Consider the following 70,674-nt stretch of genomic DNA (forward strand, 5'->3'; position numbering starts at 1 on the left):
GCAGAACAATTTAGATTAACTGTTTCTTTCTTGCCTGATGGCAGGAATTGAGATATATTGGCACATTCTGGTGAGTTTCACAACTGGACTGTGGTAGCAGTAATTACACTGGATATTTTTTTTTTCCTAGAAAACTCTCCGGAACAATTAATTAAATCTGCTTCTTTTACTGCCATGGGGACAAAATGCTACAGGATGATTAAAATCCCAGTGCATTATTCTTTGTTTGATAGCAAACATGGTACTTCTGCCTTTTCACTGTCCTTCTTGTACCAATAAACAACACTTCTCTATTTAATTGACCAGGCTGACTCACCTACAAATTGTTTGTGAGCAGAACACAGCCCTGTCCATGTTTGCCATTGTCTGTGTTAATTATTCAGTAGTCACCATGACAGACAGATGGGGTTTTATTACTAAAAACCAAAACACTGAATTATTTGTACAGCTGCACCAAAATGTGGAGTGTCTCTTGTGAAAGGATTTATCTCACTGTTATAAAAGTCTGTTCATGGTCACTGGAGAAACAGAGGAAACTAGGAGTTGGTTCAGCCCATCCTAAATGAGTTATTTCAAGCAGTTTGAGTGAATTATACTCCCCAGATACCACTTACACAACTTTGAGAGTAATGTTAGCACAAACTGGATCCCTGACTTTGCACAGACAGAAGTGGTTTAAATGAACCCCATCCTTAATATGCTGGGGCTTTAGCACTAATGAAGAGCATGGTGGCAATCACAGTGTTGGTTTTCTTCCAGTCCTCTGAAGTGTACAAAGACCTCCCCTCATGTTCTTTCTCCTTCAGGCTCTGCTAGTGCAGTAGAGGAATTTCCTCCCTCCTCTAATACTTTTTTACCCACAAATTATCTCCTCTCCAAGGCCAACTGTGCATCCATAAATCTTATTAATATTTTTAAACAAAGGTTTAGGACAGACAGGACAAGCCAATGTATATAGGCAGCTACTGTAGTTGTCAAGCTCTCCTTGTTCTCCATCTGCCTTTGGGCAAATGGGTGTGTTAAAGTTTTCCTCATTAGCTTTGACAGATGAAATCACAAGTACTGCTTTGAGTCCTGGTCTCCTTCTGCTCTGGTGGAAGTGATTATTTCAGTCTGGCACTTACAAGGTAGATTTTGTCAAAGATGGCTGCTTTAGTTTTATTTTAGTAAAAATGATGTTTCACACTCTTTGTGTATGTGAGTAACTATTCACCTGTGTGATGATTCTTTGGTAGTAAGATGTGATGTACCAGTAAAGGAATGTATCATACAATTCTGCAGAGACCGTCTCTGAGGGAGTCAGAGGTTCAAACTAAAAGTCCCAATGAAAACATATTTCACCTTCTCACAAAACAGAGACCCAGAGATAAGAAAAGTATTGTGGAAAGGCAAGAACTCCAAGAGATAATGAAAAATGAGAGAGGAAGGAAGAAGGTTTCTTGGTAGGAAAATAAAAGTTATGAGACTTAATGAGAGCAAGACCTACATTTCTTCATGTTCCACCTCCAAACTGTATCCTGCAGACTCTGATGGAAAGCAGTACAAAAACAGGGTACAAGCAATGTGCATCTTCAATGCCTGTCTCACCATCTGACATGTCTGACTAATAAGAACCATAGAATATTTTGGTTTGGAAGGGACTTTTAAAGGTCATCTAGTCCAATCTTTCTGCAATGAGCAAAGATGTCTTCAATTAGATCAGGTTGCTCAGAGCCCCATCAAAATCTGACCTTGAATGTTTGCAGTGTTTCATCACCCTCATGGTAAAAAAATATCTTCCTTGTATCTGGTCTGAATCCACTCTCTTTTAGTTTAAAACCATTACCCTTTTCCCTGTTGCTGCAGGCTGTATATTTTTCTATATTTTATAATTACCATTTCCTGGCAGTGGTATCTTCAAACACCACTGTGACTTATTTACAAAAGGCATCCACAGGTTCAATTATTTGGTTGTGGGGTTTACACTGTTAAATGATTTAAACCCAGATCTAACATTTCCAATACAGCAATTCAAATTGGAAATACAGGTGCTGTGATCTATGGTTTTCCCACAAATGGGATTCCATGGCAGATTGACCAGGTACTCACAGCTTGCTCCTCTGTCTGGTATCTTCCCAGGTGCTGTGGCTATGATTTGAGAAGCCCTTGGCTCAGAGAGAGCTAAGGGCCTCTCTCTTGTTGTGTCCAGTCCCAGTCTGGAGCTTGCCCTTGGCTCAGAGAGGGCTAGGAAGCCTCTCTCTTGTGTGCTCAGTTGCTGGGCTGTAGACTCTTCTGGGATTCAGTTCCCTTAGAGCTTTTCCCCTTTCTGCCATGGTCCAGGTGCAAGGCCTGGGTGATGTTGTTGATCTGCTAGAGCAGGTTTTTCAGCCGCTTACTTGGGCAGTATTTGGCTCTTGTTGCTGTTTGGGTGAGGACAAGGCAAGTTGCCTGACTTCTTGGGTGGTTTAAATACTGTCCCAAGACAATTAACGCCCTTTGGTAACACAGAACCCTGATAACTGGACCTATGGGATGGGGCATATCCAAACATGGCCAGGGGCACACACAGTTCACAGCTGTGTCACAAAGTTAATTACACGTGGTACATGTTTATCTGGACCCCAGGAACTGTCCAGGTTTGCACATTCACAGGTGCTTACAATGTTAATCACATGTGCTATACATTTGCCTTGGCCATCTGGACCCCAGGAACTGTCCAGGTTAGCACATTTGCAGGTGCTTAGCCCATTGTCTGGGCTAGGGCATGTTAGGGGGTTTGACCCTTCAGGACACAGGTCCTGCTAAAAATTTTGTCCCCATCTTTCTTTTAAGTCCCCTTTAAGTACTTAAGGCCTCTCTACAACATCCTTTGAGGTAGTTGTAGACAGCAATGAGGTCTTCCCTCAGCCTCCTCTTTTCCAAACTAAACACCCCCAGCTTCTTCAGTCATTCCTCATAAGATTTATTCTCCAGGCCCTTCACCAGCATCATTGCCCTCTGCACTTGCTCCAGCACCTCCACATCTCTCCTGTATTTTAGGTGCCCAAAACTGGACACAATACTTGAGGTGTGGCCTCACCAGAGCTGAGTACAAGGGGACAATCACCTCCCTACTGCTGCTGGACACAGCATTTCTAATACAAGCCAGGATGCCATTGGCTTTCTTGGCCACCTGGGCACACTGCTGGCTCATATTCAGTTGCATGTAGATTAGAACCCCCAGGTCCCTTTCTGCCAACCAGCTTTCCAGCTACACTTCCCCAAGCCTATTGCATTGCTTCGGGTTGCTGTGACCCAAGTGCAGGACCTGCCATTTGGCCTTGCTGAAGCTCATCCCATTGATCCATTGTTGGCCCATTGAGCCAATCTATCCAAGTCCCTCTGTAAAGCCCCCCTACCCTCATGAAGATCAACACTCCCATGTAACTTGGTGTCATCTGCAAACTTACTGATGACACAGTCTATGTCATCAGTAAAGATGTTAAAGAGAAGCAGTCCCAACACTGAGTCCTGAGGAACACCACTTGTGACCACCACTCTTTGGGCCTGTTTGCCCAGCCAGTGCTTTATCCAGCAGAGTGTGTGCTCATCCAAGCCATGAGCAGCCAGTTTGTCCACGAGAATTCTGTGAGAAACAGCATCAAAGGCTTTTTGAAAGTCTAGGTAGACAATATCCACAATATCCACAGCCTTTCCCTCTTCCAACAGTCAGGTCATCCTGTCACAGAAGATCAGATTGGTCAGGCAGGACCTGCCCTTCATAAACCCATGCTGACTGGATCTGATGCTCTGGTTGTTCTCTGTATGGAGCGTAGTAAGCATACATTCCTGGCTCGTGTCTGTCTTTTCATCAACCAGGACCCTCAAGTCCTTCTCTCCAGGGATGGTTTCTTCATCCCCAGCCTGTATTGAATAGAATAGAATAGAATAGAATAGAATAGAATAGAATAGAATAGAATAGAATAGAATAGAATAGAATAGAATAGAATAGAATAGAATTGAATTAACCAGGTTGGAAAAGACCTTCGAGATCATCCAGTCCAACCTATCACCCAACCCAGTCATCTAATCAACTAAACCATGGCACCAAGGACCCCATCCAGTATCTTCTTAAACACCTCCAGTGAGAGTGACTCCAAATGGCAAATCACTCTTTCTGTGAAGAAATTCTTCCTAACATCCTAACATAATTTTGATATCTGAGCTTGCCCTGACCCAGCCTGTGAGAAAGAAGCATCTGTGCTGCTTCTTTTTTCCCCCTTTCTTCCCATCAAAATTACCCATCTGTATGACTGTGATTACATTCATTGCATTGCTCTGGGTGGAAGGCAGGTTCAGAGGTAAATGACCTGGGTGGATGCATTCACCATCTGTGGCCACCCCTGTTAAGTTTAACTGCTAGGTCTCTCTATTTCTGTGCACTGAGCTGAGCATTAGGCATGGTTTTATAGAGTGTGCTTAAAAAAACAAACAGAATCAGAATGATTTTTTTTCTGCTTAAGAACAAAATGTGGTTTACATGCAATATGCTCTTGAATGGACTTCAGGCCTTGATTCAAACAGTGTTAAAAAAAAAAAAAAAACACAAGAGAAAAAGTAAAAAGTGTAATACCAGAAATCAAAACCTGCCAAGTTCAGGAGAAAAAACTCTAAGCTCAGATGCACTGGATGAAGTGTCTTCCACTCCAGGCCATGTATGTATGCACGATCATGTATGATCTGGAGACACAGTCTCAGGCTGCGCCAGGGGAGGTTCAGGTTGGATGTTAGGAAGAAGTTCTATACAGAGAGAGTGATTGCCCATTGGAATGTGCTGCCTGGAGAGGTGTTGGAGTCACCATCATTGGAGGTTTTCAGGAGGAGACTTGATGGGGTGCTTGGTGCCATGGTTTAGTTGTTTAGGTGGGTCGGATTAGTTGATGGGTTGGACGTGATGATCTTGAAGGTCTCTTCCAACCTGGTTTATTCTATGTATTCTATGTATTATAATGGGTTTATAATTAAATGTTTGCATTAAGTACAGGGGAGATGCACTGACAAACTTTATGTGTCCTGTAAATGCATAATTCAAGGGGGAAAAAAATCTGTCATTATGAATTACACAGCTGCCTATTACTGCATTCCCCAAACTCTGTGACAACCCACAGCAGTTCCTTCTGTTGACAGTCACCTGAACTACTTCTCATAGCTCTGCAAACAGTTTGTTAGTCTTAAGTATGTGAAGTATTACCCTAAGATATTTTGAAGACAAAACACTGTGATCAAGTCTTACAAAATTATAGTGAAACAGCATCCTGATGAGCCAGTCTTTCGCTTTTCTAATTAGCTGGAAACCACTGGAAAATTATTTCCAGCCAAGTCATGTGAATCCAATCCCTTAAGAATGTTGTGAGCATGAAAAACCAATTTAATTTAACATCTGAAACCTAACCCCCTCCTTGCTCTTGTGCTATCCTCAGTAGTGCCAGCTGGGGAAACTGATCTGATACCTTCCTGACACGCTTCTCTTAAATCATTTGAATTTGGTCAAACAAAGTTACAAGGATTTAGTAGTCCAACTTATTTTGGGTGAGGTAATGTGAGTTCAATTAAACATCTCAGCTAGATGTTCTGAGAGGATAGCAACCTCTGTGCAGACAGCTAATGGTGAGTTGGAGAAAGCCACTCACTGTTGGGAAGTGAGGTATTAAGGTCTTTTAATCTCTTTACATTGCGTCTGCATTCTTGAGATCATAGGTGGTTCTCTACTAGCTACAAGAATTATATGCTTAAAGTATTTTTATGTAAGCTAAATGGATAATGAATTTAATATTTGCAGGGATTGCTTAGTCTGGAGAGGAGGAGACTCAGGGGTGACCTTATTGCTCTCTACAAGTACCTGAAGGGAGGTTGTAGACAGGTGGAGGTTGGTCTCTTCTCCCAGGCAGCCAGCACCAGAACAAGAGGACACAGTCTCAGGCTGTGCCAGGGGATGTTTAGGCTGGATGTTAGGAGGAAGTTCTATACAGAGAGAGTGATTGGCTATTGGAATGGGCTGCCTGGGGAGGTGGTGGAGTCACCATCATTGGAGGTGTTCAGGAGGAGACTTGATGAGGTGCTTGGTGCCATGATTTATTTGATTAGGTGGGTTGGATTGGTTGATAGGTTGGACACAATGATCTTAAAGGTCTCTTCCAACCTGGTTTATTCTATTCTATTCTATTAATCCTTCTGGTTGGTCAAAGAACCATTCTTGGAATTGTATTCCAATGCAGCTTAATGTGTTAACTGTGCTGTTTACTTATTTGAACTGGTGTTCAAAATAAGCATTTTCTCTTTAAAGGAGATGTGAAAAGCTGATTGTTTCCTTATGCATTAGCATTGCCACAAATGCACAATGACAGCACCACCACACAGTGAGCATCTTTAAAGTGATTTGAAAAATCAACCAGCTTTTTTTTCTTTTTTTCCACAAGAGTATAAAATAAATCAGTATTTCCCTTCTTTTTATAGGCCACAAATACTCAATTCTTTTGGCAACCCTTCTTATACCTAACAATCACAGAATCAATAAGGTTGGAGAAGACCTCAAAGATCAAGTCCAACCTGTCACCCAACAACTCATGAGTACTAAACCATGGCACCAAGTGCCACGTCCAATCCCTTTTTGAACACCTCCAGGGATGGTAATTCCACCACCTCCCTGGGCAGCACATTCCAATAGCTAACAACTCTCTCTGTGAAGAACTTTCTCCTCACCTTGAGCCTTAAGCTCCCCTGGCACAACTTGAGACTGTGTCCTCTTGAAGAAGAACATTTCTAAAACCATTTACTTGCCAATATTACCACAACACTGATAAATTCTACCGTTAGCTGCTTCTCTTAGCATCTAAAGGTTTTCCTCTTCATCACTTTGTTCAAAGACATCTTTCTGCTAAGTGAAACCTTTGTGGGTGCTTGGGCGGACAGGGCTCAAAGATGGCTGTGGACACTTCAAAGGAGGTGAGCAGCTTGACAGGAGGTTCTACATCTTTGTGATTTTTGTACCATCTGGAAGGAGAAAGGTCATTTGATTCAGAAGTGTGGGCAGTTTGAAAAATGCATATTTTTACAGTGACAGAAGCCCCAGAAATGTTAACCCAAATCATGGTGCCATGCACACCAATAACTCCCAAATGTCCTCATTACTCAATATTTTCAATGGTTGCTTTAGCCTTTGCACTTGAATAAGTATGTTCCATCTATCATAAGTCATCTGTACCTAGACTTTCTGCTTAAGAAACACACATCAAACATAGTGAATATTGTACAAGATTCCAGTATAAAACCATACAATGTGACCCATGACCCTGGACTGCCAGTAACTGATTGCCTACATCTTCAAATTATAACTATTAGAACAATATCAGGATGCTTCCCTCCTTTCCCTGTTCATTTCCAGAGAACTCGGTCTTCTTAAGGAGACATTTGGAGTTTCATATAGTTATAGCATGTTGGCTGAATATGTCCTAGTTGGAGCTTCCACATGAAATTATCAAAGCCATAAGATTTTTCCAGTCTGCACCAAAAGGAATTTGAGATAGGCTTGGAGACTCTTTAAACAGCAGAGCTCCCTGCCTCTTCCTAATACTAAGTCCAAAGCAATGCAATCAAGTTCACATAATGTGAATGTATCAACAATATGTCATGGAAACGTCTAAGTCAAAGGCTTAAGGAGTCATTAAGAGATGACATGACATGGGAAAGCATTTTCTGTGGGCATGTTTCCCTGTCCTGCAAAGCCAAGAAACTATAGCAAATATTCTTGAGGCTAAATGACCATCACCCTAACTACCAACCCAGTGGTCTGGAAACTTGTTCATAGCCTTTATAACAGAATGAGAATCACACAGGCTTAGGTCCTTGACCATTAAATTCTGTGCAGGGGAGGAGAGGGGCAATATTTTACTGACAATTGCCCTTGAGAAGGAAAGGTGGGATCATGCCTGCATTTCAGTATCCTCAATGGTCTTGTATGCTGGGACGGTGACATAGTCTGAACCTAATAGGGGCCAGGGTGGTAAAGAGGAAACAGTGAATTAATCATGCCTCAAAACCACAGTGCTTCCTGCCTCACCCATTGCTCAGGCCTCACCAAGACCCACTGCCACTTATGAAATAAGGGGTCATCTGTAGGGTGCCAATAATTCAGACCTTGGTATTCCAATTTTGTTCCTGAAAAGCCCAAAATTCATGGACATTGTATTCTGGCCTACCTCTTTTTCAGTGACAGATGACACAGCACCAAAGCACTGGATGCACAATCGCTTTGTGACCATGCCTTTGTAAGAAACGACTAAGTCAGGCATCGCTGAAAGGAAATGACAAGCAGCTTATGAAACTTGTTTACACACTAAATACAAGTTTGGAAGTGATTTCAGCTTTGTTGTTTTGATAATACTCAAGGAAAGGATACAGACATTAAGAAAAAAAAAAAAAAAAGAAGTCTAAATTCCTGCTTAATTAAAATCAGCCATTGAGGATATCTCTACATTCTGTCTCTCAGTTTGCAATGGAACCTGCTTAAATCAAGTAGAAAAATTACTAATGTAATTATTATCAACATCTCTGTACTATTAAATACAGATGAAGAGATCCCACTGATGAATGGAAGCATATGGAGATTGTAGGCAAAATTCATAGACTAATAGAATCAATAAGGTAGGAAAAGACCTCAAAGATCATCAAGTCCACCCTGACACCCAAGACCTCATTACTACTAAACCATGGCTTCAAGTGCCACGTCTAATCCCTTTCTGTGGAATTCAAGTCAGTATCTTTTTCAGACTCAGTTTTAATACTTTCAAAGCAGAGTCCTGCAGAGATAGACTGAAAGTATTTAGTTTTCAGTAAAATTATCTAGTTGCCCTGAATGTTTTATGAGAACACCTCCTTTTTCTTCCATATCACAATTTTTTTCGCTTGGCTACCTTTCCCACCCATTTCTTTGCTATTACATAGCTGTTATCTAGCAAAGATTCGCTCATAAAATCATAGAATCATAGAACCAATAAGGTTGGAAAAGACCTCAAAGATCATCAAGTCCAACCCTAACCCAATACCTCATGCCTACTAGACCATGGCTTCAAGTGCCACATCCAATCCCCTCTTGAACACCTCCAAGGATGGCAACTCCACCACCTCCCTGGGCAGCACATTCCAATGGCTAACAACTCCCTCTGTGAAGAACTTTCTCCTCACCTCAAGCCTAAACCTCCCCTGGTACAGCTTGAGACTGTGTCCTCTTGTTCTGGTGCTGGTTGCCTGGGAGAAGAGACCAACCCCCTCCTGGCTACAACCTCCCTTCAGGTAGTTGTAGACAGCAATAAGGTCTCCCCTGAGGCTCCTCTTCTCCAGGCTAAACAACCCCAGCTCCCTCAGTCTCTCTTCATAGGCCTTGCGCTCGAGGCCTCTCCCCAGGCTTGTTGCCCCTCTCTGGACACGTTCAAGAGTCTCAATGTCTTTCTTAAATTGAGGGGCCCAGAACTGGACACAGGAGTCAACGTGTGGGCCAACCAGTGCTGAGTACAGGGGCAGAATGACTTCCCTGCTCCTGCTGGCCACACTATTTGGAGACCTGGAGACTTGATGGGGTGCTTGGTGCCATGGTTTAGTTGTTTAGGTGGGTTGGATTGGTTGATGGGTTGGACGCGATGATCTTGAAGGTCTCTTCCAACCTGGTCTATTCTATTCTATTCTATTCTGTTCTATTTCTGATGCAGGCAAGGATGCCATTGGTCTTCTTGTCCACCTGGACACACTGCTGGCTCATGTTCAGCCAGCTGTCAGTCAGTACCCCCAGGTCCCTTTCTGTTTGGCAGCTCTCCAGCCACTCAGACCCCAGCCTGTAGCTCTTTCATCTTTTTCTGTTCAGTTATTGTTCCTCGAGTCCCAGAACCTGCTTGTATGGATTTATGTCCAGACCCATTCAAGTGGAAAAAAGCTGTGGCTTCTTCCATGTCTGGGTACAGCAAAAGCTTTCATACCTCATCCTGCCTCTTAGGCACAAGCAGGTCGGAGGTGGAGTGTTTAGAAACAGTATGAGCAAAGAGGAGGTGGGAAAGAAGACATCCTCTGTATCCATCTTTCTATAACTTTAGTAGTTGAAATCATAGTGTGTGTGTATATTTAGTTGGTTCAGGCTTCCTTTGAGCTAATTTACAGTTGTTTATGCAGTTAATGACGATTGTTTATATGACTATGTTAAGTATCCTTCCACCTCTTCTTGCCATAAGTCAAAACTGCCAAATGGAACTGACATGACATTTCTGGATGGAATTTCAACCATGTGAAAAGAACAAATGGAAAAATTCCCAGCTAAAATTTTGACAAATCTGCTAAAAATCCTGGCACTTGGGCTGGGCCCCAATGGATAATATGAATTACACTGCCAGAGGACAAACTGTTCCGTGGTAGAGGACTATTAGCCCGGACGTTGCCAGGCTTTCAGGGAAATGCTCTATTCTACTGCAGGGGTCTTCCTGGGAAAGCACCCACTCTTGCCCCTGAGTGATTAAGATGCTTGCTGGTGACATGGCACATATGAGTCTGAGTGACGATGCTGAGCTGAGGGAAGAAATGAGCAGCGCTCCTGAATCCGTCCTGGCTGCTTGGCTTGCTGTATAAGCTGGCAAGTCACCACTGCGGTCTGTGCAGTCACCAATCCAGCCAGAGGGCAAGAATGCTTTTGGGACACAGAGGGAAGGAGTTTCCAGGGCAGATGGGAAGATTGATATGCCATTGGGGTTACCCATAGGGTCAAGGTATGAAACAGGCCCCAGCAAACTCAGCCTTGTCAAGACTTAAAATGTTTCTTGGGACCTCTGAAGCAGAACTCATGAACAAGTGGACTTATAAGTAAGGCAAAAATGCCATGTGAGGCAATTTCCTCAGTTTAGATCATCCCATTTAAATCAGAACTGTGTCTTTGACAGTGAATCTTCAACATGCCCACTGGCAAGGTAATTTTCAATCATTTTAAGTCCCTAATTAAAAGCACAACACAGTTCCTGTTTACAACCTGAAATGCCTAAACTCAGGATTGAGCACCCATGTTAATTTGAACCCTAAAAATTGCTGATATCTTTGGGGTCAGTACAAGAAAACAAATCCTTTCTTGGATCTGCACACAAGTGAAAACCACCCTTGCACATCTCAGAGCCATGCAGATTGCCTCAGCTGTGAATTTTCCCTCATCATGCTGCCAAATAGACACACAAGTCAAGACCTAGCTCTTCCCCAAATCACTCACCAGCCACTCCATAAATGTCAGCTTGAGCACACAGGCAACAGACTCTGGAAGGGGAAAGCAACAGCTATGAAGGACCTGTAACTTGCCTGCTGGCAGCCATGCAAAAGTCAGTGAGAGATAATAGCTTCCTAAACATTAGAAAGGACTTGCTAAAGTGTTTGCCAGCTGATTGTGCTGCATCTCACTGCTCAGACTGCTTCACCCTAGATCCCCCGGACACAGCAAGCAGGGTATTTACACAACGTTTAGCTGAAAATGCAGAGGATAAGTGCTTTGTGCTAAGTGCTGCTGCTAGGTGCAGAGATACAAACACAGTCTTTAAAATGAGACCGTGCTTTGTGTCTGAATTTGTATGCAGAAATGCACACACTGTACTCTATGAATGCAGTATGAGGTCCTGTTCCATGGCCAGCAGAGATAAACTTTTGTTTTGCAGATGCTGCCAGAAGGAGAGGTCCTGGCATCCTAACATCATGCCTGGCTGATGCCCTGCATCCCCATTCCCATTTGCAATGTCCCCACCCTCCCTTGTGCTGGCTCAGGTGTTCTTTTTACCCCTTAGGGAGTCACTGAAGTTGGTAACCCAGCAAATAACAGTCATCGGTGTGACTGGGATTGTTTTTCCTGGCTGCTTTCCTGTAGCTTCAGTCTTCTGAATTAGTTCATCAAAGGCACATTTGATATCAACAGGACACAAGGAAGAAGCAGAAGTACTGGCCAGGATGAGACAAACAGGAGCACCTCAGCACCACAGAAATGAACTGTTGGCAAAGCTGCCCTCATCCCTCTGCTGCCTTAGACATAAACATTTGTGCCACTTAACTCAGCAGTTCAGGGACATGGGCTCTGACCGGGGTCAAGCATGCAGTGTGACCCTGCTCCAGCTGGGCAGTTCAATTCCATTTACCTTTGGAAGAAGGCCATGCCTTTTCCCTAGGCCACTTTGCAGACTGCAGAGCTCAGCTCCTGTGGTGCTAGAGTTGGGTTTTTTGAAGTTTCTAATATGTTTGCTCTCACAGGAAGAGTGGTTTCTTTCCCCTGTTTTTCTCATGTTCAAAAAGAAGTAGATTATTTTTAGCTCATATTTCTGCTTTCAAACTTACATTTGGGCACTAAGTCAGCACAGGAGAATTCTGCTTCAAAAGATGGATGTCTCAGAAATGACAAGCAAGAAAAAGAGAACAGGAGTGACAGTGATTCTGCAAGCCCTGCATAAACTGCAGTGCAATATGTTCACAAAAGGGCATAAGAATAGACTTCTGGGAAATTGGGTATTTTGGAATCTACAGCTCAAATCTTTGCCATCTTCCATCTGACTGACAAGTATTAAACAGGGCCTGAAGACCTCTGCACCCCTAAAATGCCTGTAGCTGTCTAGGGCAATTTCTGCCATTTCTTCTTTAGTTGTGAAAATGCCATTAACTGATAGGCTCTGCAGACCAGGATATATGATCTGAGGTGCTCTACTGAGACCTTTACATTGTGGTGTGGGGATTGTCTGAGGCAAATGCAGGAGAAAAAGGGGATGCAGCCATAAACCTGTGACTATGCAGGACAGGAAGCAGCACAGGTGGTGGTTCTGTAACTGTGTTGAGATACCAGTTTGAAGAGAAGAGATAAATCAGTCATTTAATCAGCTATGCCACTAAAATTACCAGGAACAAGGTGGTCTAAAGAGCATGCTAAGGATCTGAATACAGAATACAGAATTAACCAGGTTGAAAAAGACCTCTGAGATCATCAAGTCCAATATATCACCCAATACCATCTAATCAACTAAACCATGGCACTAAGAATAGGATAGGATAGGATAGGATAGGTTAGGTTAGGGTAGGGTAGGATAGGATAGGATAGGATAGGATAGGATAGGATAGGATAGGATAGGATAGGATAGGATAGGATAGGATAGACCAGACCAGGTTGGAAAAGACCACTGAGATAATTGAGTCCAACCTATCATCCAACACCATCTAATCAACTAAACCATGGCACTAAGTGCCTCATCCAGTCTCCTCCTAAACACCTCCAGTGATGGTGACTCCACCACCTCCTTGGGCAGCACATTCCAATGGCAAATCACTCTTTCTGTGACAAATTTCTTCCTAGCATCCAGCCTAAACCTCCCCTGGCACAGCTTGAGACTGTGTCTTCTTGCTCTGTCAGAGATTGTCTGGGAGAAGAGACCTGGCTACAACCTCCCTTCAGATAGTTGTAGACTGCAATAAGGTCTCCCCTGAGCCTCCTTTTGTCCAGGCTAAGCCACCCCAGCTCTCTCAGCCTCTCCTCACAGGGCTTGTGCTCCAAACCCCTCACCAGCTTTGCTGCCTGCACACTGAGGAAACTGAGGGGCAGTTTCTGGAGGTCTCTTATCGTGTGCTAGAAGGACTTACAGATTGTTGTCCCTCACAAAGAGCCGGATCGCTTTAGCACCTCTGAAAAATGAGGAGGCTTTTGTCCAGATGACTGATGGTAGATTTAGATACTTGTGAGTTTAAAATACTGGTCCAGTTTTGGAATGAATCTTCTAAAAAATTAAAATACTGGCCACTACTATGATTGTGAAATCAGGGGGTTTCGGGCAAGGTAAACGGTCATGTGCTAACTTGCTGCTAAAACGAAATTTGTTTTCTCTCTCTCTGTGGGAAATCAGAGGATGTTATAAAGTGAGTCATGCAGTTATTGACTTTAGCAAGCACACAACTGATATAAATAGAGAAACACTAGAAAGCCTTGAACAGAAGAAGAGATTGAGAGGTCTTCTAGCAAGGAGCTGATAGAACAGGGAGGCAGGATGAAGACAAAGACCATACTTTTCCTTGGGTTACTGTATGTTGCATGCTCTTGTGCTTTCCCAGTGGTGCCAGAAAAAGACAAAGAAGAAGTGCAGTTTGCTAAGGTAAGGACTACAGAGAGAAGTTAAGAAACAATTTATTGAGGAAGGGAAGGTGGTGATGTGCAATGTTTTATTAATAACTCACTGCCTTTAAAAGAAAAGGGCGCTTGGGTACTAAACTGTTGCATTTTCTTCCCTACCAGAAATACCTGGAGAATTTTTATGATTTCAAAGAAGAGAAAAGTTCACTTTTTAAATCAAAGGGTCTTAATCACATGGCTGATAAAATCAGACAAATGCAGTCGTTCTTTGGGCTAGAAGTGACTGGGGAGCTGAATCCTAAGACGCTGGAGATGATGAAGCAGCCTAGATGTGGCATTCCAGATGTCCGTTCATACAGCACCTTCCCACTGAGCCCTAGGTGGAACAAAGAAGATGTGACATATCGGTAACTATATTAGAACATGTTTCTCTGTACAGCACTGGGAAGATTTGTGAATGCCAGGTAGCAGCAATGCCAGCACATTCTTGTATTTCTCCACACAAAAGGGAGGTTGTAGACAGGCAGACGTTGGTCTCTTCTCCCAGGCAGCCAGTACCAGAACAAGAGGACACAGTCTCAGGCTGCACCAGGGGAAGTTTAGGTTGGATGTGAGGAAGAAGTTCTATACAGAGAGAGTGATTGCCCATTGGAATGGGCTGCCCGGGAAGGTGGTGGAGTTGCCATCATTGGAGCTTTTCAGGAGAAGACTTGATGGGGTGCTTGGTGCCATGGGTTAGTTGTTTAGGTGGGTTGGATTTGTTGATGGGTTGAACGCGATGATCTTGAAGGTCTCTTCCACCCTGCTTTATTCTATGTATTCTAAGAGACCCATTCAGGATGAAAGGGCCATTTAATGTGGGGACTGCTGACTTCACTATTCCCTGTGCTTTAGGCTTCCAATCAGTGATGAAAATACCAAAAGAGGAGTTTACATTAGCTAGTTGACAACCTACTAGGCAATACACTCAGTGTGTAGAAGGGATACAGTTAGGATAGTTAGTATCTCCAAAAGATGTGAAAGAAAACTGTGAAAATTTCCCTTATGTAAGCAAATAATCTGAAAATAAACAACTTGGGAAACATAAATAGTGATAACCACAGAATAAAATTATTTGACCTTGATACTATGTAGGCTACACACCTGTAATCTGCTTGCTTTTGATGACTTACTTCTTATTTCACAGGATTTTGAACTACACTCCAGACATGCTACAAGCTGATGTAGAGGAAGCAATCGCAAAAGCCTTCCAGCTGTGGAGCAGTGTCACTCCTTTGAGATTCACCAGGCTCTACAGTGGTCAAGCAGATATAATGATCTCCTTTGCATCTGGATGTAAGGGGACTCCCTTGTAACTTTTCTCTTGCAGAGATGCAGAAATGCAGCAATTTCCTACACCACCACACCCCTTTTTTTTTTTCTTTCTTTCCAGTTCATGGTGATTTCTATTCCTTTGATGGTCCAGGAGGAACTCTGGCTCATGCCTATCCCCCAGGTAGAGAGATAGGAGGAGATGCTCACTTTGATGAAGATGAAAACTGGACCAAATTTACTACTTATAATGGTAGGTATCCTTAAACATTGCATTGTCTGTTTCTTGTTAGTCAGTGTTGTCTTGAAGACACTGTAATGTCACAGATCCCATGGCAGTAGTTCCAGTATTCACTCAGATGCAAAATTTCAGTGTAATTTAGTAAAATTGTTCTAAAATTATTCCAAGGGGCAATGGATATAAACCACAGCATAGGAGGTTTCACCTCAACATGAGGAGGAACTTCTTTGCTGTGAGGGTCACAGAGCAGGCTCCCCAGAGAGATTGTGGAGTCTCCTTCTCTGGAGACTTTCAATACCCATCTGGATGCATTCCTGTATGACCTGAACTAGGTTCTCTGGTTCTGCTCAGGCATGGGGGTTGGACTCAATGATCTCCAGAGATCTCTTCCAATCCCTAACATGCTGTGATCCTGTGCATATTTTGGGCTACAGTTCTGTCAGTCTCCTGTAGCTAATGCACAGCCTGCAGTGAAAGAAATCAGATTAGCATGAAACAGCAATACTGGGTAATAATGACATTGTAAAGCAGGGAATTGTCATCCTCAGGTAATGACCTTGGAAGATGAAATATTGAGATTTTGCTATTTGTTTGTTGGTTTGGTTTTGTTAATTCAAATCTTTAGCTTCTTGAAAGGAAAAAGATTAATCTTGAGTAAATAAAATTAAATATAGCAGTGACATGTTCTGGTGTGCAGCAATATCCAGAGATGGTGTTACCTGCTACTGGTCTTTGTGAAGTAGTTACCAAGTGAATTCCATGTCATTTATAATTCCCAAAATCTGACCAGATGACTGAAATGTTCTCACCCAGTTTTCATTTGTTGTTGATATGAAAGAAACATAGAATAGAATAGAATAGAATAGAATAGAATAGAATAGAATAGAATAGAATAGAATAGAATAGAATAGAATAGAATAGAATAGAATAGAATAGAAATTAACCAGGTTGGAAAAGACCTTCAAGATCATCAGGTCCAACCTACCACTCAACACCGTCTAATCAACTAAACCAAAATTCTGCAACAGAACTGTGTTCAGTTCTGGGCCCCTCAGTTTAAGAAGGACATTGAGACATTTGAACATGTCCAGAGAAGGGCAGCAAGGCTGGTGAGAGGTCTCAAGCACAAGCCCTATGAGGAGAGGCTGAGGGAGCTGGGGTTGTTTAGCCCAGAGAAAAGGAGGCTCAGGGGAGAACTTGCTGCTCTCTACAACTACCTGAAGGGAGCTTGTAGCCAGGAGGGAGTTGGTCTCTTCTCCCAGGCAACCAGCACCAGAACAAGAGGACACAGTCTCAACCTGCACCAGGGGAAGTTTAGGCTTGAGGTGAGGAGAAAGTTCTTCACAGAGAGAGTTGATTGGCCATTACAATGTGTTGCCCAGGGAGGTGGTGGAGTCACCATCCCTGGAGGTGTTCAAGAGGGGATTGGATGTGGCACTTGAAGCCATGGTTTAGTTAGTCATGAAGTGTTGGGTAATAGGTTGGACTTGATGATCTCAAAGGTCTTTTCCAACCTTATTAATTCTATAGTTCTATGATTCTATGAGTAAAAACTGTGAGAAATAAATGTATATAGTTCAAAACTCATTTCTCCTCCAGGATGCCAGAGAAGTTCTTACTTAGGACATAGATTTGCTGTTTTATTAAGATGCTGAATGATATATTATACATGAGAGGATTGCACTTGTATTCCACTGTCATAAAGGAGCTTGATTTAGTGTGTGTTCTTTGTGTTGGACTCTTTTTTAGGATACAACTTGTTTCTTGTTGCTGCTCATGAGTTAGGCCACTCACTGGGTCTTGGTCATTCCAATGTCTTTGGTGCTTTGATGTATCCTATATATATGGCCAGGGATACAAGGGACTACAGGCTTCCTCAGGATGACATTGATGGCATTCAGGCTCTCTATGGTAAGCAAGAAGCATAATTTTTGGTGGACAATGGATAAATGTTTTATAACACATTTGAGACACAGCTAAAATGCACTGAACTTTCTACTGCAAGAAGGATATTGATGTTTAATTTCCTGATATTATTTAGGGCAAATCTCTTGGTTTGTTTATGGCCAAGAGTCTACATCTGCAGAGTAGAATCTGTGGGCTGTATCCATACTAGTGAGTCAAAAGGTCCAAGAGCCTTTCTCTAGTGATACCAGAGGAACATCTCATGTCTGTAGTATTAAACTCTTCTATCTTCCATAAAAGTGTTCACATCACAACCATCTTTTGGAAATGATATTTGCTCTGTGTTAACATTTGAGCACATACTGTTTGAGAGACCAATGGCTTGTCAAGGCAAAACAGTGCCAGAGACCATTTTAACAGTCAGCAGCACAGGTAGCTAAGTTAAACTGCTCAGAAACTTTCCATGGCATTAATTTACTAGCTGAATTTTCACCTTAAGAAGCCTGCACATTTATCTCCATATCAGTATCCAGCTCCTGAAGCTCTACAACATGAACCACTCTAATTCATCTTCCAATTCTACACTTACTTATTTCCCAAAGGACACCCCAAGGAATCTCCTGCACTTCCAACAAAGGCTTTTCCCCCACAAGATCCAACTGAAATGACACCTGCAGAAGCAACAACTGAAATTCCACCCTGGGAAGAACCAACAGAAACAACACCCTCCAGAACCCCTGTAAGGCCACATGACTGCGACCCTCATTTGACTTTTGATGCTATCACCACTCTCCGTGGGGAAACGCTGTTCTTCAAAGGGAGGTAAGTTCTTTCATTCCTAGCACCACCCTTTGGTGTGTTCAAGGAGTTTATCTTTCCTTGGTTACAAAGGAAGACATTTCTTTCTAAAAATATTAAGGCAATTTTACTACATCTGACTAGCCCAGCTGGGCTGAGGGGGTAAGATGCTTTACTGACAGGGAGTAAAAGATTGTAATGATACTTTATCACCTATGTCTGTTAAAGCTTCAAGGCCAAGTGTCAGCCTGCAGCTGTATCGCGTGCAGCACTGTTCTTTTCACACTATCCTGCATGTGGGTCAGAGAGCTATGGAAAATGTCCTTGATGACCTTTTGGTGGCCCTCTGGCCTAGGAGTCCACACTGCACTGCTGCCCAGTAATGTCTGTAGGGAGGCCCTGCTATACAGGTGTCCACTTTGGGGCACTCTCTGACTACTGAGTAGTGTATTGTTGGCTGGGCACATCTGCCCTGACAAAGGAGAAGAGCATGCCAGGCCCAGGCTTTCACCCACTACTTGAGCTGATAATGGGCTTTGGTTGAACAAGCTTCCTTTGACGATGTGAGTCTGATTTCCCTTCTAAAATACATGATTAAGAATCGTAGCTTAAAAATGTAATAATTTTTAGGAAAAGGTCATAAGGCAGGAGCAACTCTTCCTTAAACTGAATTTTAACACGTCTCTCAAGAATGGTCATCAGTAATCAAACTGAAATTCAGAGCACAGATGTGTCTACCTGCATGGCATATGGTGAAGAGAAAGTTTCAGTTGTCAGCACCACCCACACATCACATTTAGAATAGAATAGAATAGAGTAGAATAGAATAGAATAGAATAGAATTGAATTGAATTGAATTGAATTGAATTGAATTGAATTGAATTGACCAGGTTAGAAAAGACCTTTGAGACCTTGAAGTCCAACCTATCACCCAACACCATCTAATCAACTAAACCATGGCACTAAGTGCCCCATCCAGTCTCTTCTTAAACACTTCCAGTGATAGTGACTCCACCACCTCCATGGGCAGCACATTCCAATGGCCAATCATTCTTTCTGTGAAGAACTTCTAACATCCAGCCTAAACCTCCCCTGGCACAGCTTGAGACTGTGTCCTCTTGCTCTGGTGCTGGTTGCCTGGGAGAAGAGACCAACTCCCACCTGGCTACAACCTCCCCTCAGGTAGTTGTAGACTGCAATAAAGTGTCCCCTGAGCCTCCTCTTCTCCAGGCTGAGCAAGCAGGTTAGGCATGTCTTGGGCAAACATGTCTTGGGCAAACCATCAGTATGCCAGTGGGGAGCTCTACAGGGCCACCAGCTCTAAGTCCCCCTACCTGAGCTGAGGATTTGAACAAGATGACTTCCAGAGATCCCTTCCAATGTCAACAATTCTGTCACCTCAGATCAACCCACAGTAAAGGGCAAATGTCTATGAGAAGGGCAAAGTGAGAGCAGGGCCAAGTGGAACATTGCATCCTGTATACTGTATACTGTGATACTGTGATCCTTAGAGGGGTGATATCTCTTCCTCAGCGGGACAATTGGCTCCAGCACGCAGAGAGTAGGAACTAAAGTCCATTTCTAGGCTCCTGGGTCTGTAGTGAAACACAAAAAGCAAACCACTGGTGCTTTCATTTCTGTCAGCTACGTCTGGCGCAAGAGTCCGTATTTCTCAGAGATTGAGCATGACACCATCTCTTCATTCTGGCCATCCCTGGCTGCTGGCTTTGATGCTGCCTATGAGGTTGACAAGAGGGACCGAGTGCTGTTTTTTAAAGGTACTTCTCTTACATTTCCATCCATCCTTTTCATGAATGAATAACTTTATAGGAGTACTACTAATGTGATGTAATAATAGTAGGAGTAATATTACACTGATTCTAATACTACTAGATGATGTTCTTAGCATTTAAACTTAACTTTGAAGATGCTGTTACTGCCATTAACTAATACTGCTTTACAACAGCCCTGTACAATATGCTGTTATCATAGAATCATCATAGAATGGCATAGGTTGGAAGGGACCTTAGATATCAACTACTCCAATCTCCCTGCTATGAGCAGGGATGCCTCCCAACTACACTCAGCTGCACAAGGCCTCATCCAGCCTGGCCTTGAACACCTTCAGGAAGGAGGCATCCACAGCCTTCCTGGGCAGCCTATTCCAGAGTCCCACTACCCTTGTACTGATTAATTTCTTCCTAAGATCCAGTCTAAACCTACTCTCTCTCACCTTAAAACCATTCCCCCTTGTCTTATTGTTGGACACCCTTATGAAAAGTCCATCTCCAGACTTCCTGTAGGATCCCTTCCTCTTCTTTTGTCAGTGAGAGAGAAGATAGCACAGACAAAAGTGAATGCCTATGTTATTTAAATACATTGTTTAAAGGTGCCAAACACACTTAGAAATATGGTGAGTTTTAACTACTGAGTATACAACACTGTAGCTACTATAAGTAATGGAGGATCCAACAGCTCTGAAATATTCAACATGATTTGTGCCCTGAATGTATGTGCTATTTGGTGCCAGCTAAATGTAGGTGCTGTTTGGTGCCATTTACCATACAGAAAGCTCTGGGGCTGTGACGAAAAGGAGCTCAGCCTCCCCAGGAGTCACTACTAACTTTTTCTGGGTTTCCTGCAGATGACCACTACTGGGCTGTCAGTGGCTACAGCATAGAGCCAGGCTTCCCTAAGCCTATTCAGAACCTGGGCTTCCCCACCAGTGTCAGGAAAATTGATGCAGCTGTTCATGATGAAAGTACCAAGAAAACCTATTTCTTTGTAGGCAACAAGTACTGGAGGTAAGGTTCACTCCTCTTTTGTACAGCAGATAACAAAAATACCTTTTAAAATGAAAATGCATTTTAATACTTGTGTTCTAAGTTCATGGTCCCTTCTTGTTATCCTTCTCAGATAGTACAAACCTGAATCTCAGGGAAAATTGCTCATTTGTTTTCATAGAACAAAGTCTGTGACACCTGAGATAAAGACATCACCCATTTACTCTTCCCAGTCTCTGTGATTAACAGCCAAAAGGGCTTTATTTATTCATTAGGAAGCATGAACTTAGTATAAAGCAATAATGCAAGCAGACTTTATCATCATGTCATATATTCACTCAGTAGCTATTAAGGGGCAGAAGTGCTCTCTGAAATTTGTAAATAAGAAATCTATCAAAACAGCCATGGAAGGAGAATAAATATTTACTTCTTAAGAACCAGTCCAGCTAAACAGTAATGTTAGCCCTAACAATTAATCTGTAATAATAGCTGGGAAAAGTTTACATTCCACTCATGGAGTCACTTCATAGATTGGATGCTGTAAGACTGAAATAGTCAGCTTGAATAATTATTTTAAGTTTATTGCTGAGTATAAGTATTATCAATCTCAGAGAATGGGGGAGACTATTTAGTCTAAAGTTGTGAAACCAGTGTTGCACAGGCCGCTAACTATGTAAATATTCACACAGCCAAGATTCCAACAGATCATGGATGCTTGCTGGTAGTGGATTTTCAGCTCAGGGCAGGCTTATTTGGTAAAAATTCCACCTGGTTTGACCTTGACCCTCACATGTTTGCTTCTTGTTTTGATGCAACCTCTTTCTTCAGTTTCAATGAAAATACTCAGTCAATGGAAAGGGGATATCCAAGAAAAATAGCTGCTGACTTCCAAGGCATTGGCCACACCGTTGATGCTGCCCTCCAGAAAAATGGTAAATAAATGTAAATGCAATTTCAAACAAAGCAAGAGAAAAAAAACAAAGCAAGAGAAGAATAAAAAGAAGGCATATGTTTCAAATATATATGAAATGTTCTGTCCTTCCAATTCTAGGGCTTTTCTACTTCTTCCATGGAGCAAATCAGTATGAGGTGGACATGAAGAACAAGAAACTCATCCGTACCATGAAGAGCAACAGCTGGTTCAACTGCTAGAAACATTAACTGATGCTGCAGGGCTGTGTTTGTACCAGAAGTATTTTCTCATGTTCTTTGGTTATAAATAGTATCATTCACCTGTTATTGTGCAGCTGACATGGTAGCCCTTAACCATTTTAACTTAAAGCCTTAAAAATGTAAAACTTACTGTACAGTTTTAATTTATTTTCTTTTTCCAAGTATTTATTAACCAAGCTTGTTTTGAATAATAAAGTACAAAATAGCAGTATTGGTGTGTTCTGCTTCAGTCCACTGGAGGCAAAGCATCTGCTGTAAGCACACGAGAGCCTGAATGGCACCAGAAACCCGCCACCGTTTTTAAGAGGGCTGTTTGAGGGGAAGCTACAGAGAAGCAGAAGGAGGTGGGCAGTCTAGACATGCAATAAAAATGTTAGCTGGGAAACAGAGGAGGGAAATGAAGACACTCAGGAGCAGTGTGAGGCAAGCAGAAGAGGTAGAAGATCCTATGCAATGCTGTGAAAAGGGCTGTGGAAAGACTGGCAGCTGTAGCCTCACCTGCCATGGCCCCACTCCATGAGGACAGAGAGGTCAGGGCAGAGATGGGATGGGGGGGAGTGCCTGCTGGTAGATGGACAACATGGCAATGGGCTGAGAGGACTTGTGCTCAGTGTTTTTGTGGAAGGTTTTGGTTATCAGAGTGTTTGGTACAGCAAGACAGGTGTGACTGGAGAGAAAGGTAAGTGTATAGTGTGGGGCTGGAGGCAGCATGCAGGCATGGTGAGAAGTGATGCAGTCATAGGATCCTAGGGAGAAAAGGGGTTACTCCTGCTAAGCTGTGACCATGTGCCATGGGAATGGAGTCATGGCTGATGGTCCAGCTTGCAACACTGGACATGAAATCGCTGACAAGAACCACTTCCCAGAGCAAACTAGTCAAAGTGATAAGAAAACCCCTCAGATTTTCATGTAACTACTGAAGACAAATCCTCCACAGGAGGAGTGGTGAGACACAGTCAAAAGCACCTGTCCCTCTTCTGGCCACCTTATTTGGGTTCCACTCAGTCACTGGTCATGACTTAAACATGAGCAGGGATGTGCTGAAAGAAAAGCCTGGCTTCTCACTCTGACTTTACTTCAAGGTATTTGATTCCATCTCTCACAACACTGCCCTGATGATGTGATCGTACGAGGAACTCAATTCTTTCTCACTCTTCCTCTTTCTTTCATAGGACTGGCAAAAGCAGCAAGAGGGGATGGCTGAAGAAGACATTCTCCCAGCTACCACAGCTCAAATCCTATTAGGCAGCAGTGGGATTTGTTCCCAGTCCCCTGCAGAGTGTAGATCTCTCAGACATCTGGTCAAAACAACTACTAGCATCTGTCACACTGCCCATGGGGGCTAGAGGAAGCTATGTGTCTCTCAGCATATCTAAGATCTATTGTCCCACTTTCTTAGCAGACAAGACAGGCAGCTGAGATGCTACCATGTCTCATCTTGGAGAACCTCTTCTTTGCCATGTCCTGCTCCTCATGTGTGCTTGGTGCCATGCTAGATATGTATTGAGCACTGCTAAAGCAAGCCCTAAAACCAGCCTAGGTGAGAAAATGTGCCCTGAATCCCAGCAGGGCTTAAAAGTCAAGTTGAAACTGAACAGCTCAGCATTGCCAGAAGGGCAGTGGTGTACCACAATGAAGTCATGAACGGACAAGCAGATGAGCTCATTTGGCAGCAGTCCAAGCAGGGCAGAGACACAGTAAAGCTGGTGTTGCCCCAACATCTCCCAGTATCTTACTCAATAGCTTCTGTGTATACACAGACTGTCCAGAAGACACTTCAGCCCAAGGAGTTTAGATGCCTCCAGGGTTAGGCAGGGCACTTCTCGGTACTGATTGTACATCAATAACGGAGGTAAACCTCTTTGACTTTAAATGCGCCTAGACACTTTGATATCCTAACTAGATACCTTCTTGTATATGAAGGCTACCTAAGAAATTAGGCCTTTTGGCTCTGGTTGTTGGCTGAGACTTGAAAGTGGTTACAGAGGAAGATAAAAAACCTATCATCCCAGCAGTGGTGAAGCAGAAGACCAATGGTATTTACAATGGCTCACCTTAGCCACTGTATTAATTTATTTCTCTTACATAAGGCTGGTATCAGTTTTTAGTTTTGATCTCAAGGAAACAAGTTAAAATACTGCTCACCCTCCAAGTATTAATTAGCTAAAATTACTGCTAACTGAAAATATAATTCTATTTACTCATATGTGGAGGAGAATCCAGAAAGTGTCCTGCATTTTGATCTAACCTGAACCACAAAGGGACAACATGGCACAGATTTCACCTGGGCAAGGGGACTGGTGAAATGTGTTAAGCGTGGATGTATTTTACTATCTTACATTTTAGCAATGACAGAACATTACTTTTTCATTTGGGAAAAGCAATTAAATTCCTGCCAAGTGGTAAAATAGCACATGATTCAGGTGGGTCTGGAAACAGGAGTGCTGGAAGTGCCTGTCTACACTTAGTGGGAAAGGGAAGATTTATTGTAACCATGATTGTATTGTAACTCAAATGATTGCTGGAATTAAATTGAGTCGCTGGAACGTGTCCAGAGAACGGCAACAAAGCTGGGGAGGGGTTTGGAGCACAAGCCCTATGAGGAGAGGCTGAGGGAGCTGGGGTTGCTTAGCCTGGAGAAGAGGAGGCTCAGAGGAGACCTTATTGCTGTCTACAACTCCCTGAAGGGAGGTTGTAGCCAGGTGGGGGTTGATATCTTCTCCCAGGCAACCAGCACCAGAACAAGAGGACACAGTCTCAAGCTGTGCCAGGGGAGGTTTAGACTGGATGTTAGGAAGAAGTTCTTCCTAGAGGGAGTGATTGGCCATTGGAATGTGCTGCCCAGGGAGGTGGTGGAGTCACCATCACTGGAGGTGTTTAAAAAGAGACTGGATGGGATGCTTGGTGCCATGGTTTAGTTGATTAGATGGTGTTGGGTGATAGGTTGGATTTGATGATCTCAAAGGTCTTTTCCAACCTGGTCTGGTCTGGTCTGGTCTATTCTATTCTATTCTATTCTATTCCATTCCATTCCATTCTATTCCATTCCATTCTTCTATAGGCTTTTTGAATACTAGAAGAGAAAGTTGGTCCATAAACATAATTTCAACTAGTTACACTTTGTAAATATGAACCTTCCCTGGAGTCTGAGACCAGGCAAGCAAAACCAGAGATAAATGCACACACAAAAACCTGCACAACTGTTGTCCCAGACCTAGCCTCTTGCACATGAAAACTCAGGCTAAAATGTCTTAGCAATTTCCCTGAGAGTTTAATAGGATCCTTACAGAGCATTAGCTGTGTGAGCTTGTAATAATACCTACTACCACAAAAATGTCTGGAGCACAAGAAGTAACAAGAGTTTGGGTAGCATCTGCCCTTCCAGCACTACAGTCACATATATTGTGCACTTCTAAATGCTATGGCAAAGCAATAAGCTCTGGATCTGGACATCCAACAGTTCAGTTACTCACTCTGCCAATGGTTTGGTCTCACTTGCAGCAGCTGTCATGTGTTACTTTTTTGGAAGGAAATTAATGTGTTACACAGAACTCTCTGGAGATACTGCGACCAGGATCTTTTGCATTTCCTCTTGCTGGTCTGATTTTCAAGCTGGTTACTGCGTTTGCAGAGGAAATTTGGAAATACATGCCTAATGCTGCTCTCTGCACCCGAGATTTAAGATCTCCCTGGGCAGGTTTTGTGTCCCACTCACAGGGACAGACAACACTGCCAGAGGCAAGGAAAAAAACCAAAGAACTAAACTGCCAGGAAGCATTGAGTGCTCAGCACTGGAGTAAGGATGACCTGTGTCCAAGCCGACTGGGACAAGAGGGACCATGTCAGTGAATCAGCATTACCGTGCTGGAGACAGATGACTTATATAAAAGCCAGAACTAGGTCAAACACACATTTTTGAGGCTACATTAGCAGTATGACATTTTTGAGGCTACATTTGTGCAGCCAGGACTGAGGGTTTGCAGTGCAGCCAGGCAGGACATGCCAAAGGCGCTGAGTTAAGCACTGCTCATTGGCAGCACAGGGAAGCTGCAGTTTTGCAGCTCAGAAGCTTCCTGTGCACAGACCTACTCTCCCAGATTTTGGCCAGGGGTCCTACACTGCTACAAGAGTCCAGTCTGACCAAGACACTGAGGGTGCGTAAGGCAAAGAGTGCAACACTCTCAAGCTCCTTGTAATTAAGCCATTGCCATTTGCAGAACAAACCAACTTAATTACATCCTGAGGCTCTATGTGATGTTCTTTCACTTTTCTCTATACTACAGTATGCATTCATTTTTAGACATATAAACTGTGCATTATCATAGCATCAATAAGGTTGGAAAAGATAACCTTGACAAAGAAAGGGAGCAAATTCACAGTATCACAGTACATTAGGGGTTGGAAGGGACCTCCAGAGATCATTGAGTCCAACCCCTCAGCCAAAGCAGGATCACCTAGGGTAGTCCACACAGGAATGCATCCAGGTGGGCCCTGAATGTCTCCAGAGAAGGAGACTTCACAACCTCTCTGGGCAGCCTGTTCCAGTGCTCTGTCACCCTCACTGTAAGAAGCCTCATGCTGAGGCGAAACCTTCTATGTTCAAACTTGAACCTGTTGTTCCTTGTCATTATTCCACAACACCAAAAAGAGCTTGGCCTCATCCACTTGACACCCACCCCTCAGATATTGATACACATTGATGAGATCCCCTCTCAGTCTTCTCTTCTCATGACTAAACAGCCCCAGGGCTCTCAGTCTCTCTTCATAGGGGAGATGCTCAAGTCCCCTAATCATCATTGTGGCTCTCCATCGGATTCTCTCCAGCAGGTCCCTGTCTCTCTTGAACTGGGAAGCTCAAAATTGGATGCAGTATTCCAGGTGTAGTCTCACCAGAACAGAGCATAGGGGTAGAAGAACCTCCCTAAACCTGCTGGACAAATTTCTCTTGAATTTTAACCAGTGGTCTAACTAGTGCTGAGTACAGGGGCACAATGACCTCCCTGCTCCCACTGGCCACATTATTCCTGATGCAGGCTAGGATGCCATTGGCCTTCTTGACCACCTGGTCACACTGCTGGCTTGTGTTCAGTCTACCATCAACCAGCACCCCCAGGTCCCTCTCAGCCTGACTGCTCTCCAGCCACTCTGTCCCCAGCCTGCAGCACTGCATGGGGTTGCTGTGGCCAATGTGTAGAACCCAGCACTTGGATGTGTTAAATCTCATGCTGTTGATCTCCTCATTAATCATATTTCCATGTTGCAAAACCTGCACAAGGGTGGAACTGGATGAAAGGCAGCACAAATATTCTTAATGGTAAAAACACTGCTTTGCTTGTGTTCTGTTGCTACCTAGAACTTGTGAGAATCAATGAGTCAGGGCTTAGAAAGCTTTATAAAGGAAGTGAGTAGTAGATGAAGGTAAAGCAGGTATGTGGTAGATGGTAGAGTACAAGGAAGATTTTTCTGAAGACCAGTGAAAATGAGAATGGAGAACCTCCCGTTTCTCATGTTATTGTGTGCAGCATTATCTTGTGCTTTCCCTGCAGCTACAAGGCAGAAAAAAGGTGGTGACATGCAGCTCATCCAGGTGAGAAAGGCAGACCTCTGAGGAGATCTTTAGCAGCTGTTGAGCATTCATTGCAGTCTCTGGGGCTAGGACACACAGACAAGGAGCTAGTTCTGCAAATTGCAGCAGAATGAATAACGAGTTTGTCTATTTTCCAAAACAGAGGGGGGTGTTCTGTACCATGATAACAAAGGCTTCTTTAATCTTTATTCTTGGTTTGTTTTGGTGTTGGTGGGGGGTTTTTTGTTGTTGTGTGGGTGTGTTTTGTTTTGTTTTAGAATGAATAAAAGTAATTATGCATTCACTTATGTGCTGATTCTACCAGCAGTGGAACTCCTGAGTCAGTATATGCTTGATTTGAAATTCAGGTGGATATGTGGTTATTTATGTGACTTCTGGTGTTACAGCTCGTGACTCTTCATAAAATAAGGATATTCTTTTGTCTGAATTATTACTGTAAAAAAATGCGGGAAAGAGAATGAACATAGAATAAACATAGAATAAATGCTCCTGAGAGGCTGAGGGAGCTGGGATTGTTTAGCCTAGAAAAGAGCAGGCTCAGGGGAGACTTTATTGCTGTCTACAACTACCTGAAGTGTGGTTGTGGCCAGGAAGGGGTTTGGTCTCTTCTCCCAGGCAACCAGCACCAGAACAAGAGGACACAGTCTCAAGCTACACCAGGGGAAATTTAGGCTTGAGGTGAGGAGAAAGTTCTTCAGTGAGAGAGTCATTAGCCATTGGAATGGGCTGCCCAGGGAGGTGGTGGAGTCACCATCCCTGGAGGTGTTCAAGAGGGGATTGGACGTGGCACTTGGTGCCATGGTTTAGTCATGAGGTCTGTGGTGACAGGTTGGACTCGATGATCTTTGAGGTCTTTTCCAGCCTTGGTGATTCTGTGATTCTGTGTGATTCTTCTAAAGGACTCTGAGCACCCCTAAAGCACAGGGTAAATGGATGGTACATTACCCGAAAATAATCACTCTGGTAGACAAATGCAAATGTTGAATGTGTTGTGAGTGAACTGCAAAACATTTATAGCAATAATACAATGCAAAAAGCTATCATCAAGAGGAAAAAAAAATAGCATGCAGGCTTTAAGAAACTCTGTTACCCATGCTCCCATGGAACAGAAAGAAAAGTAGCAAAGGTACCTGTCTCAAGTTGTGCTAGTACAATTTTTAATGAGCTTCAGAAGGGAACAGCACTGACTCTCCTAAAATGCCTTTTCTTTTTTTTTCTTTAGAAGTACCTGGAAAATTACTATGGCTTTAAGAAAGATGGGGAATCTTTCACTTGGAAAGGTAATAGTCCAATAACACAAAAAATAAAAGAAATGCAGGAATTCTTTGGGCTTGAGGTGACAGGGAAACTGGATTCTGGAATTTGGGACCTGGTAGAGAAACGCCGCTGTGGATTCCCTGACGTAGCTGGGTTCTCCACCTTTGCAGGAGAGCCTAAGTGGGCAAAACAAGTTCTGACATACAGGTAACTACAGTGGAATGCTTAATGCAAAGCCTGTCTGTTACACAGCATAAGCTGTAAGGAAACAGTTGATTTTCTGTCTTATATTTTAAAGGATATTAAACTACACACCAGACCTGCATCCAGCAGATGTCAACGCAGCGATCAAAAATGCATTAAGTGTCTGGAGCAGTGTAACCCCTCTGACATTCATCAAGAGGGACAGAGGTGATGCAGACATAGTGATCTCCTTTGCAGCCAGAGGTAAATTCTGCGCAGCCATTATGAGTTATTGCTAAGTTTTTGCCCGTGTGGAGCAGTCAGCCTGAAATGCTAGTGATTTCTTCTCATAGACAGCATCATAAACTGCCAAAATTCAGTGCTCAGTTAAACAAGCAGACAGGAAAACACAGCTCATGCTTAAAGTCTTATGGCTGTAATTCTTGACAATCTCCTGGGGAGGGCAGAGAGGCAGATAAAGAGAAGGAGTGAGAAAATGAATGCAATGAGCTGTCTGTAGTTTACTGGATTTATACCTAGCATATGATGCCTAATGTGTGCACAAGCCACAAGAGGCTGAGGGCTTGTTGGATATACCCCAAATCAGAGCAGTATGGAGTGGGTAGCTCTAGTTAGACTCTTGGGATTAGGTATGTGCCTTGTGTACGCTAAATAAGTTGGGCTTGCATTTCTGGAATTGCCCTTAGGGTGGGCTTAGCTCTTTTAATTGACAGTCTGTGCACTGAACTCTTCTAGTCAGCTCCTCTGTTCACACGCAGACATCCACTCACCTGGACTATGCAGAGTGTTCAGGCACCTCGCATAAGCTCTATGCCCCTAAATCCTACTCTGTAAACTACACTCAAGGGCTTACAGTCTTTCCAAGGATCTTGCTTCTGCCATTCAGCATTTAAATTGCCAGCCAGGTTCAGATGTCTGCTGACACAGAGTTTTTGAACCTTTTACCTTTTGAACAAAGAAGGAAATACATTTCAAAATAAACCATGTCTTACCCTTCCCTTGAGGCAGCAGTATGAAAATGTCCACCTATTTTGTGAGGAAGCCAAGATTTCACTCCTGATGCATCAGTTCAAATTTTCCTAAGTTCTCCCTGCGAAAAAGAGAGCTTTTGGCAAGTCTGGGTGGAAGGGGGATTTGAGAGTTTACAAAATCAGCAGAAAACAGAGCTCTGTGAATGACTTAGAACACTTTTCTCCATAAGCCTCAGCCAGCTGTGTATGGGACTTACCTCTCAGGTCACAATGACTTCATCCCCTTTGATGGCCCAGGAGGATCTGTTGCTCATGCCTATGCACCTGGCAAGGACTTTGGTGGAGATGCTCACTTTGATGAGGATGAAACCTGGTCCAAAAGCACAGAAGGTAGGAAACTCAGTTCTTCAAGCCCCTTCTGAAGCAATGTGTACATGACATTAAGGGTACAGTGTCTGTCTCCTCTCCTTCTTAACGAGTGCTTAAAAATGGGGTTGATTTGTGGGATCGTTGGGTAGCTGGTTTCCATAGCTGTGAAAATCCTCTGAACCTTCTGGTTTAAAAAGTTAAGACCCCAGCTGAACTTCTTCCATGGACCAGATGGAGATTTATATGGGAAGTAACTGAATGACCTGGAAGTCCCCTTCTCCCCACCCCTCTAACCTGCTTGTCTCTTCCAGTACAGTTACATCACCAGCACTGGCCCAGGGTCCTTCTTCCACACTGGCTTCTGCAGATGACTATTTCCTTGTACTCCACTGTAATGATTTCTTTATTTTTCCTTATGACCAGAATTTCATCTCCAACTGAATTTCCTTAACCAGCTTCACTTGCTTGGGCAAGCAGTTCTGAAACCTCTGATCTGCCTTACGACCTTCATGTTTTCAAGACCAACTAAAAGTCACTGCTCTCCTATGATGTCTTTTGTTTATTATTTCCAGGTACAAACCTCTTTTATGTTGCTGCCCATGAGTTTGGTCATTCATTGGGACTTTTCCATTCCAAAGACCCCAATGCTCTGATGTACCCAGTGTACAGGAAATATGACCCTTCAGTATTCCCTCTTCATCAGGATGATATTAAAGGCATTCAGTACCTCTATGGTAATTCACACTTTTTAATTAACTAGTGCTTATAATTTGAAAGACTTTTTTTATCTGTACAGGAGATGCCTGAATGAGTTCTCCTTTTAATTTCTTCCATTAACTCCTTCTTTTAGGACCATCTTATAACACTCACAATGACCAAATAGAATCTACTGAGATAAAAGACCCAAGTGAGTCAAAAGACCCTGTACTGCCAAACACCTGTGGCCCCAATTTAACCTTTGATGCTGTTACCACTTTCCGTGGAGAAATCATGTTCTTTAAAGACAAGTAGGTCAGCTCTCTGTCATTATTAAATTGTGCTGGGCAGCATGGAAAAATAACTTTCTTCATAATATCAACTGCTCTAGGCAGGAAGGTGAGAGAGGGAAGCAGGGTAGGAGACGGGATGCAAAAGCAAAGGAGTGGTGGAGAAATGGAAAGAGGTCAGTATAAACAGGAAGATCACTTTCGAAATACAGCGTGCTGTGAGTAGGGTGGGGGAAAAGATGGCTCGTCTGAAAACGTTCTGTTTTCACTTTAGGCTGTGAGCAAGTCCCGTGCTTGGCACCCCAGAGAGTTCAGCTTTAGTAAAAGACACCACCAGCTCCGAGACAGAGCCTTCATTGCTTTGTTTTGTGAGAGCTGAGGGTTTTACCGGTCCTGACACAATACTTGCTTGAAGACCCCCCTGTAGTGGTGGTTTAGTATAATAATAGAAGGAAAGGATATTGATTGAGTGCTAAACTCAGACAAACTACCTTGCTTCAGGGTGTGACATCCCAAAATCTTGAGAAGGGATGAAAGAGCCTTTTCTAGTGATGGGGCTGTGTTTTCCCCCCTGCCGACACTCCTCTAAATCAATATTAGAGCTTTGACCTCAGAGTTTGGAGTCCACAGAGCCAGTAAATTGCTGTTTCGCTGAAGGTCCTCGTGTGCACTCACCATTTCTCTGAGCTGGTGTTGGCAACCCCGGGATGGGGTTTCATTGCCCAAATCTTACCCCGCAGCAGCCCTGTGAGCCAGGGCTTTCTGCGTAAGGGAAAATAACAACTCTTTCGGCAAAACCAGTTCATCAGACCTATTTTAAATGTCTGCATCAAGATGAGAGGAATCCCACCAAGGAAACAACTTTCTTTCCGTTGACATTACGGGGAGCTTAGGGTGACTAACTCCGGGTACATGTCTGGGTTTAGCCCCGGTTGCCATGATGTGGTTTCATGCATTTGTGTGTGTGAATGCTTCATTTGTTCGAGAACCTCTTCTATATTTACGTAAGGCATGTTTGGCGCAAGCATCCTGCAGTCAGAACAGCTGGGGTTGATTTAATATCTTCCTTTTGGCCACGGCTGCCACCTGGTGTTGATGCTGCATATGAAATTCCCGAGAAAGATGAAACTATCATTTTTAAAGGTAAAAATGTTGTCCTTTTGGTGTGGTTTGTTGTTTGGGGGGGGTGGGGTGGGGTTTGTTGTTGTTGTTTTGTTTTGTTTTCTATGTTGTCTGTTCAAGTAACCTGAAGAGTTTGTGCCAGGTTTAAAATATGCTTAAGCTCTTTCTGCAAGATTACAACTACCTGAAGGGGGGTTGTAGTGAGGCACAGGTTGGTCTCTTCTCCCAGGCAACCAGTACCAGAACAAGAGGACACAGTCTCAGGCTGCACCAGGGGAGGTTTAGGCTGGAGGTTAGGAGGAAGTTTTACACAGAGAGAGTGATTGCCCATTGGAATGGGCTGCCCAAGGAGGTGGTGGGGTCACCGTCACTGGGGGTGTTCAGGATGAGGCTTGACAGGATGCTTGGTTCCATGGTTTAGTTGATTAGGTGGTGTTGGATGATAGGTTGGACATGATGGTCTTGAAGGTCTCTTCCAACCTGGTCTATTCTATTCTATTCTATTCTATTCTATTCTATTCTATTCTATTCTATTCTATTCCATGACACACAATAAACTGATAAATTCTGTTAGAGGGTAGGAGGGCTCTGCAGAGGGACCCTGACAGACTGGACAGATGGGCAGAGTCCAACGGCATGAGATTTAACACATCTAAGTGCCAGGTTCTACACATTGGCCACAACAACCCCATGCAGAGCTACAGGCTGGGGTCAGAGTGGCTGGAGAGCAGCCAGACAGAAAGGGACCTGGGGGTGCTGGTTGATTGTAGGCTGACCATGAGCCAGCAGTGTGCCCAGGTGGCCAAGAAGGCCAATGGCATCCTGGCCTGCTTCAGGAATAATGTGGCCAGCGGGAGCAGGGAAGTCATTGTGCCCCTATCTTAGAGAGAAATTTCATTGTCTAAGTAAGTGTCATTATTTTTCTTTTTCCCTGGAAAATTATCCATTTAATTTAAAAATTAAAACATGTTTCTTCCCTGCTCCTGGAAAACTACCATCATTCTGAAAGAAGCCTGATATTTCAGTTTTCATAAAACACGGTGCAAGGAACCATTCTTGTCATTTTTGTACTCTAGTCTGCCCAGGGAGGTGGTGGAGTCACCATCCCTGGAGGGGTTCAAGAGGGGATTGGTCGTGGCACTTGGTGCCATGGTCATCTAGTCATGAGGTCTGCGGTGACAGGTTGGACTCGATGATCTTTGAGGTCTCTTCCAACCTTAGTGATACTGTGATACTATGTGGAAGGTTTTCAAGCAGCTGGTATCATCTCTGTATTTTTCCATTGAAAGATTAGCTTTCATGAAAACAATTGTGTCATTCCCAGGATAAGGGACTGATAACACATTTTCACCAACTTTTCTTCATAGGGAATGAGTTCTGGGTTGTGAGAGGAGATACCATGCTTCCTGGATACCCCCAAAAACTCTACACTCTGGGCTTTTCAAAGGAGGTTACCAAAATTGATGCTGCTGTTTATGATGGAAATGAGGGTAAAACATATTACTTCGTAGAGGACAAACTTTGGAGGTAAGATTTCCTGTGCTGCTTTCCTAAATAGCAGCAAATATCATCACATGATCGATATCCTGTCATGGTTTAGGATGCATTAGTCACGTGTGTTTGGTCATCTGTTTCACTGCCACAGCTTGTTATGGAAAAATGTTTGAAAGAGAGGTGAAAGAGTGATTTGAGCTTTCCTTTCAATTGATTTAATTATTGATTTAATGGATTCAATTATTTAATCACTGGTTTAATTGAATTATTTTTTTAAGTTCTCTTATTTGTTTGTTTGTATGTTTATTTACATTTAACAACCCTGGGGGAGGAGGGGGAGAGGAACAACCAACAAACATAACCCCCACCATTCTACATCTCCATGAATCATCTCAGAAAATCAGTCACAACCTTACTATTCATATCAAAAACCTTTCTTTGGGGAAAGGGATATCCACCCTTTTCCCAGTTACCCACAGATAGTTTCATAAAGTTCCTGCTAAATGCTATGTAAGGCAAAGAATTATCTGCTGAGCATGGTTGTTATTTCCTATTTGCAATCAGGTTTGTGTAATAGGAAACATATTTCCAGTAACTGAAGGAGGTGCTCCTTATAACAGAAGTAGTAGATAACCTGAGCTTCTGTAGATGAATGGCACAATAGCTCTCCTTTCTGCCACCACCACAGCCAAGTCATTGTACATGCAGAGGTCATCCTGGAGGTATATAATTTGTAAGTTAAACGGAACATCAGGCTTCTACGTTTCCAGGTGGCTAAGAAGGCCAACGGCATCTTGGCCTGAATCAGGAATAGTGTGGCCAGCAGGAGCAGGGAGGTCATTGTGCCCCTGTACTCAGCACTGGTTAGACCACACCTTGAGTCCTGTGTCCAGTTCTGGGCCCTTCAGTTTAGGAAAGATGTTGAGTTGCTGGAATGTGCCCAGAGAAAGGCAACAAAGCTGGGGAGGGGTTTGGAGCACAAGCCCTATGAGGAGAGGCTGAGGGAGCTGGGGTTGCTTAGCCTGGAGAAGAGGAGGCTCAGGGGAGACCTTATTGCTCTCTGCAACTCCCTGAAGGGAGGCTGTAGGCAGGTAGGGGTTGGTCTCTTCTCCCAGGCAACCAGCACCGGAACAAGAGGACACAGTCTCAAGCTGCACCAGGGGAGGTTTAAACTGGATGTTAGGAAGAAATTCTTCCTATAGAGAGTGATTGGCCATTGGAATGGGCTGCCCATGGAGGTGGTGGAGTCACTATCACTGGAGGTGTTTAGGAGGAGACTGGATGGGGTGCTTGGTGCCATGGTTTAGTTGATTAGATGGTGTTGGGTGATAGGTTGGACTTGATGATCTCAAAGGTCTTTTCCAACCTGGTCTATTCTATTCGATTTGATTTGATTAGATTCTGTTCTACATTGTTGTTCATACTCTCACACCAGTTTGTCTGATTATTAAATCCATTACTGAGCAAAGGTATCAGAAGACAAATACTTTCAGAAGCCTTCTTATTCCATCACTGATAGACAAACTACACTTCACTATAAAATGTAGTGGCCTGCTATTAATAACTTAGGTAAAATAGCTTACAATAAATCAGAACTTATGGGGGAAAATCAGATTTGTCCTAATAAAGATTTCTTACAGTACAAAAAATCAATCTTTTTATCATCTTACAAATCAAACTTATGTTTCAGATATATTACCTAGCTCTCCTTTAGGTACAGTCCTTTAGAAATAAATACTCAGCAAATTTGCAACGATGGTTAGAACATTAAATATTATTATATATATCTTGAGGGGATGTAAACAGAAGCAATTCTTTCTGCTAATAAATTAATAAGGATTTATGGCACATGGTATCTGTCTCAGCACTACCTAAATGATTCTGAATGAGGTGAGCAGAATTAATTGTGAGTTGTTTGCAGTTCTCATTGACACCAGGCCACTTGTCATTTCTCTCAGGTACGACAAAAGAAGTCAGTCTATGCACAGGAAGCCCAAGCTGATAAGAGATGTGTTTCCTGGAATTAATGGGAAAATCAATGCTGTTTTTCAACATGAAAGTGAGTAGCCATTCTTGATAAAATCTGTGTGAAATTGTCAGGGTCACAGAGCTGACAGTGCTTGCACAGAGAGAGGCACCTCTAAGTGCTGTCATAGCCCTCAGGATGACCAAGAAGACCCTGAACTAGCCATGTCATACTCACATGTTTCACTTTTCCCCCTTGAAGTATAGCAATGATAGGCCAGTTGACAGGTTGACCTTATTGCTCTCTACAGCTACCTGAAGGGAGGTTGTAGACAGGAGGGAGTTGGTCTCTTCTCCCAGGCAACCAGCACCAGAAAAAGAGGACACAGTCTCAAGCTACACCAGGGGAAATTTAAGCTTGAGGTGAGGAGAAAGTTCTTCACTGAGAGAGTAATTGGCCATTGGAATGGGCTGCTTGGGGAGGTGGTGGAGTCACCGTCCCTGGAGGTGTTCAAAAAGGGATTGGATGTGACACTTGAAACCATGGTTTAGTAGTCATGAGGTGTTGGGTGACAGGTTGGACTTGATCTTTGCAGTCTTTTCCAGCCTTATTGATTCTATGATTTATGTGTTCACGCTGATGTTCACCTCACACCATGAAGAGCACCAGTCAAGACAGTGATAACTTAAAAACATAAGGTCTACTACTTGCTGTGAGCAAGGCTGTCACAGCCTAGCTCTCTGCCATAAAATGGCACTGCTGTGAGAACAATTTGCACTAGCTTCTCCTGAGTGATGGAGAATGTTACTTAGACAAGGAGATGCTGGAACATACTCAAGGCTATGTCCACACTGCCAAATAGCACAGTTGCCCAGTTGTTCCCTAGCCACTCATCTCTTCATCATCCAAACCCATGCATGTTAATTGCTTCCCAGAAAATCTATCATTTACCTCCAAAATGAGTCTTACATGTGGTGCTGGGGATCCTTAACTGCAGCTGTCACTCATGAAGGGCAGTGTGGACACAGCTGCCCCAGGCTGTATCTCTACTTCTCTGCACAGGATCTGGCAGCATCCCAGCAAGCTTGTCCCTGCTCGCACCTTGTGCTGCTCTGTGTCACACTTCAAGCTGTGCAATACCTACCTGCAGGTGGCTAGAAATGCACCCTTCTAGAGGGTTTCAACACAGCTATTGCATAACAGCAGATGTTTTAGATTTCAGAAACACACAGGATACATTGTTGTAAGGTCACCATGGGATTCATTAGGTATATTATGCAGTGTGTGCATGGCTGCTTTCCTATGCAAGGTGTCCCCACACTACCATGTACCATTTTACAGAGGTTACAGCTGGAAGCAGATGCTGTGGGCAGTGTAAGTGCACCCAAAGATTTTCTGAGCTCTTTCTGGATGTTGTTGAAGCATGCCAATTATTACACTTGCAATGTCATAATTCATCTGGGTGTTTCTTGTTTTCCTAGATTTCCTTTATTTCTTCATTGGAAAAAGGCAATTTGAGTTTGACCCTGAGAAGAAGAGAGTTACACGCCTCCTGAAGACCAGCTTCTGGTTTCCATGCTAAGAAAATGATATCTCTGATGGTGTTGGAAAGAATGTAGTATTCCTACACTGGAAACACTTTTTCTTTTGTAAATCTATGGAATGTATAGGTGATTCAGTGTTAGTTCAACCAACCTCAATACCTGCACAATCTGTGTTTCTGTAAATAACAGAGTCCGCAGTGTGCCCAGGTGGCCAAGAAGGCCAATGGCATCCTGGCCTGGATCAAGAATAATGTGGCCAGCAGGAGCAGGGAGGTCATTCTGCCCCTGTACTCAGCACTGGTTAGGCCACACCTTGAGGACTGCTGGAACGTGTCCAGAGAAGGGCAACAACACTGGGGAGGGGTTTGGAGCACAAGCCCTATGAGAAGAGGATGAGGGAGATGGGGTTGCTTAGCCTGGAGAAGAGGAGGCTCAGGGGAGACCTTCTTGCTGTCTACAACTACTTGAAGGGAAGTTGCAGCCAGGTGGGGGTTGGTCTCTTCTGCCAGGCAACCAGCACCAGAACAAGAGGACACAGTCTCGACCTGCACTGGGGAGGTTTAGACTGGATGTTAGGAAGAAGTTCTTCACAGAGTGATTGGCCATTGGAATGGGCTGCCCATGGAGGTGGTGGAGTCACCATCACTGGAGGTGTTTAGGAAGAGACTTGATGGGGTGCTTGGTGCCATGGTTTAGTTGATTAGATAGTGCTGGATGATAGGTTGGACTTGATGATCTCAAAGGTCTTTTCCAACCTGGTCTATTCTATTCAATTCTAGTCTATTCTTTAACATACTGTCATGTATATATGTATGTAATTAACATCAGGATTGCTAGTTTACCAAACAATAATGAAGCTTTTACTTTTTAATACAAAACTGTGTGTTGTTTTCTTTTTGCCTCACCATAACCCAAATGCCATGATCACTAATCTGTGTCCTGAAGCATACACATCTACACTTGTCTTGAAGACCTCCAGGGAGGGTGACTCCACCATAGAATCAGAAAATTCTTAGGGTTGGAAGGGACCTCAAGGATCATCTAGTTCCAACCTCCCTGCCATGGGCAGGGACACTTCTCAGTAGATCAGGCTGCCCAGAGCCACATCCAGCCTAGCCTTAAAAACTGCCAGGGATGAGGCGTCCACCACCTCCCTGGGCAACCTGTTCCTGTCTCTCACCACCTTCACAGTGAAGAACTTCTTCCTAACATCCAATTTGAATCTACCCATTTCTAGTTTTTTTGCATTCCCCTTAGTCCTGCTGTTACCTGACACCCTAAAAAGTCCCTCATCAGATTTCTTGGAGCCCTCTTCAGATACTGGAAGGTCACAATAAGGTCTCCTTGGAGCCTTCTCCTCTCCAGACTGAACAGCTCCAACTCTCTCAGTCTGTCCTCATAGGAGAGGTGCTCTAGCCCCCTGATCATCCCTGGACAACCTGTTCCAAGGCCTGACCCAGCCTCTCACCCTTCTTCTCCCCAAGTACACCCTTGTACTCTCTTGTCTTCTACTCCATCCCCATCTTTTTCCTCTGTGTCATTCACAACTTCTCCCCAAATCCACCATAGCTTCCCCAGGCCCAGCCATGCCCTCCATGACCTCCCCAAGCCCACCATGTTCTCCTTTAAAGAAGAAAAAGGGAAAGAAGAAGAAGGGCATGATGCAGTTGAGGATGAATGCAGAAGAAAAAGGGGTAACAGTGAGGAGGAAGAGGAGGACAATGCAAGAGAAAAAACAGGGGATGACGCTGTTACAAACAAATGGCTGCAGGCGAGGAATTAAACAAATAAAAACTACTTTATTAATTTAGAGCTCCTGCCACCAGGGTAGCTTATATGCACATTTAGGAAAAACATACTATTTACAGATTCATTGCTCAGTTGCACATATCTCCCAGAGTACAGGAACAAAGATCAGTATTTGGAAACATAGAATCCAAGAGCAGTATATTGCCCCTACTAACAAGAAAAGGTATTCCCCAGACACTTAGGCAGCTTCCAAATAGCCTCACAATGATGGTTCCAGTTCACAGGATCACAGGACATTGGGGGCTGGAAAGGACCTCTGGAGATCATCAAGTCCAACCCCCCTGCCAGAGCAGGACCATAGAATCCAGTGCAGGTCACACAGGAGCACATCCCAATGGGTCTTGAAAGTCTCCAGAGAAGAAGACTTCACAACCTCTCTGGGAAGCCTGTGCTTCCAGGGCTCTGTGACCCTCACAGGGAAGAAGTTCCTCCTCACAGTGAGGTGGAACCTCTCATGCTGTAGTTTATATTCATTGCCCCTTGTCATATCACAGGGTGCAACAGAGAAGAGCCAGTTGTGAGTAGTCTTGTTTATGCACCCGTTTCTTGAGGAATCCTTCTGGACTGCAATGTGTGATCCACACGTGTGGGGGAGAAAATCCCAGGAAGAGCCTTTAGTGCTCTCCTGCAAACCCATTTTATATCAGCTCATGGCCCAAATGTCCTGTGTCACAAACACCACAGATCATATTCCACATGCCAGAAAAGGGCAAGAAATTGATCTGCATCAGGTTCTGCATTGTCCAGGCTTGTGCTGGCCCAGGGGTCTGCTCCTGACATGAGACGTGGGGGAAGGGGCCAAGGTGTCAGCTGACATGGCCTTGAAAGGGGGGAGGTGCCTTCCTCCTTACCCCTTTTTTCCCCATGTTTCTGATCTTCACCCCCATCCTGACTCCACAGGGCAGGGAGGGGTTTTGCATTCCACCCCGTTGGTGTTTCGACACAACATCGGCCATGGCCCCTTGGAGTGGTGGGCAATCACCACTTGCCTCCAAAGTTAACTCTCTTGGGGGCAGAGCCTGAGGGAAGATGAAAGGATAGAGGTTATGCACACCAGATGATTTTAAACACTTATGGGAGCTGTCTGAGATCCTTTGCATCTTCCATTGCTACTAGAGGGAGAGAGGATGCTCAAAAGGGCCTTTGGGAGCAGTGCTGCCACACCCTGCTGTGGAGGTGGCAATCAAGGCTTTACTGACTAAGCAGAACTAGAATCAAAGTGATTACTTTTAACTGCAGCACCTCCAGAAAAGGAAATGAGTAGCTCTGAATAGTGTCTGATAGTGCCAAGGTCAGAGAGGCAGGTTCAGGTCTTCTAGCTTGAATGTTTCTATTGAATTAGTAGGAAATATTTCAATACTGTTTACTTGCTCCTTAATATTGACCTCATGCTGTTCTTGTTTTCTAATTCTGGTTTTCTTTCATGTTTCTGATATAACTGGAATAACACTGGGAGAGTTTAAGAAGAGATTTGATGGGGTGCTTGGTGCCATGGTTTAGTTGATTAGATGGTGTTGGGTGATACATTGCACTTGATGATCTCAAAGGTCTTTTCCAACCTGGTTAATTCTATTCTATTCTATATATCCTATTGGAGAAGAACAAACTTAATCTATGCCCATTTAACTACTATTTGCAAGAGGTTGTTCCTAGTGAAATATTGACTTGGGTTTAAGGAAATGGGAGTGGAGAAAGCCCTTTCTTGGTGACAGAAATAGCAGATTTCTGTGTTCAGACAAACTGAAGGCAATTCAGAAGTGCAAGGATGCATCTCTCAGCTGCCACTGATATTCCAGAAAAAAATAGTTAAAAGCTGCCAAGGTGCAGACTCTCTTTCTAGATGATTTCCTGGCAGCCTCTGCCACCTGGCTGGTCTCCAGTCATCCTGTTCGTGTTTGCTCCCTTCCAGCAAGACATCTTCCCTGGCAGGTGCACAAGCAATAAATGTCTCATGGGGTGTTTTGACACTGGTGCCACGCATCCACCTGGGAGTCTGTGAGCCTATAACAATTCCTGTATGCCTCCAATTGTCCAGAGCCCCAAGGCATATGCAAATTTAGTTTGTAGATCAGTGTGGAGACATTGATCTTTTCTTTCTGCATCTTTTAGGGTAAATTTTACATCTTCAAAACTTGTGTGCCAAGTGCCAAGTTTAAGGCAAAGGACTTCAAGCATGTAAGCTGGGAAGATGGGTTGTGCGAGGCAGAACAGGGCCTGTCTGCCATCAAGGAAGCCAAGCATGGGACACAGCAGGGCAGGCTTGCATCCCAGACAGCAGCTCAGCTGAGGGATGAAGAACATGATTTGGTTGTCCTGTGTTCAAGAAACAGGTGCTTGGCATGGAAAGTGGCACTCCTTCCCTTCTCCTTCAACTGAAATCACTGATGATGTCATGTCTGCGCTTGCAAAAGTCACTGAGGTGTAGCTCTGGACTGCCCCAGCCCGTGACTTGTCACACTGAATTGCTCTCTTATAATACAATAATTAGGACTGATTCAGCACCTGACATCCTGAGCCCTATCGCTGTGGCCTTTGGACTTCAGCGTGGTTTGAGCTATACCATTGTGCCTTTAGCACTGCCCCGAACAGCACCCTGATTCGTAAACAGTGACTCTCAGAGCAGAATCAACAGCGTTCCTACAAAGGAAACATTTCACTCTAGGTGACATTATGCCACAAACTTGTACAAACTTTGAGACATTTCACTTAGGAGATTGCCTTTGGCTTTTCCATGGTGGTATTAAAGTGAATTTAGTTCATTAAGAGAAAATTCATAATGAATTCTTTAATGTCATGCAAATATCTGGCAACCATTTGAATATTGCTGCACAGTGACGTGATTAATACTTTTAGTACTTCAGTCATTTCATGGAGAGTTACAGCCTCCAGGGATCTTTCAGGATAACATTCTGGATTTGTGGGATGGGTTTTATTTTATTGCTTCAAAATAGATTGGAGGCACATGAAAAGATTAAGATAAGTGTAAGTGCCCTGAATGGACATAAAAGTACTTCCTGCAAGAATGATGATTGCATTTTGCAGAGCCACCTGCTACTGAGAGAGCAATTGCAAGCACCATTGTGACAAATTCTAGCAGTAAACAATTCTTAGAATTATGAAGTACCACTTTTAACTTTATGTGACACCAAAATTGCAGAACTGCCAATCAGAGTTCCCTTTTCCACAGTAAATCTGTTGTGAGAAACTTTGATTTAGGGAAACCCCGCTGTGATTCACACTGTGAACTTATTTTTTCATTATTTAGCAAGGAGCATGGGTGGAAGTTTCTCCTTAAGGAGGGAAGGATGGAAGCCATTAGAGCACTTTAAAATTTTATCAGATATAAGTAGGGGAAAAGGGAAATCATTCTGGAGAAATATGTGTGTAAATAAAGCAGGATTATTGCTAGTATAGGGAGACACAAGCCTGTGCTGCCTGAGTATACAGTGAAAAAACCCTTGAAAATGCTAACCCTTTCTTAACAACCTTCTCTTCCTTAGGCACCTAGTTTGAGTTTAGCAGTGACTTAGCAGATGGGTCCCAGACCTGTCAGGGTTATTTGTGCTGACCTGCATGAGGTACTGTTGCTCATAGTGCAGGCAAGAACCTGCCTCTGAAGAACAGCTAGGAGTAGGTAAGGGCGAAATTTACCTCTCTTCATTGGTTACCTGGAGATTTTTGGCAAACTTCAGCCAGGGCCAGTGTGTTATCTGGTACCCTGACAGAGGTGAAGTTGCCTCAGCTCCATGCCCCTCGATCCAGTTAACAGTGAGGCTGAGCATGTATTCCCAGTAGGCACATGCACACAAACACACACAAGTCCACACACACAAAGACACTGTGGATCACCCAGCATCTGAGGTCAGACATCCTATCCATTCAGCCACTGCCCTGCAATGTGCCGGTGTCCCCTGCTGCCTCATGCACACACACACAAACAGATCTTTTCACTGACCCAGATCCCACAGCATCCCCAGGTGCTGAGTCCCCTAGAACTCTCCAATATTTGGCCCTGGCTTATGGCCAGTTTGATACACAGCTGCCAGCCTCTTACCCTACTCACTGGCCCATCCAGCTGGATCTTCATTCATCAGTGCTCTCACGCATATGTACGCACACAGACACAAGGTCCTCCAGGCCTTGGTCCCATCTCAAAGGTGGTCACTGAGACACGGTCACTGAGACATGCACACAGAGGACAGAGCCCCTGGAATGGGAAAATAACTTGAAATGGGGTTCAGTGAGGTGTTTGTACAGACTGAGCTGGTCAGATGCAGGTGCAACACAATGACTCTGAAAACAAAGCAAGGGATTATATAGACACCCGTTGGCGCTTGGCAAAAATTCTCATGTATTTTGAAGGGTCCTGGTTTCATTTTGGCCTATTCATGTCTCCTTCTGTTTGACTTTGAGCTTTTGGCCAAAGGAAATGGCTTGAAAAGGTAAGGGTGCCAGTGAACTAGCTGTCACACCATGAGCAGATGACTGAAACCTACCTTTCCCTCATTCAAGAGAGATGTGCCAGAGCACACGCAGTAGGAAGGCAATGCAGACAGTGAGACAGGACATGACTTTTTAGCCCAAAACTGCGGAAATTCCCAAGAAGGAGGGAAGCCACTGCTTCCTCTTCCTGATGTTTAGAGTTTTTCACTTGATGATTCTTCAAATACAGAAACAGCTCCCACATAAAGAGCTCCCACAGCTAGTGCTGGAGTCCAGGTCATTCTAGTTCTGCCACTGGCTGCCTTGGGAAGTAATTTATTTAAAGTTTCCTGGAAAATAACCAAATGTTCCTTCTCACCCCTGCTTAAAGCAATCTCCTCTTGATCATACTAAAATTCAGTCACAGAACTTCTCTGTGCCAGCCACAAAACATGATTTCTTAACATTCCCATCTAATTAATCTGCATCTCTTTTTTACCTGTATATGTTTAAACGTGCCTATGGTGCCTTCAGAAAATAAAAGGAGAAAGAAAAGAAGAAATAAGGAGTTAACTACTCAGGAAAAAAAGAAAAATAGGGGGGGGGAAGAACAGAAAAAAAAAAAAAAGAAGAAAAAAGAAGCAGCAGAATGGAGGTGTTAAAACAGGAACTATATAACCCAGCCTACAGAAACACATGAAGGAGAAATATTTACAGGGAAACAGCACTACTTTAGCAACAGAGTTAGAGAAGTTAAGTAGCATTTCACAAACCCCAGGATCATGTGAGTTGCAGAAAAGGCTTTGGAGAAGTATGCAACACATACAATTCTTTTTGTTCATGTCTGAAAATCAAGCTGTATATAGAATAACCAACAACAAAGCCATGAGGCTGGTAGCCGGGAGGGGGTTGGTCTCTTCTCCCAGGCAACCAGCACCAGAACAAGAGGACACAGTCTCAAGCTGCACCAGGGGAAGTTTAGGCTCGAGGTGAGGAGAAAGTTCTTCACTGAGAGAGTTGTTAGCCATTGGAATGGGCTGCCCGGGGAGGTGGTGGAGTCACCATCCCTGGAGGTGTTCAAGAGGGGATTGGACACAGCACTTGGTGCCATGGTTTAGTCATGAGGTCTGTGGTGACAGGTTGGACTTGATGATCGTTGAGGTCTCTTCCAACCTTGGTGATTCTGTGATTCTTTACACCTACAAAAGCTGTATTCTTTGAAGAACTATTGTATTAGACATTAGACTGATACTTTTACCTTTGAAATGTCCTGTATTGGCTTTAGACAATCTCTCCAGACAAGCAAGGTGACTTGCACTTCAGGCTATTTACTCTGGTACTTAGCTGTCCTTGCAGTTAGAAGTCTTTCCTCAATTTAGGGGTCTACACTGTAGAATCCTACAAGTGTCTGGGGTACTTAAACTCCTCTTAGGATTGCCAGCACAGTCAACTAAGTCTAGAGAGCAATATATTTCACCTTTAAGTCCATGTCATATGGTCAGTTAAATCACTCTAGAATCTGTTGTCCAAAATAGGATCTTTAACACCAGAATAGAATAGAATAGAATAGAATAGACCAGACCAGACCAGACCAGGTTGGAAGAGACCTTCAAGACCATTGCGTCCAACCTATGATCCAACACCACCTAATCAACTAAACCATGCAACCAAGCATCCTATCAAGTCTTCTCCTGAACACCTCCAATGATGGTGACTCCACCACATCCCTGGTTATCTATACAATGAAACACTTAAAGCTGATTCCACCTCATTACTCATTTGCCTGTACTTTAGACACCTACTTTGGGCTGGCTGCCATGACACAGGAGTTGTGGGGATCTACATCCTTCCAGGGCAGCTAGAGGGCAGGTAGGATTCCTCAGAAAGCATCTCAAATATCACTAATACACAGGAGTTGAATCCCATGTCTAAACATAGTCACTGTTGCTTAAGACCATGCTAGAGTCCTGGAGAACAATCACTGTTTCCCTTTTAGGAAGAACTGTTTGTGTATTTAACAACATTTATCATGAGGGGTATCATGGCATCCCTCACTCTTCCTTCCATGAAACAGTGAGCACAGAATTACAGAATGGTTACTTGCATCTTCCTTTTCCAGACTCACATTAATTCCTATTGGGTTTCCTGGCCTCTTTCGTATCAGAGCTCATCTCTCTGTCTGGATCCAAACATGCTATTGCAGATGAGATCTTATCCATGCTGGCAGCAGTGTAAACATCATTTTATTTACCATACATGTGGGAAAACAGTTTATGAATTCCAGTATCATGACTGAGTTCTGTTAATATCAGTCAATAAATTTAGAATCATTTTAGCACTTAGTTTTGCTAGCATCATAAGACTGTTTAAGATAGAAATGTTTGTTAGCTGATGACAGCATTTCTGCAGTTATGATGCTGATTATTCCTCCACAAGATTAGTTCTTTGTACTTTTTAAAGTATTTTTATTTCATCTTATTACATAATCTGCTACATTTTGATAAATATTAAAACACATACATCATATAAATAGAATGATGTTATCCCAAAGTCTATATTTTATTATAGAATAGAATAGAATAGAATAGAGTAGAGTAGAATAGAGTAGAATAGAATAGACCAGGTTGGAAGAGACCTTTGAGATCATCAAGTCCAACCTATCATTCAACACTATCTAATCAACTAAACCATGGCACCAAGCACCCCATCCAGTCTCTTCCTAAACACCTCCAGTGATGGCAACTCCACCACCTCCCCGGGCAGCACATTCCAATGGGCAATCACTCTGATGGTGAAGAACTTCTTCCTAACATCAAGCCTAAACCTCCCCTGGCACAGCTTGAAACTGTGTCCTCTTGTTCTTGCTGGTTGCCTGGGAGAAGAGATCAACCCCCTCCTGGCTACAACCTCCCTCCAGGTAGTTGTAGACAGCAAGAAAGTCTCCCCGGAGCCTCCTCTTCTCCAGGCTAAGCAACCCCAGCTCCCTCAGCCTCTCCTTGTAGGGCTGTGCTCCAAACCCCTCCCCAGTTTTATTGCCCTTCTCTGGACATGTTCCAGCAAGTCAACATCTTTCCTAAACTGAGGGGCCCAGAACTGGACACAGTACAGTTAACTGCTATATGTTATTTCTGATAATTTCTTCAGTTTGTCAAGATCTTGTACCATAACTAGTCCAAATACATTATTCATACACAGATACACAAAAGGAAAAAGGAAATGCAGCACCAGATTTTAACTGAAAACCAGTTCCTTGTTAGCTAAACACACTACAGTATTGCCCAAAACAGAAGGCTCAGGCAAAATAAGGACAGTATTGTGTCACTACCTGATGATGAAACAGTTATGCATCATTTTTACTAATCAGAGGATATTGTACAGCATGAGTCACTGCCATTGATTTACAAATTAGCTATATAAACAGAGCTGAGAAGTGTGTTCAATAGCTCAAGAGTGAAACCAAGGCACACAAGCTTAGAGAAGGATGAAGACTCTTTTGCTTCTCCTGTTGCTCTGTGTGACCATCTCCTCTGCTTTTCCTGTGGCTCCAGAAACAGAAGATGAAGGAAAAACCCTGCAGCTGGTAGAGGTAAAAATTTCTCAGTGCATTTCTAAGTGAAACATAAGATAGCTCAAGAGACAACTATAATCTTAATTCTTCTCACAGGCTATGACAGAGATTTCAAGGGAGAGCTTTTCCTGTTAATCTAGAAAATGTGTGACAATTATGTGGAACTTATTTACCTTAACTGTACCTGTATATTGCATAACTTCACTTTTGATATTGTCAGTAAAGTAATAATAAAACTACTGAAGTATGAGTTCTAGCAACAAGGCTCTGTGGCTCTGCAGAAAGAGTCAAAGTCACCAAACAATTTACATTTCAGAATGTGCTTTGAAACTTGTGATACAACTGCTCTCAGTAACATAAGGGAGTCAACTTGCTTGAAGCAGGAACTTGTTTCAGTGTTTTGCTGAATGGATCTTTTGTGAGATACTTTGAAAAAAGGGACACCTGTGAGAAATACAATGCTTACATAGACATAACACTATTTATTGGAGGCTAAAGGGTTGACATTTAGTGGGAAGACCTGAGTTTCTAATATTGTATTTCATAGCTAAAAATAAACGGCGTGATTCAGCAGGTGCTGAGTCTCTAGCAGTAGTCACTTGGTTTGTTGGGTGCCCTGGCTCTGTGGAATCTCCCTGGCAATTTCTGTTTCCTTGAAAAAAGGCAGGGGCGTGGAAAGATAGAAGCTTCCTCATATGTTTTGCCAGATTCAATTATTAATAGTAAAATCTTCATATACTCCATCAGGGAAACAAGGAATTCAGAAAACTATACAAACACTAATCTAGACCTGAGTTGACTCTTCACACCAATTCCTGGAGAAATTAGTCTGGCTTTGCTCCTGGTAAACACAGGTCTTGCTGATATGGAAAGAGTTCAAGATTACATAGAATAGAATAGATAGAATAGAATAGAATAGAATAGACCAGGTTGGAAAAGACCTTTGAGATCATCGAGTCCAATCTATCACCCAACACTATCTAATCAACTAAACCATGGCACCAAGCGCCCCATCCAGTCTCTTCTTAAACACTTAGAAAATACAAGTATGACTGAAGGCAGAACTGACATGCCACAATGCTCTTCTTTTTTTCTTCTTTTTTTTTCCTTTTCTTTTCCTTTTTTTTTTTTCCCTTTTTTTCCCTTTTTTTCCTACACTGATTCAGAGCTATCTACGGAATTTCTACGATTTCCAAAGGGATCACCATCCTCATTTAAGAAGCAACAATGAAAATCGCCTTGTTGAAAAGCTGAAGGAAATGCAGGCATTCTTTGGACTGAAAGTGACTGGGAAACCTGACCTTGACACCTTGGGGATGATGAAAAAGCCCAGATGTGGTGTCCCTGATATAGGGCGATATGTGTTCACAGCAGGAAATCCCAAATGGAAAAAAAATAATCTGACATACAGGTAACCTTTTCTGATCTGGTTCAGAAATATATAAATCTTGTATTCCAGCCTGGGGGAGTCTAAGTTAAGCATATTATGCCACATGAGGACATCCAGAGTGAGTAACTGATTTCTGGCAGACAGACACTCTAGAAAGTGATCTCTAAATTAAAGCCGTTATTCATTGTCATTCATAGAAGACTTTAAAGATTTCATTCATTTTAAGATTTCTGACTTTTGTACAAGTTGCTATTTTTCAGCTGGAATGCTGTATTCTTGATGACATATAACGTGCTGGGTTTGCTTTGAAGGATTCTGAATTATACTCCAAAAATGAGACAAGCTGATGTAGAGGAAGCAGTCCGAAAAGCTCTCCACGTCTGGAGCAATGTGACACCATTAACATTCCAGAGGGTTGAGGACAAAGAAGCAGATATAATGATCTCTTTTGCTTATAGAGGTAATATTGATACTTTTATGTATTAGATAGCCACCAGCAACTGCAGAAATAATTTAAGATTCTAATTCATTTTTTCCCTCTTCATTTTAGATCACCGTGACAACTCTCCCTTTGATGGCCCCAATGGGCAGCTGGCTCATGCTTTCCAGCCTGGGGAGGGTATCGGTGGAGATGTGCATCTCGATGAGGAGGAAGCCTGGACAAAAGATGGAAGAGGTAAGGACTCTGTAATAGGATACAGTTGTATGGTTTTACCTCATACCATCTTAGTCCACATGATAGTTTATGTGCCTGATTAGATGCAAAAAGCAAATAAAAGTGACAGAAAACAGTTTTTTAGGTCATAGTCTTTTGCCCTTTAATTTTCCACTTCATTCTGTCAGTATGAATCTCTGAAATGGTTTACATAACTCAGCTGAGAATATCTGGGATTTGTTTAAAAACAGTTCTAAAAAGGCAGCAAATCTACAGATGCATGTGACCCTCAACACATTAACATTTATGATACTGGCTTTTGCTGGGCAATTTCTGTGAAGCTAGTTCCTCAGCCCATGCACCCAAAATGTTTGATGTTCTCACCACAGAGCTCAGCCTGTTAGGAGCGAGTGAAGGGAGTGAGGTAAGATGAAGCACTGGGGAATCCAGCTTACTTTAAGGCAACAGAGAGAGTTGTTGGCCATTGGAATGTGCTGTCCAGGGAGGTGGTGGAGTCAAAATCCCTGAAGGTGTTCAACAGGGGATTGGATGTGGCACTTGGTACCATGGTCTAGTAGTCATGAGGTGTTGGATGACAGGTTGGACTTGATGATCTTTGAGGTCTTTTCCAACCTTATTGATGCTATGATGCTATGATGCTATGATAATGGCAGCTAAGTCAGGACTTTAAAAATGCATTCTTTTGTTCAGACAAAACCTAAAACTTAGATACATGAAGATCCAGTGGTAAACGTCTCGGATCAAATCCTTTATCTTTGTTAACCTGACACTTCAAAGCTAACTAGGATATTCAAATATCACCAAAACTCTCATCTCAGTGTTTGTTTTGAAGTTTTATTTCTGTTGGGTTGCTGAACCTCCACTTGTGGTTATCATGAGGCTTGATCTGAGCAGTTTATGTAATAGCAGAAGAAACAGGATTCATGTTTAAGACATAAGGACCATGAGACCACAGTTAAGGTTGGGCATTCTTTACTCATACAGCTCTTGTGTTACAATATATAGGAGTTGTGATGTTGATAGCATTTACAGAGGCATTTACACCCTCTCTTGTGCATGTAGTGTATCTTGGGGGGGATGCATAAATGTTTCCTATTTAGTGGACTGTACTGAATACTGAAACAGATTTTACCTTATTCAATATTATTTTTTATCTTCCAGGCTATAATTTGTTCATTGTTATTGCCCATGAGCTTGGCCACTCATTGGGTCTGTCTCATTCAAGTGATCCTGGGGCCCTGATGTATCCAGCTTACTCCTACACCGACCCCAAAGAATTCCTTCTTCCTCAGGATGACATTGATGGCATTCAAGCCATCTATGGTAAGAAAAAATATTTTTACTCAATATTTCTACTTGGGAGGCTGGTAAGCATTAATAAGAATATATTTAAAATATGCTTATTCTGCCAAAGTAAGAAGCTTAACCTTTGCTCAACAGTAGATAACAAGACAGAAAATTCCTGGGAGTTAACTTTAGCTGAAGTCCAGTTCTGTAAAAAAATCAGTTTAGATGAACAAAATCAATGTTAATCAACCTTGAAATTCTGCTTTTAGTGACACACCCTTAGTCCCTTAGTTTAATATAGTGTGTCCTTTCTTTATCTGCAAAGAGGGTTCTTTGTGTACCCTGAGACTTTCTGAACACTGTGCTTATATTTTTTTCCATACTAAAAGATAAACTATTCTTCCTACAGGCCAGTCTAATGCTGCTGTGCAGCCAACAGGACCCATAACCCCACAAGCCTGTGATCCAAACTTGACATTTGATGCTATTACTACCCTACGTGGAGAAATAATGTTCTTCAAGGGCAGGTAACCAAAATAAGCATATGCATTATCTCCTTTAAATACTCAGTACTTACTGTAATCCATGAGGGAAAGCTGTCCTTTGGGAATGTAGCATAAAGAGAAGCTCTAGAAAACCATCATGTATTTACACAAGGGAGAGTTTTCAAATAATTAATCCTAAGAGGCCTAGTTGATAACAGCAGTGAAGAAGACAGCCTGGTCTTCAACTGTTGCCACAGGCACTGCTCTAACAGACTTGCCTCTGAATTCAATTCAATCAATAGCAATGTGACCATGGGTCACACAGTGTAACCTGACAGCCAGTCTTCCATACAAGAGCAGTGGGAGAACTCACAGCACTGTTAAATAGAAAGATGTCTGTTAGATGGGTACTGAAGCCAACTCTTAGCCTGCTGGTCCTGCAGAGAAATAGAAGGGCTTATATTCATCTTGCCTGACTTTTAGCGTGTAGCTGAGGTGTTAAATTGAAGAGTACAATCACTCCAGACTTCCTTTATATTTAGTCAAGGAAGATATTCACATCCAGGTACTCATGTCTCCTGTTACACAGCAAGAGCTATAATAATTCTTTTGCATCTATGATAGGAATGGAACTATCTTATTAAACAAATTTTGTTTCAACCAGATATATGCTGCGCAAACATCCTGCGAGGGCAGAGACGGAACTCAATTTTATATCACTGTTCTGGCCAAACTTGCCATCAGGAATTCAAGCTGCTTATGAAAACGTCGAGAGGGATGAAGTTTTGCTTTTTAAAGGTAACTGAATCTGAAATTCCCTGCTTTTTCTGACCAGTCACTCCCTGATCCTTTGCAAACTCTGCAGCTACAAAGCGCTAAGGAAGATCAGTGAAACAGGGACTCTTACAACTGCAAACAGTTAAGCGAGCGGATCACAGTGTTACATCGCTGTAAGGTATCTCCAGAGGTCATAATGCCAAAAACCTTGCCCCTATTTTAGTGCCCTGAGAAAAGACATAGGAAAACAGCTTCCCTTCTTCAAGCCTGGTTCCCTTTAACAAACACATTGTGTTATGCAGAAGGATTTTTGCCAAATTCAAATGGCAGATACAGGTATTTGTATGCTACTGCTACTGATATGCTTATTAAGATTTTGTGATACTTTGGGGGAAACAAACTAAACAAACAAAGAACATTTTAAAAGCCAAAAAAAAACCCTGCAAAATGTTGGTGGGAAAATGTCCTGTGAGAGGAAAATTGTTCTTTTCTTTAAAGGTCTAAATCAAGTGCCTCGAATAACTTCGTTTGCACAAGTTGTGGCGCATTATATATCACCACATACAAATATGTTCATTGCATCTAAAATCACCAAAACACTTTGGTTAGATGTTCTTTTCTTAAACCACATTGTCTACCTTTCAAAGTATTATATATCTTTATTGATGATCTGGATGAGGGCATTGAGTCCATCATCAGTAAATTTGCTGATGACACCAAGCTGGGGGCAGGAGTTGATCTGCTGGAGGGTAAAGAGGCTCTGCAGAGGGACCTCGACAGGCTGGACAGATGGGCAGAGTCCAAGGGCATGAGATTTAACACATCCAAGTGCCGGGTTCTGCACACTGGCCACAACAACCCCATGCAGTGCTACAGGCTGGGGTCAGAGTGGCTGGAGAGCAGTCAGGCTGAGAGGGACCTGGGGGTGCTGGTTGATGGTAGGCTGAACATGAGCCTGCAGTGTGCCCAGGCAGCCAGGAGGGCCAATGGCATCCTGGCCTGCATCAGGAACAGTGTGGCCAGCAGGAGCAGGGAGGTCATTCTGCCCCTGTACACTGCACTGGTTAGGCCGCACCTCGAGTACTGTGTCCAGTTCTGGGCCCCTCAGTTTAGGAAGGATGTTGACTTGCTGGAGCGTGTCCAGAAAAGGGCAACAAGGTTGGTGAGGGGCTTGGAGCACAAGCCCTATGAGGAGAGATTGAGGGAGCTGGGGTTGCTTAGCCTGGAGAGGAGGAGACTCAGGGGTGACCTTATTGCTCTCTACAACTACCTGAAGGGGGGTTGTAGTGAGGTGGAGGTTGGTCTCTTCTCCCAGGCAACCAGTACCAGAACAAGAGGACACAGTCTCAGGCTGCGTCAGGGGAGGTTTAGGCTGGAGGTTAGGAGGAAGTTTTACACAGAGAGAGCGATTGCCCACTGGAATGGGCTGCCTGAGGAGGTGGTGGGGTCGCCGTCGCTGGGGGTGTTCAGGGCGAGGCTTGACAGGATGCTTGGTTGTATGGTTTAGTTGATTGGGTAGTGTTGGATGATAGGTTGGACACGATGCTCTCGAAGGTCTCTTCCAACCTGGTTTATTCTATTCTATTCTATTCTATTCTATTCTATTCTATTCTATTCTATTCTATTCTATATATGGCTCCACAATTAAATAGCATATAACAGAAATTTAATTAAGTCAATATCCCAATCTGATGTAACTGGATTAACTCAGCAACCTCCTGCCCTCCCCAAGCTGCTGCCCAGATGAACACTTCATATTCATTTGAAAAATAGCTGGCAAATTGCTATCAATACACTTGATGATTCTAACGTTTTGCCCATAAAAACAAAAAACCTTTTCACTGTCTTCACGATGCAGTCCCAATGCAACAATCAGAATCATTTTGTAAAGTAATAAACTGAAAGAAAAAAAAAATACTGGTGTCTAAGACACGTCTTTTGCTGACCATCTAAAACAAACTCAACCGCTGTATTTTTCAGAGGATAAATACTGGGTTCTCCGGGGATACGACGTTGCACCTGGTTATCCGAAACCAATCTATCGTTTGGGGTTCCCGAAGACTGTTAAAAGAGTTAATGCAGCTTACAGTGATGAAACCACAGGGAAGACATACTTCTTCGTAGCTGACAGATACTGGAGGTAAGATTTAATGTTCAGTTACTAGGAACCACCTCTTCTCTTGTCCCTGAAGACTATATAGTTGCACTATATAGTGCAATTACAGTTTAACCAGGTACGTTTGGGAAATTTCATAGAATCATAGAATCAATAAGGTTGGGAAAGACCTCAAAGATCCTTAAGTCCAACCTGCCACCCAACACCTCATGACTAATGAAACCAGGGCTTCAAGTGCCACATCCAGCACCTTTTTGAACACCTCCAGGGATGGTGACTCCACCACCTCCCTGGGCAGCACATTCCAATGGCCAATCACTTTCTCTGAAGACCTTTCTCCTCACCTCGAGCCTAAACCTACCCTGACACAGCTTGAGACTGTGTCCTCTTATTCTGGTGCTGGTTGCCTGGGAGAAGAGACCAATCCCTTCCTGGCTACAACCTCCCTTCAGGTAGTTGTAGAGAGCAATAAGGTCTCCCCTGAGCCTCCTCTTCTCCAGGCTAAACAACCCCAGCTCCCTCAGCCTCTCCTCGTAGGGCTTGTGCTCAAGACCTCTCCCCAGCCTCGTTGCCCTTCTCTGGACATGTTCAAGAGTCTCAATATCCTTTTTAAAATGAGGTGCCCAGAACTGGACACTACTCAAGGTGTGGCCGAAGCAGTGCTGAGGACAGGAACAGAATGACTCCCCTGTTCCTGCTGGCCACATTATTCCTGATGCAGGCCAGGTTGCCATTTGCCTTCTTGGCCACCTGGGCACACTGCTGGCTCATGTTCAGCCTGCTGTCAACCAGTACCCCCAGGTCCCTTTCTGCCTGGCTGCTCTCCAACCACTCTGTCCCCAGCCTGTAGCACACAATGAGGAAATTTAAACAGGATTCTCTGGAAGTTTAAAAGTTTTAAGCATTTGCTAGGAAATGTCAACTTTCCCATAAATTCTGTTTGGGTTTTTTTGCCATTCATTAGACTTCTGCAGCAGGAATGTTATTATTTTTGGCAAATGAATTAAACATCTGCTTTTATGTGCAATGTTGTGATGGAGTTCACTTTTCATTCACATTTCAAACGTAATAAACTACTAATAAAAAGTGCTGCAACTGAACTTCTCTACAAACAACCTATAAATATCCTGCAGTTCTGCAGTAAATCATATTGAGAATGCAAGTGTAGATCACAATAATTTTCAAAGAGCAATTTTGTTCAAGTGCATGATTGACACTAATACAAGTGTTTCAGGACTGTACCACCATCTTCTACTCCCAGGTTTTATGTTTTGCTTTTATGCTGAAGGGGCTATCCAGTGCCTCGAAACTGAAACTCATTTTATGTGCAAGTGATGGCCAAGGCTCTGGAGAGACCAGAAATGCATTAATGAATTCCTGGGCTGCATTCCTAATGCCATTTAGAGTTAAAGCTTTACCAAAGGCAAGATTTTGAAATCTCAAGACACTCGTAATGTGAGAACTTTAGTGCTTAACAGAATCAAAAAGCTATTTTGACTGGCCTTAATAGGACTCTTAGTAACAGTAGAGTTGTATATGTGTCTGAATTTGCTTTCCACTTTCAAGATGTTGTCTATCTCCTCACAAATGGCAATGATGTTTCTTGTATTAAGATATGATGAAAATAAAAGGTCCATGGATCACGGATACCCCAGGAAAATAGTCTCTGACTTTGGGAAAATTGGCAGAGTTGATGCCGCTTTCCAGAAAGATGGTAAGTAAAACATGTCTTTAGTCTGGGTTTACTTGAATATTTGGGCTTCTGTAGATAAAATAGCTGTTTGGGTGGTGTTGGATTGGTTGATGGGTTGGACGCGATGATCTTGAAGGTCTCTTCCAACCTGGTTTATTCTATGTATGTATTCTATGTATGTATTCTATGTAAAAGGTAGTTTAAAAAGCCTGTTATTAAACTTAATGGAAATTTAAAATAGCAGGTATCCAAGGATGGTTGACATTTGGGATTTTATTCCAAACTACTGCAAAGAAGTCACCTATGAAATAAAATTGGATTAACTTTTATTTTCTAGGCCATGTCTATTTCTTCCATGGAACAACTCAGTTCCAGTTTGACCCTCGTGCCAAACGGATTGTCGGACGAATGAAAAGCATCAGCTGGTTTAATTGCTAGTTGCAATGTTTTTTCTGCATGCACAGTGCAGGTTTTCATGTGCTGAATTTTTCAGCATTTCATGACTGTTAGGTCAATATGGATTTCTGTCCAAATTCTGTGTGAGTATAGCCTCAATAATTATTTATTGTAAAGAAAATGCATTTATATCATGTATCACGATTTCACCTGATACATTCATTTCCTAATAAATTATCTTTGGTATATCATTGTGTCCTTGATGCCTTATTTGCACTCAGAGCCAAAAGCCACCCTTAGCTTCCAAACACTAGAAATGTGTTATGGCATGAATAGAATAGAATAGAATAGAATAGAATAGAATAGAATAGAATAGAATAGAATAGAATAGACAAGGTTGCAAGAGACCTTCAAGATCACCATGTCCAACCTATCATCCAACACCACCTAATCAACTAAACCATGCAACCAAACACCCTATCAAGTCTCCTCGTAAACACCTCCAATGATGGTGACTCCACCACCTCCCCAGGTAGGAGGGGAGGTGGTGCTCTGTGAGTCTATATAAGCTGTAGAGGTTCCTTAATTAAACTGAACAATATTTAGATCATACTGGTTGTCCGTATTGATTCCGTACTCTGTCATCAACAACAGAGAAAATGTTAAGAGGGAGATGAGTGCTATGGAGGTGGTTGTGCTTTGGAGGAGAGAGATGAAACATAATTTACAAACCATGGAAAATGAAGTACTCATACAGAGTATGAAGGTTATAATGGCATATTTTTAGTCTATGCTTTTTGGTATCCTTCAAAATTCTGATTTCAGCTGCCAGGCACTTGGTTCAGTTCAGGGGGCTTTTTTTGTGAGTTTCTCTTGAGGAGAAACACCAAGAGATCAAAATTAAATTATTTCTTTGTGAGAAATATTCCATGTGTTTGTGTGAGTGAGTATTTCACTTGCCTGCATGTATGTGGCAACTTCTCCATTGCATCCAGATCATTATGAGGAATCACAGAAACACAGAATGTTATAGGTTGGAAGGGACCCCCAGAGGTCATCGAGTGCACCCCCCCTGCCAAAAGCAGGATCACCTAGGGCAGGCCATACAGGAATGCATCCAGGTGGGTTTTGAAAGAATCCAGAGGAGACTCCACAACCCTCCTGGACAGCCTGTTCCAGGGCTCCATCACACTCACTGTAAAGAAATTTCTCCTCATGTTGAAGTGAAACCTTCTATGTTCAAGTTTGTACCCATTGTTCCTTGTCTTATTACTGTGCAGAACCAAAATGGAAGGCATCTGGTGCCAACAGCTCTGCCAGGCTGTAGGCACAAGCACCCCTTTCAGTAAAAGGGAATACGGATGTTGTTTCCAGGCCTTGAACACCTCCAGGAAGGGGGCATCTATGACACCTGTTCCAGTGTCTCACCCCCTTACCTGTATAGAATTTATTTCTAGTATCCAGCATAAATTTACCCCTCTCCAGATTCAATCACTACAACTCCTTGTAAAAAGTCCCTTTCCAGCCTTCTTGCAGGTCCCTTTCTGGTAGTGGAAGGCCACTATAAGGTCTCCCTGAAGCCTTCTTTCCTCCATAATGAACAGCCCCAGCTCTGGTAGCCTGTCTCCATTGAGAAGGTGCTCCGGCCCTCTGATCATCTTTGTGGTCCTCCTCTGGATCTGCTCCAACAGTTTGATGTTCTTCTTATTCTGAGGGAACCAGAACTGGTTGCAGTACTCTAGATGGGGTCTCACAAGAGCTGAGTAATGGCTCAACTTTCCAGACTCTGGTAGGATTGAGCCTGCAAAGTAGTGGCTCAACTAAACTGTCTGGACAGGTATCTAGTGTCAGTAAGGTACCTGAAGATTTCCAGCTGGCCTCGACTACCTCCCTAGAAACTACCCACTCTAGGTCCTGGGTTACAACCACCAGGCCTGTGTTAATGTCTCAGGTTCACTAGCCCATCTCAAAAGTGCAACGAATCGCTGTTTAGGCAGCTTAATTGCAGCCTAAGTGTTTTCACGTGATCTCAGGCTTAGGTTTTCATCATAGCTAATGGTGTTGGTCAAAACATTTGGGGAGCTCCTAAGTGCTGCATAAATCATCCTTAGTCTATGTCCTGCACATTGTCAGATGAAATGCCCTCTAGATGCCATCTGACCATATTGATTAGATTTCTGTTGATATAGTGCAAGCTTATACAGTTCACTAACCAGCTCTAATGAATGTCAAAAATAAGCATTAAGAAATCATAACCAGGAGCTGCTTATACAGCTTCTTCTTTTCCCAGACCTCAAGACCAGCTATAGGCATATTTGTGAAACATCACTTGTAATAAAAACATGTCCAGGCCTCTTTCCCATGGGTAATGGGAACAGGCTGTTCTGTTGTGTAGGTGGTCAAGTTGCAAAACCCAAAAAGCTTTTTGAGTAACATAGACATTCATGATCTGTCACTCAAACATCTTCTGACCAAACACTAACATAGCTTGAGCTGTTGCCAGAAAGCAGAAATGCAGTCTAAATTAATTGTTTGAGTTTCTCCATGTTCATGCTCCAGAGATATGTATTTCCTTGTTTTCTGTAGGAGAGTGCTTAACTAATAAAAGTAAAGAGTTAAATGCAATTCATTTTATCCTACCAGCACTCATCTCCATCTTTCCACTGCTATACAGCAGAGAGCTGTGGGGATCTGGTGGCAAACCACAGTAGGAAAAAAGATAAGCACTTATCCCAGTTCGTATCAAATTTGTTCATATTGCTACCTAGGTTTTTTACAAAATTTAATCTATGTAATCCAAAATATAGTCTCAAAAAATGGGTTCTAGGTATTTTAAAATATGCTTGGTACAAAAGCCACTGAACAACGGGTATATAGACAAATCATAGAATCAATAAGGTTGGAGAAGACCTCAGAGATCGTCAAGTCACCATCACGGAGTCACCATCACTGGAAGTGTTTAAAAAGAGACTGGATGAGGTACTTAGTGTCATGGTTTAGTTGATTGGGTGGTGTTGGGTGATAGGTTGGTCTTGATGATCTTGAAAGTCTCTTCCAACCTGGTTAATTCTGTATTCTGCATGCAGAAAGAGTTTGGAGCCAGGCCTGCCCATTTCACTTTTGCAGAATGTGGCTGCAGGGGCAAGACTTTCCTTCTCCTCCTTCCATCCTTGCCCTCACTCATGTCAGTCTGTATTTCCTCTGCTTGGCAGCCCAACGCTGCTGAGGCTGGAGGTGACATACCTCTAAGTATGTGGGAGAACCTGAACTCAGGCTTCCTGCTCCTTTCTCAGGATCAACCTATCACCCAACACCTCATGCCTAAATAAACCATGGCTTCAAGTGAGATAAGAAAACTAACTTCTCTAGCAACTGCTTTGCACTAACGAAATTTCCCTTAATATCCATTTCTCTTTTAATCCTTTTTCTGTCCAATTAGCCTTGGATAAGAAAGGGGGGAAGAGAGAGAGGGGTTTTGGGGGGAACCTGGGGGGGATTCTCCTCGGGAGGCTGTTTCTGTGTTACATTCTTTCCTGTGTCTTTTTGTATATACTGTAAATACTGTCTATTTTGTATATATTCATTGCATGTCAATCTGTTGTAAAATACAGCTTCGCATTCGCTTCTCCAACCGAGTCTAGCTGTGCTTTATGTGGTGGGAGGATCAAACCTTCTCACTACCACACACGTCCAATCCTTTTTTGAGCACCTCCAGGGACAGTGACTCCACCACCTCCCTGGGCAGCACATTCCAATGGCAAATAACTCCTTCTGTGAAGAACTTTCTCCTCACCTCGAGCCTAAGCTTCCCCTGGCACAGCTCGATGATAGCACCATGATCATTCCTCCTAGATTTCAAAACTTTGAAACAAACAAATATATCAACTTTAAAACATAAGATGGATTTGGTTTTTTGCAGGAATTTTACACTTCTGAATAAACAGATATGTCATTTCCAGTACTAGTCCATTTGAACTGTCCATCTCAGAAGATTTGTTGTCACAGTTTGTATCTCAGTTACAGGACTGAATGGGATCCAGGCCTCATAAGCCTCTTACCCGCATTGGGATACAATGATAATAAAAACACAGTAAGGGAAAAGTTTTGGGTTTTTTTTTTTATAGCAGCTGAGAAATGAACTAACAAAGAAGTTGAACTAGCAAGGCTACATTGTGAAATTTGGGGTAGAAAACCCATCATTAATGCCTCCAGTTGGGAGAGAAGTTGGCTGCACGTAACAAAACATTCTAAAAAGCCAAAACCACGGAAGTAAAGGATTCCTGAAAAAGCCACAGTCCAGCATGAGGATATTTCTGGCAACTGTTTTGTAAAATTGGAACACTTGCTGTCAGAGCTCCTCTGAGGTGCTGAACACCTTCCTCTCCTGTTGCTGTCAGTGGAAGAGGAAGGCTCCTGGCCAGCACAGGGTGAAATCCCATAATCTCTTACAGCTTGTGTGACTCCTGAAACTTCCTTTATTCTGAATTACTTAAGACAGGAAATAATCATATCCCCTGTGGCTTATGTGGTTAAACTGCAAAAGCCTTTTCTAATGAAATGGCAGATAGATAGATAGATAGATAGATAGATAGATAGATAGACAGACTGACTAGATAAATGTAGACAGAGACATGAAATTATTGGCATCCCTTGGGCTGGACTTACAGGGTAAAATTCACATTATTTCTGTCTTCTTGGATATTTGTGTGACCTGCATAATTCAAAAGAAACCCACCTTTTGAAAGAGTTGCAGGGGAAAGGTAGGGAATGATTTGGGGATTTTTTCAAAAGCACCCAGGATCAATTTTGAAAGCAAACTTTCTGCTTACAGTAATTTCTCCCAAGGTTTTGTGGGTTTTTTTGGCTGCGATTCGTATCTGGCACATGACTCAGATTTTCTAGGCAGAGAATGGCTAATAGTATGTTTAGTTGCCCCATTTCCAAAAGCTGAGCCAGGACAACTTAAAAGGTTTCTTTGATTGTCCACCATTTCATCTGGGGTGAAATTTCTCAGGTTCACTAAAATTCAGTGCAATATAACTAAAAACGAGCACGTGTTTTGAAATGGTAGCCAAGCATCTTAGGAGTACTCAAGTATTAACTGACTTCAGATGTCTGAGAAATAGGATGGGTCTAATTAAGTTTTATTGTTTCAGCCAGCACAGTTTTGTAGGATGTGTGGAGGTAATCAGAGCATGATAGACTCTGAGTCAGTCTACAGCTGTCTCTGCGAAGCACCCCATAACCATAGGAACTGGAATACAAGAGAGGAATCACAAGGAGTGAAAAGCAGACTGATCACCTACCAGAACAGACAAGAGTAAGAATGAAGGCTCTTTCAATTTTGCTTTTAATGTGTGCAGCTGTTTCTAATGCCCTTCCCGTCCATCCAGAGAATGACAGCCAAGGAGACAATGCAAAGCTTGTACAGGTAACTGCATTATCAATATCTGAGATCTATTGACCCCTGTCCTTTTAGATGCAGTCTGCATGTTCCAGATACAAAGCAGTTTGTTGTCCTTCCGAGACATTACTATTACACAGAACTCTGTTGTTCAGCCTTTATTAAAGTAGGATGTGTCTGTACAAGCTGGAAATGTCAAGTAAATAATAGGCAGGGACAATGCTGTCTGTTTCTGTTTATCTGTGATCCTCATGACAACATCTGTTGTGCTCCAAAAATCACAGACACGTGGTTTTGCCAGCAAAGCACACAAACAATATCAATCCTAAGGTATTTGTTTAAGAAACAAATCAATATGTGAAATGTCTTCACTTTGTTATTTTCATTAGGGCTATTTAAATACATTCTATGCTTGTTCACTTTATTTTTTCATTAAGGCTATTTAAGTACATTCTATGCTAGTTCACTTCATTCACTTCATTCTTTTCATTAGGGCTATTTAAATACATTCTATGCTTGTTCACTTTATTCTTTTTATTAGGACTATTTAAATACATTCTATGCTTGTTCACTTCATTTTTTTCATTAGGACTACTTAAATAAATTCTATGCTGTTGAGCCAGATCCAGGTCACCTTGGATGGAAAATAAATGCTGAATCCATAACTCAAAAACTTCAGAAAATGCAACAATTTTTTGGGTTGAAAGTGACTGGAAAACCAGACACTGAGACATTGGAAATGATGAGGAAACCCAGGTGTGGAGTTCCTGATGTGGGTCTCTACGGTGTTACTCTGCCAGGATGGAAGAAAAGCAATCTGACATATAGGTAATATTTCAATAATTACCTTTTTTAGTTTACATTTTGGGTTTGCAGGTATTCACATTTGTTATGTTTCAATAATAACTTCTACAGGAATTGTTTCCAGCTGGGAATACAAAAGCATTTCTCTTTCGCCAGCTGTTAGCTATGCATATTCCTGAGAGGAATTTTTCTGAGAGTCAATCTGAGCACTTTATGAGTCCACCACAATGTTTTGCCTGTCATGTATCACTACTTGCAAATGTCTGTGACAGGTTAGGCTGTGCCTTTAAGAAAAGGATAGCTGCAGAATTCTCTAGCTGAATGTTTTGGTGTAAAAAGGAAAACAAAAGGAGATAATTCTAAACTAATTTCATTGGTAGATCAGTAGGATGCAGCTTTAAGAACTTGCAGTCTGTCTTCAGTCTTTCATTCTTGGGCAGCCTGCATGCAACTGACCTTGGATTGAAACTGAAGATATAAGAAAACTACCTTCTCTTACAACTGCTTTGAACTAATACATTCCCTCAATATCCCTTTCTTTCTTTCCTCCTTTTTTCATCTAATTAGCTTGGACAAGAAAGGGGAGGAAGTGGGAGAGGGGCTTTGGGGGGAACCCTAGAGGGAAGTCTTCTTGGGAGGGTTTTTCTGTGTTACATTCTTCCCTGTATATTTTTGTGTATACATATATACTGTCAATACTGTCTATTTTGTATGTATTCATTGCATGTCATTCTGCTTCTATCATACAGCTTTTCATTTGCTTCTCTGACTGAGTTAGCTGTGCTTTATGTGGTGGGAGGATTAAACCTTCATACTACCACAGTGTCCTGTGAGCCAAACAGAAATACCAATTGCACCCTGTACAAGCCTGACTGTCTGCAAAATTTGCTAAACATAAGAGTTCAGTAGTCACAGAAACCTGAAGAGATGACTTCATGCTCAAGAGACAACCTGCTGGCTAAGGGTCTTTTTGAGAAAAACTGATGCTGTGTACACAGTTACTGTTATAAACAAGATAGGCTGGACAGTTACCACGTTCCTCAAACCCACCCAACCCAAAATGAATCTTGGGGGCTACTGAATACGGTCACCATCTTAACAATATTTGAGAAAATTATTTTCTGCTAACACTAAGTATTATTACTTGAACCCTCAACTGCAGAATTGTGAACTACACACCAGGTATGAGCAAAAAGGATGTGGATAAAGCAGTTGAGAAGGCATTTGAAGTGTGGAGCACTGTCACCCCACTGGTTTTCACTGGAATTCATGAGGGAATAGCAGATATAATGATTGCTTTTGGTACCAAAGGTAATATACTGACTGTATACCAATGGTGAATTTAATGCAAAGATTTTCCAACAGTTATAAACTCCATGCTGTTTAAATGTATCATTTAGCTCATGGACAGTGCCCTCGTTATTTTGATGGCCCACTTGGTATCCTTGCTCATGCCTTTCCACCTGGCAATGGTCTTGGCGGTGATGTGCACTTTGATGAGGATGAAGATTGGACCACAGGCTCAGCTGGTAGGTAAAAATACATTTCTAAAGTGCTATACAGATAGGTCATTTCCTTTCTGACTTTATTTAAGTGGAGGAATGGACTGAGATGAAACAGAGCATTAATCATAAGAGCAGTTTGAGAATCACAGAACCATAGAATAGAATCATAGAATATTACAGGCCATCCCTCAACTGGGTTACAATGACATAAAATCAGCCTGATCTACTCTTAGTTTTCATTTAATTGGTAAAGAAGCCAAGGGGAAAACTCTTTTCAGACACAAATGTTACAGACATGGGTCACTTTTACCTGGGCTTTGGTAGAGCCCATGCCCACCCACATTTCACAACCCATGATAAAAGCTTTCTGACTTTCCCCTCCTGGTGTCCATTTTGGCCCCAAGCCTGCTACTATCACACTGCAGAGGAAGCACATGGTGCCTTACAGCAGCCCTGTGAGGAGATCCCTACCACTTAGAAAACATTTCAGACAACAGAGATAATGAAGTGTCTTCACTAATAATAGCAAGGTAGGTCCAGCTGTGGGCTGTTACAGCTTTATTCTTCATTCATGCTAGGATAGGTTTATAAATGAAAGAATTCTCCAAGCAATTTCAGCTTCCTTCCAGCAGCTGGGAGTCTGAATGTGTTGTTCAGGCCACCTACTGGGCTGATGTTCAACATGTAAAGCTGATTACAGATGTGTGCCATTGGGCTAGAAGAGAGTGCTCAGCCATCCGTCTGGGACATATCTGCTCCCCTCTCAACCTGCAGGCTGGCTGAACAGCACATACTGCCTCTGAGAGATCCAGCAGTACATGAGCACTGTACTCTGTTCTACTTTAGAACCTTTTCTCCTCCATTATTTGGGATGGAAAACTGCAGAGTATAACTGCAGCAGGAGAATCGAGGCCATAGTGCAGGAAAAGCAAGCAACTAACAAACAGGAAGGTGCTGTAAGAGAACTACAAGAGGAAGAAAGGCATGGGTTTATTGTGATGAGAAAACTAGGCAAAAAAAAGAAGAAGCAGGATGGGGGGTGGATATGTCATGCTGACAAAATGTGATGTTTTTCCCACACTGGGACTGAATGGGTCAACCCCAGTTTTGCTGTGCTTCCTCAGCAGCATGGTTCCAGGGGCCAGGCATTGCAGAACTTGTTGGAGAGCTCAGAGAACTCATGACAGGGAAGGACTGAAAATATGTGTGGAAAAATTGAGGGGTTTGTTGTTGGGGTTTTGTTTTTAGAAACAGACATCTTGGCCTCAGGCAGCCTTACTTGGACAGTCAATGACCACTCCTCTGCTCTGCCACAGACTTAGTATCTTCACTAAGTCTGTTGACACTACTGACTTGGTCTGCAGGACAGGTTATCATGCATCCCTATTTCAGAAAGGGATGCATGTTGAAGAAAATTCCATTACTATCTTTTTCCTGTGTTAAGATATTTCACTGGGAGAAAAAACCATGCATAAATGTAATATTTTATTTTGATATTTTATTTCACAGGCCTATAAAGAAACCAAACACTAAAGTCCTAATGATAAAAAGCTAATTCATTTGCTATTTTTCCTTGTCTATTCATGATCTCACCTTTCTTTCTCAAGTTTGTAGGAGGGAGGGTGACACACTGAGTACACTTTGGTACCTCAAGTAAGCACAGAGTGCACCATCCTATCCTTGCCCTGGAGAGCTATTAGCTTGATCTGACTCACTATCTAATTTGTTCTAGCTCAGCCAGGAAACCCCGCCAGGGCACTCCTCAGAGCTGCACCCACATTCACCCACAGACATCTATTCATGCCACACACATACTTTCAGTAGCTAAGAAAAAAGCAGGAAAGAGGGCCAAAAGTTACTCCCTTCTCTTGGGGAAAGAACAAAACCTTATTCTGTGCAAAAATATGTTTGTGTATATGCCTACCCTAGTGAATTTGAATACACTGTATGAAAACCATTGGAGCAGTCGCTCTGCTGTGTTCACATCAGACATGAGCAGATCAAAATTAAACTGATCTCCTCTATCTGTTTTTCAAGGGTTCAACTTGTTCCTTGTTGCTGCTCATGAGTTTGGGCATGCCCTGGGTCTCTCCCATTCTAATGACCAGAGGGCTTTGATGTTCCCCAATTATGCCTATGTCAGCCTTAGCGAATTCCCCCTCTCTCCAGATGATATAAGTGGCATTCAGGCCATTTATGGTGAGTAAAATCTCTTCCATAAAGTTTCACCATGAAAAAGAACTCTATTCCCTTATTATTTCTTTTAAAGATGCATTTTTCTATGGAAACCTTAATGTTTCTACAAATCCAGTGCATTCTTTCTCAAATGTCTCCCTTAGGATCTCCACCAAATACCCCAGATAAAAGGCCATCTGCCCCTACCACACCTAAAACCTGTGGCTCCCAGATGTCTTTCAATGCCATAACTACACTCCGACAAGAGGTCATATTTCTAAAGGGCAGGTAAATACTGATAGGACATTTGTAAGGTTTATTTTTCTCTTGATTCCTGGAAAGACTAAATAACTTTGGTAGGTCACATGACTATGAAATTTATGATGAGACAAATGGATACAACTTTTAGCAGATATGAATTATACTAATATCCTTTCAGCATCTCCTGGGGGAAAGAAAGAAAACAAACCAAACCAAACAAACAAACCCCCCACCAACTATGTTTCACTCTTTCAATAAGGCTTTATTCCCAAATGTATAGGTGGTTATAGCAAGTCCTGACATGACTAAATGTTGCAACCATTTCCTAGGAAATTAATACATTCTGCCATATAGATGTGCCAATCACTCCTCTAGTCATCTATGTAAACCCAAAGTCATCCTGCTAAATCATCTAGGGAATTGCTTAGCATCAGGCTTATCTGGGACCCTACAGCAGGCTGGGGACAGAGTGGTTGGAGAGTTGCCAGGCAGAAAGAGACCTGGGGGTACTGGCTGACAGCTGGCTGAACATGAGCTAGCAGTGTGCCCAGGTAGCCAAGAAGGCCAATGGCATCCTGGCCTGCATCAGGAATAGTGTGGCCAGCAGGAGCAGGGAAATTGTTCTGCCCCTGTACTCAGCACTGGTTAGGCCACACCTTGAGTCCTGTGTCCAGTTCTGGGGCCCTCAATTTAAGAAAGACATTGAGACTCTTGAACATGTCCAGAGAAGGGCAACGAGGCTGTGGAGAGGTCTCAAGCACAAGCCCTATGAGGAGAGGCTGAGGGAGCTGGGGTTGTTTACCCTGGAGAAGAGGAGGCTCAGGGGTGACTGTCCACAACTACCTGAAGGGAGGTTGTAGCCAGGAGGAGGTTAGTCTCTTCTCCCAGGCAACCAGCACCAGAACAAGAGAACACAGTCTCAAGCTGTACCAGGGGAAGTTTAGGCTCAAGGTGAGGAGAAAGGTCTTCCCAGAAAGAGTAACTGGCCATTGGAATGTGCTGTGCAGGGAGTTGGTGGAGTCACTGCCCCTGGATTTGTTCAAAAACGGATTGGACGTGGCACTTGGTTCCATGATTTAGTAGTCATAAGGTGTTGGGTGATAGCTTGGACTTGATGATTTCTTAGGTCTTTTCCAACCTTACTGATTCTATGATTCTATGAACTCTCTCACTATATGATACAGGAACAACCAAAAATGTTTCAGATCCTTGTAGCTGATCCCTTTAATCAATTGGCATCAATTAGAAGGGTAATCCCAGAAATAAGCCAGAAGGGATAAAAAAGCTCCCTTCCCACTGAGGAGAGTGTTCTCCTTTCTGATCCAGGTAGCTCCACTGACAAGAAAGAGCTTTTAAAGTCACGATGTTTTTCACATTCTTGTGCATATATAGAAATGTTTGTGGCTCGTTATTTACTGCAAAAACTGTTTGATATTTAAATCAGGCACTTGTGGCGAGTCTATCCTGATAACTTAGAAGTAGAACGTGAATTAATTTCTACCTTCTGGCCAACTCTACCACCTGGTATCGACGCTGCCTATGAGAACAATAAAGATCAGATCCTGTTTTTCAAAGGTGAAGTACAAGGGTTTAGTTACAGTTTCCCTACCTTTAGTTTTGTGGGAAGATGGGAGGAAGGGAGGGTAGCTATGTGTGCATAATGCTCACTTTTCTAGGTTTCATACAACCTACACTAAAGGAGTGCATTTTTGCTTTAAGTGTCTGAAAATCACTGGTGAAACTAAGTATGTTGCTTGCTTGCTTGCTTGTTTGTTTGTTTTTTAACAGGCAACAAATTCTGGGTTATCAGTGGATATCATGTGTTGCTTGGTTATCCAAAGAATATCAACACACTGGGCTTCCCTAAGGGTGTCAAGAGAATTGATGCAGCTGTTTGTAATAAAAATACAGGCAAGACAGACTTTTTCATAGGTGACAAGTACTGGAGGTAAGAAAAAAAAAACCCCAAATGTTTTCATATGATTGACTCCAAGAGAAGCTGAATACAATTTTAAATGTTCATGTGATGAAAGAGAAAGTAGAGCTTTAGGTAACTAGAGCTTTTGGCCACACCTTGAGTCCTGTGTCCAGTTCTAGGCCCCTCAGTTTAGGAAAGATGTTGACTTGCTGGAACGTGTCCAGAGAAGGGCAACAAAGCTGGGGAGGGGTTTGGAGCACAAGCCCTGTGAGGAGAGGCAGAGGGAGCTGGGGTTGCTTAGCCTGGAGGAGGCTCAGGGAAGACCTTATTGCTGTCTACAACTACCTGAAGGGAGGTTGTAGCCAGGTAGGGGTTGGTCTCTTCTCCCAGGCAACCAGCACCAGAACAAGAGGACACAGTCTCAAGCTGCACCAGGGGAGGTTTAGGCTGGATGTTAGGAAGAAGTTCTTCACAGAAAGAGTGACTGGCCATTGGAATGTGCTGCCCAGGGAGGTGGTGGAGTCACCATCACTGGAGGTGTTTAAGAGGACAGTGGATGGGGTGCTTGGTGCCATGGTTTAGTTGATTGGATAGTGTTGGATGATAGGTTGGACTTGGTGATCTCGAAGGTCTTTTCCAACCTGGTTAATTCTGTTCTATTGTATTCTATTCTAGTCTAGTCTAGTCTAGTCTAGTCTCTAAAGAATACTGTTCTGATACTGAAAAGGGGGGAAATCTATATCCATTCAGTTTATCCTTCTGAGCAATAATCATAGAATCAACCAGGTTGGAAAAGACCTCAGAGATCATCAAGTCCAACCCATCACCTAATACCTCCTGACAACTAAACCATGGCTTCAAGGTCCATGTCCAGTTCTTTTTCAAACACCTCCAGTGATGGTGAATCCACCACCTCCCTGGACAGCACATTCCAGTGGCCAATTACTCTTTCTGTGAAGAACTTTCTCCTCACCTCAAGACTAAACTTCCCCTGGTGCAGCTTGAGACTGTGTCCTCTTGCTATCATTGTTAAGATAAAGCACAGATTCTCCTCAGATGGCCAATGCAAGCACTAACAGCTTGGGTGCTTAATGACAGGAATATAATAATAATAATAATAATAATAATAATAATAATAATAATAATAATAATAATAATAATAATAATAATAATAATAATAATAATCTTCTATTCTATTCATAATTAGGTAACTACAGCAATCCTACTTCTCATAAAAATGTTTCTTTGGCTCCTACTGAGGGAGAAGAGTAGAGTTTTTTGACTTTTGAGAGCTTAAAGGTGTCCTGAAATGGACCTGTTTTGAAGCCTTATGCCTCAAAGCTGAAAAAATTCCATCCTGCAGAGAATTTTTTAAAATAAAATAGACAAGAGTATCCCTAGAAAAATGAAGATCTGAAAGCTGACCTACTTCTGCAGACGGTTCTCTGTGGTGGGTTGTGCAGGATTTCTCTGATTTCTGAAAAGTTCTGGATTATCTCTTCCAGACAGACAGAATTGATAGTTCATTATCCTTGCCCTTGACAGGTTGATACTAGGATAGGATAGGATAGGATAGGATAGGATAGGATAGGATAGGATAGGATAGGATAGGATAGGATAGGATAGGATAGGATAGGATAGAATAGACCAGACCAGACCAGACCAGGTTGGAAGAGACCTTTGAGATCATCGAGTCCAACCTATCATGCAACACCATCTAATCAATAAGCTTGTTCTAAATCTTATGCCCAAGATGGCATTGAGTGATTCCTGATTCACAAATACCAGAAAAATGGAAGCAAAAAATCCACTCTGGGAAGCTGATAGATTGATTCCTCCTGTGTGTAAGGACAACTGCCTCAAAGACCTGCTTCAGGCAATCAGGAGCACGTATGGGTCAAACAGATTTTGTCATGACTGTTTGTGGGGTTCCCCAGTGAGACATAAAATGTCAGCTGGATATTAAGCTGCATGTTGTTTCCTGTCCTTTGTTTGTTATAGTTTTAGAAAGAGTATTTACAGTATCTTGCGTTGCTGGTTTATGGCTTTGGTCACAAGACAAAGGCACGTAAGAAAACCACAGCAAAGAATTCTTACTTAATAACTCAGTCTCTCAGTCTCATGTCACTGTGAAAACTATTTCTTGTATCCAAGG

General features: G+C 42.8%; 4 protein-coding genes across 4 annotated transcripts in view; all 4 read left to right on the top strand.

The window, feature by feature from the left end:
* The first annotated feature begins 14,039 nt into the window (after window positions 1-14,039).
* LOC104296911 (interstitial collagenase) lies at window positions 14,040-22,312 on the top strand. The gene is made up of 10 exons (XM_009896772.2): window positions 14,040-14,144; window positions 14,285-14,529; window positions 15,309-15,457; window positions 15,555-15,686; window positions 17,424-17,585; window positions 18,182-18,401; window positions 20,022-20,155; window positions 21,022-21,181; window positions 21,989-22,092; window positions 22,212-22,312. The coding sequence occupies exons 1-10, from the start codon at window positions 14,040-14,042 to the stop codon at window positions 22,310-22,312; spliced, it is 1,512 nt and encodes a 503-aa protein (XP_009895074.1).
* A 5,500-nt stretch (window positions 22,313-27,812) lies between these two features.
* LOC104296910 (stromelysin-1) lies at window positions 27,813-37,871 on the top strand. Its single transcript, XM_009896771.2, has 10 exons — window positions 27,813-27,920; window positions 29,143-29,384; window positions 29,476-29,624; window positions 30,617-30,742; window positions 31,294-31,455; window positions 31,572-31,728; window positions 32,717-32,850; window positions 34,197-34,356; window positions 36,282-36,382; window positions 37,771-37,871. Exons 1-10 carry the CDS (start codon window positions 27,813-27,815, stop codon window positions 37,869-37,871), a joined length of 1,440 nt encoding a protein of 479 aa, XP_009895073.2.
* Window positions 37,872-47,545: 9,674 nt separating this feature from the next.
* LOC104296583 (interstitial collagenase) lies at window positions 47,546-56,494 on the top strand. The gene is made up of 10 exons (XM_009896405.2): window positions 47,546-47,650; window positions 48,799-49,043; window positions 49,334-49,482; window positions 49,573-49,698; window positions 50,860-51,021; window positions 51,395-51,512; window positions 52,135-52,268; window positions 54,228-54,387; window positions 55,977-56,077; window positions 56,394-56,494. The coding sequence occupies exons 1-10, from the start codon at window positions 47,546-47,548 to the stop codon at window positions 56,492-56,494; spliced, it is 1,401 nt and encodes a 466-aa protein (XP_009894707.1).
* A 5,284-nt stretch (window positions 56,495-61,778) lies between these two features.
* LOC104296582 (matrix metalloproteinase-27) overlaps window positions 61,779-70,674 on the top strand; it is a 9,985-nt gene continuing 1,089 nt past the window's right edge. The window contains exons 1-8 of the mRNA XM_054164583.1: window positions 61,779-61,883; window positions 62,446-62,684; window positions 63,823-63,971; window positions 64,061-64,189; window positions 66,203-66,364; window positions 66,505-66,628; window positions 68,046-68,176; window positions 68,390-68,549. Coding sequence (XP_054020558.1) covers window positions 61,779-61,883; window positions 62,446-62,684; window positions 63,823-63,971; window positions 64,061-64,189; window positions 66,203-66,364; window positions 66,505-66,628; window positions 68,046-68,176; window positions 68,390-68,549 — 1,199 coding nt within the window. The remainder of the gene's footprint in view (window positions 61,884-62,445; window positions 62,685-63,822; window positions 63,972-64,060; window positions 64,190-66,202; window positions 66,365-66,504; window positions 66,629-68,045; window positions 68,177-68,389; window positions 68,550-70,674) is intronic.

Source organism: Dryobates pubescens, chromosome 10, assembly GCF_014839835.1.
Source record: "Dryobates pubescens isolate bDryPub1 chromosome 10, bDryPub1.pri, whole genome shotgun sequence".
In the NCBI taxonomy this organism is placed as follows: domain Eukaryota; kingdom Metazoa; phylum Chordata; class Aves; order Piciformes; family Picidae; genus Dryobates; species Dryobates pubescens.

What these genes read in the sequence shown, in the direction of transcription:
- LOC104296911 (XM_009896772.2), top strand. Translation starts at nt 14,040, where the DNA reads ATGAAGACAAAGACCATACTTTTCCTTGGGTTACTGTATGTTGCATGC. An exon ending in AAAGAAGATGTGACATATCG is followed by an intron (nt 14,530 to 15,308) that starts GTAACTATATTA and finishes CTTATTTCACAG; the next exon opens with GATTTTGAACTACACTCCAG. An exon ending in GTAGGCAACAAGTACTGGAG is followed by an intron (nt 21,182 to 21,988) that starts GTAAGGTTCACT and finishes CTCTTTCTTCAG; the next exon opens with TTTCAATGAAAATACTCAGT.
- LOC104296910 (XM_009896771.2), top strand. Translation starts at nt 27,813, where the DNA reads ATGAGAATGGAGAACCTCCCGTTTCTCATGTTATTGTGTGCAGCATTA. An exon ending in GATCTCCTTTGCAGCCAGAG is followed by an intron (nt 29,625 to 30,616) that starts GTAAATTCTGCG and finishes CTTACCTCTCAG; the next exon opens with GTCACAATGACTTCATCCCC. An exon ending in TGAAACTATCATTTTTAAAG is followed by an intron (nt 32,851 to 34,196) that starts GTAAAAATGTTG and finishes TTTTCTTCATAG; the next exon opens with GGAATGAGTTCTGGGTTGTG.
- LOC104296583 (XM_009896405.2), top strand. Translation starts at nt 47,546, where the DNA reads ATGAAGACTCTTTTGCTTCTCCTGTTGCTCTGTGTGACCATCTCCTCT. An exon ending in CTGGACAAAAGATGGAAGAG is followed by an intron (nt 49,699 to 50,859) that starts GTAAGGACTCTG and finishes TTTATCTTCCAG; the next exon opens with GCTATAATTTGTTCATTGTT. An exon ending in TGGCATTCAAGCCATCTATG is followed by an intron (nt 51,022 to 51,394) that starts GTAAGAAAAAAT and finishes TTCTTCCTACAG; the next exon opens with GCCAGTCTAATGCTGCTGTG.